General features: G+C 36.1%; 2 protein-coding genes across 3 annotated transcripts; one reads left to right on the plus strand and one right to left on the minus strand.

Moving 5' to 3' along the window:
• The first annotated feature begins 10,254 nt into the window (after nt 1-10,254).
• On the plus strand, nt 10,255-10,511 carry LOC112727215 (dolichyl-diphosphooligosaccharide--protein glycosyltransferase subunit 4A). The gene has a single exon (XM_025776882.2). It carries the CDS (start codon nt 10,255-10,257, stop codon nt 10,366-10,368), a length of 114 nt encoding a protein of 37 aa, XP_025632667.1. The 3' UTR covers nt 10,369-10,511.
• A 23,138-nt stretch (nt 10,512-33,649) lies between these two features.
• Nucleotides 33,650-36,524, minus strand: LOC112727216 (uncharacterized). Of its 2 annotated transcripts, none has more exons than XM_025776883.3 (2): nt 36,033-36,524; nt 33,650-35,616 (listed from the first exon to the last, which is right to left on the minus strand). In XM_025776883.3, exon 2 carries the CDS (start codon nt 35,474-35,476, stop codon nt 33,953-33,955), a length of 1,524 nt encoding a protein of 507 aa, XP_025632668.1. In that variant the 5' UTR covers nt 35,477-35,616; nt 36,033-36,524; the 3' UTR covers nt 33,650-33,952. The 2 variants fall into 2 exon arrangements, with proteins under 2 accessions (XP_025632668.1, XP_025632670.1); XM_025776885.3 differs by having other exon boundaries at nt 33,650-35,509; nt 36,033-36,501.
• Between the last annotated feature and the right edge of the window lie 35,565 nt (nt 36,525-72,089).

The following is a 72,089-nucleotide window of genomic DNA, read 5'->3' on the forward strand; positions in this document are numbered from 1 at the left end:
TACCGAATGTGTCGGGTTCTGGCAAAGTAACCGACACATGAGCTCACGGCCAGTAGGAAAGGCATGCATCATATGCATTTATGTGACTTGTTTGGTTTTGCACTACTTAGGTTTGCTTACTTGAATATCTATGCTTATTTGCTATATTTGCTATATTTTCATATCTACTTGTGCTTGTCTTGTCTGCTTTGTTTGTTTGTTTGTGCATCGGTGTTTCGGAGGATTGGAGAAAGGGATTATGAGCTTAGGGGTTAAGTTAGGATTTGAGATGGAACCAAGAAGCCTTAGATACCTCACCCTGTTTATGGTTTAAAATGTTAGTTTTAAGTTTGAATCTATTGTCAGAAGTTCTAGGATTGCTTTTGGCTTTTCCGGGACCTTATATGTTAGTTATGTGGGCACCGTTACTATGCTGAGAACCTCTAGTTCTCATCCCATATATATTTTGTGGTTTTCAGATGCAAGACATGAGGCACCTCGCTGAGGCATACTGGAAGCTTCTGATAGCGGAGATCCTTGTATTTTGGGGCTTTATTTTGGATATATGTATATATGTAGATACTTTTATCTCTACTGCTTATGTATTTGATGTATTAACTTCCTCTTAGAGATTATTTTGGAGAAATAGGTTCTGCAACTCTGTATTTTGGGTTCTCTTATATATATGTTATATACTTATATGCTCAAGCCGGTTTATCTTCACGAGCTGGGTCTTGATCTTGATATTTGTACCTTGGAACTCTCTTTCAGTTATATCTATATTAGCTTCTCTTATATTTTCTGTTTATCATTTATGTGTCGTGAGTGTTGTGCTTTTCGTTTTACCCTTTTTTTATTTTTATTTTAACAAGAAAAGGCTCATAGTTATAAATCTTTTTCACTATATTATGTATATAAATTTTACTTTTAGAAGTCGTAGCGCCTCACCACCTCTGTTTTACATCCTATGTGTAAAGCTCTGTGTGGTAGGGTTTTATATTATGGTATCAGAGCGGTTCGTTCCTGTAGAGCCTGAGGGACAGATTGACTATGCTTCTGAGCATACTCTAAGTTGTGTTTATGTGTTATTTAGGATATCTAATTGATAAATATAGCATAAGGTTCATGAGTTTGCATTTGGAATTTCGAAGCACTAGACTTGTGATATTGAGACTGATCACCTTGATATCACTTGTTTGGTGTGAACAGGACCAGAGGGCGACTCGTGGACGCGGTCGCGATCAAGGGGAAAATAGGAATCAAAATGAGGAACACGAGACGAATGCGAACAACCCCACAAACTTCATGGCTGCCTTGGAGAATATGGCTACGACTATGCAGGCCACAACTGCTGCCTTAGGAAATCAAGCTAATAATGGAAATGGCAAAAACGAGAATGATGGGCCGATGACATTAGCCACTTTTCTGAAGGTGCATCCCCCGACCTTCAGAGGGACCACAAACCCTACTGAAGCTGATAACTGGCTCCAAGCAATGGAGCGGGCTTTACAAACTCAGCAGGTTTCTGAGGAACAATGGGTGGAGTTCGCAGCCTACCAATTACTTGATGAAGCCCAATACTGGTGGTAGGGAACATGACATATTCTACAACCAGACGGTTTTTCCTTACCGCTGGATGGTTTGTACGGGCTACCAACGTACCACGTATCATTGGATTGTTTCAAATGTTCAAATCAAATTTTTACAACATGCTTTATGTCAATAAATCTTCATGACTCAATGCATCCTTTCTTTTAGAAGTTGTGTCAGGGTGCTATCTCGGATTTATTCCTAAACGACGGTTTGATCATTCTCTAAACTCCACTCCTAACACACATGAATCTGTCCCTTCTGCGGTGAGCTTGACCTTGTTATGATATGAACAAATGATCCATGAATTTTGAAAATTTGTTGAAAGTGTAGTGTTCTCCTTCGTAACCTTACTAGGTTTGATCACCCTGCAATACATCCTTCTGCTTTCTAGTAAATATCATTGTGTTGTTTGATCACTTTTAAACTTAAAATTCTTTTCGAAATCAACTCAAACTTAGTTAATACCTTGTACAATTCCTTGATATAATCATCATGACACTAGTTCCTTAAAGCAAGAATTCGGGACGCGGGAGATGAGGAGTGTAAGTATGCGAAATCAAGAGGAATTTGGAGCCTTAGTTCTTACTGACTGTATTGCCCGGGATTAAGTTGACGCGCTAAGATACATCGTGTATATAGACACCTGAATACGAAAGAAAGCCTTTGAACCTCAAGAAGAAGATCAACCTTAAAGCTAGCATTCGTGATACTTGAACCTAGCAAACCATTCGAAAACACTACAAAGTATTGTCGAAGGACTCTGGGGGCATGTGGAGGAAACGTCGTTGTGTGGTGATGAACACTCTCAGCAGAAAGTCTTCGAGTATTGTATGAAGGATGATTAAAGAGAAGTAAATGTTAAGTAAGTTTGTAGTCTAAAGTAGGGCGTTGAGGTAATAGCTGGAGGTATTAGATCGAATCGATTGCGAATTTCAAAAAATTGTAAGGCCGAGAGAGTTTGGAAGCACAGTAAAAGGATAAGGAACTACAAGGATGTTAAAGTCTGGTAAAAAAAAGGGAATCAAGAAGAGATCGAGGGAGACAAAGAAGAAAGCTTGAAGGAATGAGGGAACGGATTCAGAAGTATAAGAAAAGATTAGTATGCCGAATGCCGGAAATGGAGACGTAAACCATTATCTGGAGCAATCAAGAGCGGATTTCGATTCATCCAAAAATTACTAAGATGTATCACAATTTTAATAAGGTATGTTTGAGTGGTCCAAAATGATGAATGACATGGCAGCGCGTGTGACTGAATATCTGGCATGTTTGAAGATGAGGAGTAAGTATTCTAAGTCCCAAGTTGAAAGCCGAGACAACGAAGAAAAGATTATGCGAATTCGAGTTGAGATTATAATTGCGCAAAGCCAATAGACAAGTTATGCGAATAAGAAATGAGAGGGCCTAGATAGTTTAATGGAGGAAGTTACACATTCCTAAAAGTTACTTTAACATACTAGAATCGATGAGCAATCAAACTAAAGAATTAAAACCAAGATGTACTAAACCGTTTGAAGTATTAAGGCAGATTAGGGACCAGTGAGGTATCAAACACCTTTTCTGCTGTATCTCTTCAACGTGCACAATATACCCATATTCCAAAATGCCGGCAGTATACCTCTGAGGTAAACCACGATTTACGGTCTGAGTTAGTTTAAAATCAAGACGGGGATTTGACGTATTGAGTAGTTTCGATTGAGGTTGGCAATACCAGCGTTAAGTGACTAGGTAGAAGAGTGTTGTTGTTAATAAAGGCTGCTTGGAATCAGGCTGAGATTGTTGAGCACACTTGTGAATTCGAATCCAAGATGAGAAATAACTACCCTCACCTATTTTCGGATAACTGAATCTGAATTTTGGGGACAAAATTCCTATTTAGGTAGGTAGGATGTAAAACTTGCAAAATTAGTAAATAATTAGTCAATAAATTAATTATTAATAAAAAATTAGAAAATAAAATTTTACAATTTAAAGAGATAGAGCTAATTAAAACAAGAATTTTGACACAAATTTTAAAAAATTTGGCCCAAGATTAGACCGAACGGGCCGAACCAGATGAACCGGATCCATATTGGGCCCATGGCCCAACCCAATCCATTAAAAACATAAAGAGCTTCAGCCTCCTTGCTCCAAATCACTAGGATTCATGCTGCTATGGGAAGAATAAGGGGGAGAGCCACAAACCCTTGATAACAAATTTCAATTCTTAATAACTTTTTATCTAGAACTCCGATTGACGAGCCGTCAGTGACCATATGTTCATCTTAGAATTCTCTACAAATTCCAGTAAATAATTTGGCAAGGAGCTTTCATTTTCAGTTTCTAATTTCCTCCTTCCAATTTCAAAAATTCAATGTGTGGGTGTTGAGATTTTTGATCCTTTGATGTTATAGGCTTGAACTAACTTGAGGAAATCATTGGGTTTTGCTCCATTGATGATTGAGAAAGGTAAGAACCCCCCAAACCCTTGTGAAATCTGTGATTAAGTTGAAGCTATATTGATTTAGTGATGATTATTTGTATTAGATTGAGTTGTGGGTTGTTTTGGGGCATGTTAGTGGTCATTGGTGGTGTTGGAGACTTGACGTTGTAATTTGGGGAGCTGGGGATCCATTTGGTGTGACTTTGAAAGCTCGGGTCTTTGCGGAACGGTGCTAATCATGGTGTTCTGGGTTTATCGGGGGAATCGGCCAAGGTATGGTTTCGGTTTCTCGTAACTAAAATGTAATGTCTTGTGAAAACATAGGTTAGATAACTATAATATAGGTTGAAGCATGTATGTATGAAGTGGTTAATGACCTTAAAGTAAATGTTGAGTATCTTGAACTTGGGTGAGGAATGATGGTATTCATGATTTGTGTTGTATAATTTTGATTGTTGGGATTGGAAGATGAGAATGTTGAGAACTAACCTTGAGTGTGTGTTGAACAATGATAATTATGATGTTATGATAATAATAATGATATTGATGGTGATGTATATTGGACTTGGTTATGATAATGGTGATGTGTTTTGTAGTATATTGTGTTGAATTGAATGTGGATTGGATAAGTGGTTGTCATTTGGTATGAGAAAGTTGATGGTGTTGATGATGTATATATATAAATATATGTATATGTAAGTTGTTGGTATGGATTATATTGTTGTTGAGAATGAATTATTATATGAAAGTGACTATACTTGTAAAATTGGTGTATTGAGTAATGTTGGGGCTTGAGTTGATGTGGTTTGGTAAGTTTAAAATGGAATGGAATTGAAGTGTTGCGAAAATTTAGGTTTAGAATTCTTGTGAAAATTTTGTGAAAAGTTGATTTTTGGCCGAACTTCGACGAGCCATAACTCGGCTTTCGGACCCGCAAATTGTTTCAAAGTTATTTCATATGAAAATTGAGTCCGTGAAGTTTACGCCGTTTAAAGAACGGATGAAAAATGTTTTTAAAATGAGAAAATTACGCGCGTCGGAAGTTCGGTATGTAAAGCTGAAATTCTGCAGACTTAACCACTTTTGACTGTTCTACATACGCGAAGGGTCATCTCTGTCTGGCACGTATGCGTATGCGTGGCCCCTGTTTCAGCAAACATAAATCTTGTATTTTAAAATGTAATTTTGAATCTCTAAACCTCTATTTTCACTCTTTTATCCCCTAAACCTTAGTTGTATGTTAAGTTGTGAGCAGAAGGTAGGAAGGAGTAGTAACTTGGAGATGAAGAAAGTTTGAGAGGTGGTGAGTTAGGAATGAGAAGTGTGTAAATGTGATATGTATATGATGAATCTCGTCTTAGTGAATGATTTTGAATGATTATGAATGGATATGAATGAACAAGGTATAATGAATTTGAAAAAAAATTGTTTAAGTTTGACCTAGCAAGGTTCGTGGTGGTTTACCGCTTGCCTAGTGTCGACAAGTATGTGGGGTTCGTGGTGGTGTACCGCCCACATATTTTTAAAAGAGGAAGTTATGTGGGGTTCGTGGTGGTGTACCGCCCACATGTTTTTAAAAGTGAATGCTTTGTGGGATTCGTGGTGGTTTACTGCCCATATGTTTTTAAATGGAAATACTTTGTGGAGTTCGTGGGGGTTTACCACCCACATGTGTGTGTTGTTTTTCCAATTGAAGATCTTGCGAAGTTCGTGGTGGTGTACTGCCCACCGATTTTCAAGAGGACGATATTCAGGTTAGCTACCGGATGTGTCGGGTTCTGAAAAAGTAACCGACATGTGAGCTCACAGCCAGTAGAAAAGGCATGCATCATATGCATTTATGTGACTTGTTTGGTTTTGCACTACTTGGGTTTGCTTACTTGAATATATATGCTTATTTTCTATATTCGTCTGTGCATCGGTATTTCGGAGGATTGGAGAAAGGGATGATGAGCTTAGGGGTTAAGTTAGGATTTGAGATGGAACCAAGAAGCCTTAGATACCTCACCCTGTTTATGGTTTAAAATGTTAGTTTTAAGTTTGAATCTATTGTCGGAAGTTCTAGGATTGCCTTTGGCTTTTCCGGGACCTTATATGTTAGTTATGTGGGCACCGTTACCTTGCTGAGAATCTTCGGTTCTCATCCCATACATATTTTGTGGTTTTCAGATACAGGACACGAGGCACCTCTTTGAGGCATACTAGAAGCTTCTAATAGCGGAGATCCTTATCTTTGGGGCTTTATTTTAGATATATGTATATATGTAGATACTTTTATCTCCAATGCTTATGTATTTGATGTATTAACTTCCTCTTAGAGGTTATTTTGGAGAAATATGTTCTATAACTCTGTATTTTGGGCTTATTTTGGGTTCTCTTATATATATGTTATATACTTATGTGCTCAAGCCGATTTATCTTCGCGAGCCGGGTCTTGAGCTTGATATTTGTACCTTGGAACTCTCTTTCGGTTATATCTATATTAGCTTCTCTTATCTTTTCCGTTTATCGCTTACGTATCGTGAGTGTTGCGCTTTTCATTTTACTATTTTTTTTTATTTTTACTTTAACTTTTTTTCAAAGGCTTCTAGTTATAAATCTTTTTCACTATATTATGTATATAAAATTTACTTTTAGAAGTCGTAGCGCCTCGCCACCTCTGTTTTACATCCTAGGTGTAAAGCTCTGTGTGGTAGGGTGTCACATATAGCATATAAAATAAATTAGTAACATAATAATAAAATTATATTATCATTTATTTTACTTCGAAACTCTGAATAAACTCATCGAAAATAAAACTAATTGCTGAGAATAACATTTTTTGAAAAACATCGTGTTGGCATAAAAATTCGGGTTGTTACACACCACTGTAGGCGCTAATTGTTCTTGTGTGGAATGATTGGGTATAGCTCGTCCTCTTGACAGTTAACTCCGAGCTTCTTGTCTGGGAAGAGATATGCCTTGGTGCAGAAAGAACAAAGAACTGCAAAAGGCACTTCGATTCTTAAATCAGTCAATGTGTGAGTAAAAAATTATCTCCTTGATAAAGCGTCTTACCTCCTTTATATGCGAGTCGAGATATTAACAGTTATGCTTTAGAGATTAATTGTATTAAAGAAGAGTAAATTTTATATCAGGACGTTATGATATACGTTTTGGTGTACGAGACTGAATTATAACTCACGAAGCCGAATTATAATGTACGGAGTAACATTTTGATTGAGTTATAACAACCATATCAATAATAAAATAAGGTTTAATTATTTTATTGGTCCCTATAGTTTCGCAGAATTTTTAATTAGGTCCCTATGCTTTTTTTTCTTTTAATTGTGTCCATGCACTAATATTTTTTTCAATTAAGTCGCTGCAGTAATTGACTTAATTTTATAGGGACCCAACTAAAAAAAATTTGGTGCAGGGGCCCAAATAAAAGAAAAAAAAAGTGTAGCAACCTAATTAAAAAAAAATTTTGGTGCAAGAACTCAATTGAAAGAAAAAAAGTACAAAGACCTAATTAAAAATTTCATGAAACTATAAGAACCAACAGAATAACTAAAGCATAAAATAATTAGCAAAAGTTATAACAGCCATATCAATAATAAAATAATTAGCAAAAGTCTATTATGGACAATTTTGTTGATATTCTTACCTTATTTTATTAATATAAATCGTAATCTTTTTAATTAATTTATTATTATTATTATTATAGCAAAAGTTTTTTTTTCTTCTTAAAAAAAAGACAAATAAATCATCTTTTCTAATTAAATGATTTTTTCCTCAAATTATATCCAAACACTTCAAAAATTAATACACATATTTTTTAAATAAAAAAGACAATTCATTATATTATTACGTAAAAAAAGTGTTATATTTTTTTCCCTTTAAAAAATAAAAGATATAAGAGGCTAATACGGGTGTGTATGGCCCGGCGATCCGAAGACCCGGCCCAGTCCCGAACACGTTAGGGACTATTTTGGTGTGATTTCACCGGGTCTAGGGTTGGATAAGGGTTTTAAAAATAGACCCGGTTATTATTTCGGGTCGGGTCCGGGCCATGGTTCAGATCACTCGAAGTCGGCCCGTTAGCCCGGTCATCATATACAATTAATATTGTGTTATTAGTGATGGATGATGGCTATTTTTATGTGAAATTTAAGTATTGTAAACCTTAATATTTTGTGTTATTAGTTATTATAAGACTATAAGTTAATGTTTTATGTTTAAAATGCATAAGATTTTAGACTAATGCATAATATTGTGTTATTTATATTGATTTAAATATTTGGTATTATTAGACAATATTAGTATTGATTATGGTTATACTTTAATTTTAGAGAAGAGTTGGTTCTTGTTATATTTTTCTAAGTGAATTTTACCATGTCAAATAATAGTTGGAGTCTTGTAAATTTGGATATTTTCACATGCTAACTTATAAGAAGGTATCAAGGTAATGTAATGTTAACGACCTGATTTTCACCCGGTTTTTACCTGATATAATCGTGACCCGAAAGTGTATATGTTTCATCGGGTCTAGGGCCAAATTCGGGTCAAATAAATAGACCGGTATATATTTCGGGTCGAGTCTGGATCACATCAAACCCGATTTCACTCGACCCATGCACACCCTAGAAGGCTAATACAATTTAGTGTGTGTTTGGATTGTCAAACTGAAATTTGAATAAAAGTGATTTTATAAAACTGATTTTGGGTAAAAGTAAGTTTGTGTCAACATGATTTATGTTTGGCAACTCTATACCAAAATTGATTTTGATAAAATAAATATTGTTTGGATAATATTAGTTAAAATCACTTTTAGATAGATAATTACTTAAAAGGACATGAAATTAAATTATAATGTTATTTTTTTATACATGTTTATTTTTTTTTCTTATATGTTTTTTATATAGTATATTTTTAATATTCTTAGTACTCTTTTTTAGTACGTTATAATTTTTAATTATTATTATTATTTATGGTTAATTTTTTTTAATTTATTTTACAGATCAATAAATTTTATTATAAAAAGATAATAATAAATATAATACACAAAAATTATAACTATAAAAATATATAATGTCAAATAAAAAATTAATAAAAAATATAAATAATAAATAATAAAAAAAATTCATATAGAGAAAAATAATAAGAATTTTATAAATAATGCAATAATATACATAAAGGATAAAGTTGGTAAAAAAAAATTAAATGTTAAAGGTAGTGACTAAAAGCACGTTAGTGCAGCGGAGAAGTTAGAAATTATTGCTTCTTGTAAACGTAATTTTATGAACAAAATCACTTCTGCGTTTGTAAAAAAAAAAATAGCCAAACAAAAAATTGAAGCTTTCAAAAAGTTTTAACGTACTTTTTTCCTTCAAACATGTTTACCAAACACACCCTTAGTAGTCTTATTTCCGTGTTTGGTAATTGGTATTATTGAGTTTTTGGGGTTAACACTTAGCAGAAGGTACCAGAGTTTGGCACACACTGACGAAGCACAACACAGTGAGACCGAAGCCATCTGCAGCATCCTAAGGTTACCTCTCAATTTCAACGTCTTCTCTGTGACCTTATCCCCAATTTTCGTTTTCAATTAAACTCGGCCTCTTTAGTCTTTGACATTGCCGATTCCGAATCCCAATATTCATTCTGGCTTTATGCTTCTCTGTTAAGTTTCAGATCTGGTTTTGTTACTTGTTACCGTTTCTTCCTTTGATTTTAATTTTGATTTCTTTTTTCCTTTTTGGAATTTGTTAACGAAGAGCCACAAATTTGTATGCTGATTTTTTGTTCTTGATTTTTTTTTTTGGTTATGGAGTTATGTGTAGTTAGAGAATTAGCGCCAATTGCTTGATTAATTAATCATATGAAACACTAATTAGAATGATTTTTTTCACAAATGTGATTTAGGTTGAAGCCTGAAGATGTGAATGTCATAAACAATATCATTTTATTTTACTGTAATGTTCGTGAGCATTGTAGATTTAAACTGCTAAGCAACAACTTGCTTTCTGATTTTGTTATAATTTAGTGTGATTTGTTAGGTTAGAAGATTCTAATTTTTGAATTCTGATATATCGATGGGGTCTATATGATCATGTTTTAGGAATCAATATTAATTAAATTTTTCCTTAATTCAGTGTTCAGTATAAGAGATTCACAGTTCAAATTGTACGTGCTTTCAGTTGGAAAAGAATAAGATATCTATTTTGATGCCCAAAACCATGGTATTGACATGAATTTGTTTTTGCTTCCTGCTACAGATGATTGATGATCAAGATCTGGGTTTCTTTGCCAATTTCCTTGGCATCTTCATCTTTGTACTGGTGATAGCTTACCATTTTGTTATGGCTGATCCAAAGTATGAAGGGAACTAGGGTACTGTGTGGTTGTGATTTTCATGTTGTAGACTTAGCTATTTTTCTAATGGAAGTTAAGTTGATATAGAAATGAACTTCATTTTGAGCATGTGATGTGAGCTTACTGCTATATCTTATCAAAGACTTCATTGACACTACAATTTTTGTTATATATATATCTGAGCTTCCAAGGTTTCTGCAAGTAAGAAACTTTCATAAATCATAAAAAAAGATAATGAAACCGTGGTAGATGAATTTGCTAGATTATGTGCTCCACTGCTACTGAATTTGGTGCAATCATGGCTTGAGCAATATAATATTGATAAACAAATTTAGGGTAAGGCTTTCCCCAGTAATTGGCTTTAGCGATATACTTAAGTTCTGTTTCCTATTTTACTCAAGCATTCTTGAAGCCTAATAAGATTTATCCTTTATAGTTTGATAACTGATTTTAAAATTGGAAAAAGTAGTTTAGTTTAGTCTTATGTTAAGTTGGCAGCTCATTATGTGACGTTTGTCAAATGCCGTGAATGTTACACTAGAGATTTATATAAGTTTCTTCATTTAGAGTTTTTGATGTTTCGTTTAGTGTTTATTTTTTTATTTTTTTACATTATTTTGGTTTATTTTTTCTCTTTTATTTTGAGATCAGAAGTGTTAGAACTTTATCGTGGCAGTACACATATCACATAATGGAGCTGGATTAATTTTCTTCAATTGGAAATTTAGAATGCTTTTATACTATATATGCAGTCCACTAGTTATTAGTTAAATAGTAAGGCACATCCTTTAGTTTTGGTATGCCTCCCATAGTCTCACTAAACATGTTGTTCTGTAGTTAATAAAAATAAAGTGAAACACAGCAGGTCATGTGCAAAGTAATAAAGGGTTTTGGAATATGGAACACAATGGAGTTTCAAATTTTGTTTAGGAGAGGGAAGTGGAGAAGGTGTCTTCTAGTTCTAGAGATAGAAGGAGGATCTTAGTTGAGGGAGTAATTAAAGAGGAGAATAAGATGAGGAAGAAAACATGCTGATGTGTTTGTGGTTGGGCATGGAGGCACAGACTCACCCAGATATGGGAATAGATCCTGTTAATTTAGTTTTCACTTGACAATATTACGTGTGATATTTTACCATGAATTTTATAGAGATTTTTTATCGAGAGATCCACTTTACATTGTCAAGTAAAAATTAAATAGAGAAGATCTCTTCCCACTGAAAGTGTCTGCACTATTGTACATTAATTATTCCATTTACAATATGATATTATGATATCATTTCATCTATATAGCCATTCGTTCCTAGAGGATAAGACTCGGTCGTTGTTATCATCATATTATGATATTTATAATTTAAAGTTAAGTATTTTCTTGCAACATTTGCATGTTCTGCACTATAGCTTTCCTATAGTTATATCAGGAAATTTTGTTCTCAGTATGTTTTGGTTAACAAAAATGCTACGTACATTTCAAAATTAGTCACAAAAATATGTGTATAAATATATATTTATTTAACTTGTTTTCAATGTATATTTTGTATTTCAATATGTATTTTATACTTGTTTTGCATGGTTGGTTAGTTAATCTTTGATCTTACAATTGATTTTGTTAAAGTTTGCATGATTTGTGGGATCATAAAATCTTAGTAGTTTTTAGCTGAGTCTAGATCTTGTTTGTGTCTCACATCAATCAAATTCCAATAAAGATTCTGTTGGCCTTTAAGGATATCAGTGATATCACCTCATCTACTAATTTTTTGAGTGTCTTGAGTCATGATGATTCACTGAATGTGCTAGAAAAAGTTAAAGACATGTACCATAAATCATAGAGACTAAGCATCTCAATAATGCATGCATTAGACCGAATTTGAATTATGAAAGGTATGTATCATATATGTATGTGAGTTTTGATTTTGGATGGAATGAAAGAGTTATAATACTTCAAAGGGTTATAATCACATCTTCGATGGAGTAATAATAAATTGTCCAGTAAAAATATTGGATCAAGTTCGAGTTAACATTTATACGGGCAGCTAACCCTTGCATGAAAAAAAGTGCTGACAGGCTTATTCTATTTAGTGTTGGTTTGGATTGATTTGTTTAAGTGAAAAACAACAATACCAACAAAGTTTTGTCCCACTAGGTGGGTCGGCTAAATGAATTAAATGACATCATTGAGTTCTATCAAGTATTATGTTTACATAGAGATCGTTTATATGTAGATCTCGTTTGATCACTTCATGGATGGTCTTTTTAGTTTTTTTTTCTGCCTTTCACCCTTTATTCATCTTCTAACTTATCCACCCTTCTGACTGGTTGTTCTATCAGTCTTCTTCTTACATGTACAAACTACCAAACTACCTGAGACGCGATTCTGCCATCTTTTTCACAATAAGTGCTACTCCAATCCTTTTTTTTATATTTTCATTCCATATTCTATCCAATCACGTATGACCACTCATCAATTTCAACATTTTCATCTCTGACACATTTGACTTATGTTTGTGCTTTTCTTTAGCCGTCCAACACTCTGTATCATAAAGTATAGTCGGTCTGATAGCAGTACTTTTATTAAGAAAAGCAAATTATTTGTTTTTTCTAAAAGCTATCAATACCTTATTTAAAAAAAAAAAAAGTAGAAGCAAAAATGTTTTTAATACTTGAATACTTTTTAAAAAGTATATTCAAATGTAAAATAATTTTTATCTGTTAAAAAAAATTCTTTTTTAAAAAGATGAAAAAAATAAGTATTTTTTTCAAAAACCTATCCAATATAGAGTATTTAAAATTGCATTTAAAATTTCTTTTGCGAAAATAATTTGTTTGGATATTTTGTCATTTTTAAAATTCTTAAAAAATTTCACAAGGCATTTAGATATTTTGTTAGTAAAGAGAAGGAAAATTTAAATCTCTTTTAATTAAGTGGAATTTCAAAATTCTTTCCTACCACGAAAGAAAAATACAGATATATCTTTCTTTTTTTTGTTTCCTTTATCTTGTCATTATGTTGTATCCAAAGTAAAAGTTTTAAAATTAATGCAATTATATTAGTTCAATTTAATTACTTTATATTCCAAATTCTCAAAAAAATTCAACAATTCTCTATTCAAACATACTCTAGCCATTTTTAATAAAATGAAATATATTGTAATTGGTCATAGTATATAGACACTGATGATATACAAATACAAACAATGGCAGACATACATTTCTTTTTTACTTTTATTTTAAATTTATTATGTCAATTTCTTTTATATCTAGATAAATAAATTGTCAATAATAACAATAGTTGTGATGATTTAAAACGTAAAAGTAGTGTTCCTTCCGTACGAGTTTGTTGCAAAATTTCTTCAATTTTAGAAAGTCACTCAGACACTACAGCTATGCTGCCCTAAACTATGTGCCCACAGATTAATGGACTTGGTCCAAAATTCTCCAATTTAATCATAATTGGAGAATTGTCACATTATCCTCACAGTAGGATGGCAATGGGTATCATGGGTGGGTAGTAGTTGGGTACGCTTTTTCTTTTTTCGACTCCGTTTAAAAAATATTTTCAATTTCTATTTTATTTGTTAGAGATTACTGTTTAATAGCCTTTGCAAGAAAAATGAATATTCGCAAGTATTTATGGATATTCTCATTAAAAACTTAAAAAATAAACATAATAATATAATCTAACGGTGGAAACTCAGGTGCAGTCGACTTCACGTGATATTGATATCTGAGAGCCGTTAGATGATTTGATTGATTTGACTAAATTTTTATCTAACAGCTCTTAAATATCAACTTCACATGAAGTCGATTTCACTTGAATTTTTACCTAATCTAATACAATATAATACAATCTAAATATAATTTAATATATATGTTAAAAAAAACATAAAAATAGTTTCTAATATAATAAAATACCAACATAAATTAAAACATTATAGTAAATTCTCTCTGAAGATTTAACGATTCACATGAAACATGTATGTATACTCTTGTTTCTATTCCCATTTATTTTTGCGATAGATCTTTGTCTCTGAGAGATTTTGCGAATTTTCATTTACATTTTTCTTGTGGATACTTTCCGCAAATACTTGTTTTTGCAGATTTTTTTTTTTTTACCATTTTTAATGTCTTAAAGTTTTTAGATTAATTTTTATGAAAGTACTTTCTAAACATTGTTAACCTTTAGATAAAAAAATATATTGTTAATTAATTATATATTAGATTTTTTTAATTAACAAATGCCAAAAAAAGCATGTGTTGAATATTAACAAAATGCAAGTGTTAAAATAGGTTAAAAAATTTGGATATGAATATTTTTTTTTTAGTGTTATTTTCGAACATGGAAACATGTGGTGGGTTCCACCTTCTCACAGTAGGCGAGATACGTTTTTTTTTTTAAATTGAATAAAAAAGCTTCTCGTTATGTATGAGAAGCATTGTTAGAAAATTAAAAAAAAATGAATCTTTCATCTAGCAGTGTGCAAGTTTATTTTTTTTATTTTTTAAATAACAAGATTATTTATGTATATTGTATATTTTATTTAACAATATATTTAGCATAAATATATTAATACAAATATATCTTATTAATATGAATATAAAAGAAAAATGATAGATAATTATTAAAATTTATTATTTTTGTTTATCAGTTAGTTATCAATATTTAAAAGTATGAGATAAAGTATGTTATTAAATTATTAGACTAAAGAAATTAGATTAAAAGAATTAAGTTGATGGTTAAATAATAACCATAAACAATAAATTCTAATGATCTCCTAATATTTCTGTATATAAAGTACTCAAATATTAATACATACAAGCGTAATAACTCATGCGTGATAAAATCAAAATTATAATTTTGAGTTGTTTTGTTAAAATTAATTTGAATTATAATCATTTGATTAATAAAAAAGTAATATGACATGCATTGTTCGTTTTTTCTTAATCTGGTGTTAAGTGTATCTACTCTAATGTAGTTATTAATCGTTTTTATTAATCTACTCTAATGGCAAACATGTGATGGCGCGATGGGTAGGCGGCGATAGCGAGCACATGACGGCGCGACAGGTTTGTTCTCTATGTCATTGAGTGGCCACTAGGTTTGTTCACTTATTTGGGTTTAGAGTTGTTTGTGGACTTGGTTGTAACAGGTAACAGTTAGACCCCCAATTATGATGAGATTCATGATCCTGGTCAGGAAAAGAGGAGAATTGCTAGGTCAATTTATGAAAGTAGGTGAAGTAATTAAATCGGTGGGTTAGGGAGTTCTTTGCTGTAATTGTGTTTGGAGCTCAGTTAAATGGGTTGTGCCTGTGTTTGTATTTATAATATCTATTTGGTTTAATTTTTATTTTTATCACATGTTACAGTTATTTTTAAAATATTTATTTAATACATCATGTGCTAATACTAAGGACATTTTTTAAAAAGATATATACGTAAAAATATATATAATATGATTATAAATATAACATAAACAAATATATTAAATAAAAAATTAAACCAATATGCTTACTAATGCATTTGTTAAGTTTTACAAATTGGAGAATAAGTATGTATTCGATTGCTTGACGATCATGTAGATAATTGAGTAATTGGGTTGCAAATTGATCTCATAATATGCACCTTATTTTTTTCTCATTTCAAAATAAAAGCGAAAATTAAGAAAAATAAGTAGTAATATATCATGAGAAAGATAAAAAAAATTTGCAATGAATAAATAATTGTTACAAAACGAAATCTGATTGTGAAATATTAATATTTCACATAGTGCAAATCATGAAAATTAACTACAATTTAATGGCCATTTTTTCCTATTTTTGACCATGATATCGGCTCTCTTTTTTTTATTAAAAGTCCAATAATATCTAATTGAAAAAAAACTGAATTAAAAGTATCAAATTAAGAACAAATAAATGAATAATATAATAAATTACTTATAAACTAAAAAGATTTTATTAATTTATTTTATACTAAACGATAAAACTAATAATATATTAATAAAATGATATATCTTTAAAAAAAAGTCACAATACAATTTTAAACATTTGCATAAATTAAATGTTAAAATTTATATTATCGATAAAATAATACTATTGTATAATTTCTTGGCAAAAATTAAAATAAAAAATAATTTTGTGTAGGTTAATACAAATTAACTACTGACCAAATAAGTTAGACTGTTCATTTGTTTAGTTTTAATATATCAGCATGAGCAAAAAAATTGAAATGATTGTCAGAAATTTTACAATCATCGACCGTATTTACTATACGTGACTCCTGCTTAAAAATTGTTCTACACACGTGTGTAGTTGGAAGATAAATTTCTCTTGATTCCTCATTCACAATATTTGAGAAGACATAAACCATTCCTTTAATCGGTTCATTCTCAAACATCTTTACCAAATAACTCTTGATTGAATAATGAATTTTATCACATTATAAAACAAATTAAATATAAAAGCTATTAGCACTTATAAAGCTATTAAAAATATTTATAAACTGGACCTAGCATCACTTGAGAGAATCATGAAAAATAATCAACTAACCTTATCATCCATTAGAATCATTTTTATGTAAGGCGTCTTGCTCTTGTCAAATTTGAACGAGACTTTCCATAACCTTATAATTCTTGCCTTTATTTTTCAAATATTTTTATCACATAATCTACCATAGATAATTAGGCAATATTTTCAATGGAGATACTTACTATAATTAGGCAAAAATTATGTCATTATCTTTTATTAACTTTTATGATTAATTCAATGAAAATACTTGTTCAGTATATATATATATATATACACACTAATTGTACACGGCAATAATTAGGCAATATTTTAAATAGAGATACTTGCTATAATTAGGTAAAAATTATGCCATTATATTTTATTAACTTTTATGATTAATTCAATAGAAATACTTGCTATATATATATATAATTAAAGAAGAGAAAAAAGATATAATACTAAATAAATAAATAATTGTCAAATAATATAGAGTAAAAATTTTATATTTTATAAAGAATGATATAATCTCGAATGTATTAATAAGTAAGTTAAAATTATTATCAAAATTTAAACACAACTAAAAATATTATTTGACATATAAAATTTTTAATAAATATTATTATTGATTTGTTCGTATCCAATTATTAATTATTTTATTATTTGTTTACAATAATTTTACATAGTTGATTATCATATTAAAATTAATATTTATTATACGCAGCTTTTTCAGCTTAACTATTTTTTTTCTTAGTTATACTGATAGCAAATAAAATAGAAATAAAATAAATTTAAAAATCAGAAAAAAAGAAATTTTATACTAAAAAATTTAAAAATAACATATCTAAGAAGAATAGTCGTAATATATAAATTGAAGCAACAATTTAAATCTAAATTTCTCTAAAACTAATTTAATCAAATACTAATATTAGAACTAAATTACTTAAATAATATTCAATCTATTATAGTCCTTAGACACGTATAGATTAGAGTCATTCTCGTAACGACAACCAATTGAAACACTATCGTAAGTTCAAATATTTAAAATTCGTACAAATTCATTCCATCTCTTGTTAAATAAGCTTCATCATCCGCTATCTATGCAATGAAGTAAGGTATAGAATTGCTACACCGAGAAACTAAACTGATATTTATTCTCCTAAATAGCATTGCATTGATACAAAAGAAGGCTGGTAATTTCTCAAAAAAAATTATAATATGTTATAAAATTATTTTAATTACAAAAAGTTTAAAATAAGAAAATTTGAATATATTACCAACCGTTGAAATTACATCTCGACACGAATTTATCAAAATTGAACTTATATTGAAGAAATTCAATCTCATTATGTGCTTCATTTCGAAGATTTCCAGGAAGACGTAGAAAGTATGGAGGGGATGAAACTTGAACTTGGTCTACAAAGTTCTGTGGAAACAATTTCTCAATAAAAAATCGAGCTCCTCCCAAGAAAATAAACTTTACCCACATTCTATTAGGTTGGTCATAATATGTGAGTAGATTCAACATTCCTTCGGTAAAATAGAATTTACTGCCCCTTCGTTGGATACTTACATCCATGTAATTAGAACCCGAATCAGTAAATACAACTCGATGTGGTATTTGATGGATGTGGTACATTGTAAACGATTGCGACAAAAGGCAATCACACTGGAATATTAGACGAAAAGAATAAGTTAGAGTAAGAACAATCATTAAATTATCAAAAGAATAATATAATAGAATGAGTATATAAAAAATACTATAAAAAATATAAATTGTACCTTAAAAGGATCAACTTCGATGAAAAATGAAGAATACATTCTTATTCTATGAAGTAGTAAAGGAAAAATAATAAATTAAAAAAAATGAGTTGACTCTCAGATCTAGGCTCATGAACCATAAAAAAATAATATATATAACTTTTATTAGAACAAAAATAATTATATTATTATTATTATTATTAATATTAATATTATTATCAATTGCTCAATTGATATCAATATAAATAGGTCGCCATTAACGTAACAACTTACCACTAATAAAATTATTGTATAATGAATGAGAATTAAAATTGTATCAATATAATTAAAATGATTAAAAATATTTTTGATTGATAATTAATTTAATAATGTATTAAATATTAATTTTATATAATTATAATAAAGATAGTTTTTTAAATTAGAATAATTATGTATTATTCATTAAATGCTAGTTGTAATATAATTATAATAAAGATATTTTTTTAAATAAATTTAGAAGAGAGAATAGTATATTTATTTTGGAGAAAAAATGAATTCATAAGTAATTGACACCTCACTTTTATTAGTTGATAATGTATCAAATATTGATTTTATATTTTATATAATTATAATAAAGATATTTTTCTAAATTAATATAATCATGTGTTATTTATTAAATACTAATTGTAATATAATTGTAATATAATTATAATAAAGATATTTTCTAAAATAAATTTAGAAGAGAGAATAATGCTTTCATTTTGGAGGAAAAATGAATTCATGACGAATTGACACCTCACTTTTATTAGTTGGGGAAAAACCTAGTTTTAGTATATTAAGTAGAATTGTCACATCGAGAAACTAAACTGACTTTTATTCTCCTCAATGGCATTGCATTGATGCAAAATAAGGCTGGTAATTTCTGAAAAAAATCACAAAATGTTATAAAATTATTTTAATTACGAAAAGTTTAAAATAAAAAAATTTGAATATATTACCAATTGTTGAAATTGCATCTCCGAGTTTGACACGAATTTACCAAAACTGAACTTAAATTAAGGAAATTCTATCTCATTATGTGCTCCACTTCAAAGATTTTCTGGCAGACGTAGAAAGCATGGAGGGGATGACACTTGAATTTGACCTACAAAATTTCGTGAAAATAATTTCTCAATCAAAAATTGAGCTCCTCCCAAGAAAACTAACTTTACCCATATTCCATTAGGTTAGTCATAATATATGAGTAGATCCAACCATCCTTCGGTAAAATAGAGTTTACTACCTCTTCGTTTGACGCTTACATCCAAGTAATTAGAACCCAAATCAATGAATACAACTCGAGGTGGTATTTGATGGATGTGGCACATTGTAAACGATTACAGTAAAAGACAATCGCACTGGAACATTAGACGAAAAGAATAAGTTAGAGTAAGAACAATTATTAAATTATCAAAAGAATAATATAATAGAATGAGTATATAAAAAATTATAAATTGTACCTTAAAAGGATCAACTTCGATGAAAAATAAAAAATACATTCTTATTCTATGAAATAGCAAATGAAGAATAATAAATTAAAAAAATGAGTTGATTATTAGATCTAGGCTCATGAACCACAAAAAATACTATATATAGCCTTTATTAGAACAAAAATTATTATTATTATTATTATTATTATTATTATTATTATTATTATTATCAATTGACATCAATATAAATGGGTCACCATTATATATAACAACTTACCACTAATAAAATTATTGTATAATAAATGAAAATTAGAATTGTATCAATATAATTAAAATGATTAAAAATATTTTTGATTGACAATTAGTTTAATAATGCATTAAATATTGATTTTATATAATTATAATAAAGATATTTTTTTAAATTAGGATAATTATGTATTATTCATTAAATGCTAATTGTAATATAATTATAATAAAGATATTTTTTTAAAATAAATTTAATAAGGAGAATAGTGCTTTCATTTTGAAAGGAAAATGAATTTATAAGAAATTAATACTTCACTTTCATTAGTTAAAAAAAAATTCAGTTTTAGTATATAAGTAGATAATAATTTTCATATTCGGTAGTGATTATCATAATTAGAAATATAAATATTAATATATAATTTTCAGACTATTAAACATGAAAATATCATACTTTTAAAATTAATAATAATATATAATTTTAAGATTATTTAACATATATATTCAATTATTAATATTATATTTTAATTATCTATATATATAATCTTATTATAATAATATAAACATAATAATGCAATATAACTATATTAATATATAAAATTAATAATAAAATATAAACTTACGTAACAAATAAATATTAAAATTTGTATAAGCACTATCATCAACTTAGGAGATACATTTTCGCCAGTGTCGCAGAAAATAAGTGCAGGGTTCTAATACGTGGTGACTCACCAGCATCTCACTTCAAGCGGAAAGACAATGTCAACAATTCGTAGAGTGCAAGAAGACAGTATCAACAATCCCTAAAATACGAAAAGTACAAATTATCATATCCATGTTTAATTTTTTACTGCGCCTCTCGTATGTCCATCACCAATAATAAACTAATATAATAAATAATTTCTGGTGAAAATAATCTCTAACTTCTATAAATATGCATACTTAATGGGATTTTTTTAAATAATAATTTGTAGTGTTTTGAATAAAATGCATCAGATCTCTTATCTCGTTTACAATGTAAACGAGATAACATTACACGTATTTTGTTTTCATTACAAACGAGATAAGACCACATAGAAATGAAGTGTATATATCGTTTACAGTATAAATGAAATACGTATAATATTATGTCATTTGTACTGTAAACAAGATACGTAAATAATTATGACGTTTATACTGTAAACGAGATAGATAAAGATAAATTTTCAGCAGCTATAAAAGGATATGCAATCTTTTGTATTCTTCACAAACATTTCACTACTTCTTGTCTACCTATTTCTTCTGAAAATAAACAAAAATGTCTAGTAGTAGTGGATATTTGGTTGTAAGTGTATATCCAAATTGCCGTATGAAAGATAGTGATATTGGGGTGTTATTTGAGTGTGAGAATCCATTCTGTTGCGTACCTGGTGAGTAAGTTCTTTGTTCGAGGTGAAGAGTCTGATATTGAGTAGCATTAATGGTAGCGGGATAAAAGAGATCAGAAGGATGGTGTATAGGTTGCTAGCAACGATGGAAAATGAAGTTTTTCGGTTTCGTCTGTTTTAGCTCCATGGCGACGAGTATGTGCGCCTAATGTTTGACATCCATGGGAGAATCATGGCAAAACAAGTGATGGAGCTTTCTGTGGAGGTTGGTGACATCGGTGGCGGTAGATCTGGCTCGTCAGACTTCGTCCAGGATGACCCACCTCTCGCAACGAAACCGCTGCACATTGCTAGTTCGGTGGAAGACATAGACATTGACGGTGAGGACTCCGACGATGAGTATGTTGCGGATTGCAATGAGAGTGGTTCCTTTGAGGATGATGATGAGGAGAAATTTGTACTAGAGACCCGATTGAGGCATCACGTCGGTATCTTCTGCCTTCCCCGCACCCAATTCCAGCTTTGTCATCTGTACCCAGTCACTGCGCTACTTGGATCTGGATGCGATGCAAAAGAATAATCCATTTTCCAATACGGGTAAAGACTATTACAACATGGACGGTGGTGTGGATTTTAGGGTTGGCCACATATTCAAAAGCAGAAATGCAGTAATGCAGGGTGTGAAGAATTACAGCATCCGCAGAAGTACTGAATACCGAGTAGTGGAGTCGGATCGATTAAAGTACCATGTGTGTTGCCAATAACATGCAGCAGGCTGCCCTTGGAGTCTCTATGTTTCTCTTTGACAGAATCTCGGATACTGGTAAGTTGACGTTTCATTATGTTTTGTATTCTCAATTGTCATTGTTATGCTTGTTGTATCTGTTAACCACGGTTGTTCTATTTCATTAGGGAGGTGCGTAGGGTGGGAGGAGCGCACACGTGTTTAGTATCCACTATGTCACAAGACCACCGACAGTTGGATAGTAGTCTCATCTGCTATGTCATCCTCCCGTCGATACAATCCAACCCATCCGTCAGCATCTCTGTCTTACAAGGTGCAGTTAGGCAAAGCTATCACTTTAAACCTTCGTACAGAAAGGTCTAGATGGTAAAACAAAAGGCGATTGCGCAGATATACGGTGATTGGGAGGAGTCATACAATAAGGTGCCGAGGTTGCTACAAGCCCTGCAGAGTTGTTGTCCCGGAACAATGTGTGAGATCAGTGTTGTACCATACTATGATGGGCACCTCATGGTGCGTGATTGCAGCATGTTTGACAAGGTATTTTGGGTCTTCCCTACGTGGAGGCTTTCAAGCATTGCAAGCCGTTCTTCCTTATTGATGGCACACATCTGTATGAAAAATATGGTGGTGTTTTGCTTATTGTAGTGGCACAAAACGGTAATAGGAATATCCTTCCTATAGCCTTTACAATTGTTGAGTCTGAGATGACAGAATCATGATCTTTCTTCCTTACCAATCTGAGGCAACATGTCACCATACAGAAAGGCTTATTGATTATTTCTGATAGATCTCAAGCAATCAAGGCAGCACTGAGAACTGATGATAATGGCTGGCATCCTCTTAGAGCGTTTCATGCTTCTTGTGTCCGGCACATGGCAGCAAACTTTATGTTTCATTTCAAGTCTACTAAGGAAAAGAGGTATCTCATAAATGCTGCTTATAGTCTAAGCAAAGCTGGGTACAAATGATACATGGATGCATTGACGTTGTTGTCATGGGAGATGGTGGATTGGGCTGGTAGATTCAACAAAGAAATCTGGCTACAACACTGCGATGGCGGTCGCCGATTTGGACACATGACGACGAACCTCTCCAAGTTTTGAATTCCGTTCTTAAGGGTACACACTATCTACCGATATCAGCCATCGTGATGCACCTACGAGAGGCTGCAGTAGTTGTTTGTCAAGAAGGGATGCGAGGCACATGCACAACTAGTGGCGGGTAATCAGTTTTCACAATGGCTGAGCTACTATTAAGAAGAACAGATAGGAAATATCGAAGATGCACATCACTCACTACGACACATAGGCTTCTGTGTTCCTGGTTGAAGAGTTGGAGCCTTTCAAGGGTTGGTTACAGGGATCGTTCCGTGTTCGCCTGACGGTGGGAACGTGTGACTGTGGCTTTTTCCAGTCACTGCATTTCTCATGTCGTCATGCGCTTGCTGCCTGTGCCGCCGAGAATATCGAATAGGGTCCATATGTCCATCCGGTGTACACACAGCAAGCTGTGTTCAAGGTGTACGAGTTGAAGTTTCTGTCGATACCAGGTAAATTGGTCATACCCGAAGATGTTGTCCAAACCAGCAGACAGACGAGGCTTAGTTTACAGTTGTTACTTTGTATATGTTTGGCTTAGGATTTATGTTTGCGTAGTTCATGTGTTTATGTAGTACAAGTCTTGGTTGAGTTTGTGCTATTTTTACTAAGGATATTTTGTACTCCAAATTTGCTCACTTAAAGTTATCATTTGTACTCCGCCTATTACGTTTTACATTGAACTCTAAATATTAAAGTACAAACCATAACCACATTGACATGAAACATGCACAATACGAGAAATATATAACATAAATATTGTTCCAAAATACAACTACTGGTAATTTATCAAAATACAACAAAATATAACTATAATATTGTTCCATGATACAACTGCTGATAGTTAATCAAAATACGTCAAAATATATTAATGGTAAATATAATATAACAGCATACAACAATCACAATGATTTCGTCAATGGTAATCACCCGAAAAATAATGCCGATGGCCGATGCCACATGGCGGTGTCACATACTGAGCAGCGAGTCAGAAGTGTGTGCGGGAGTATGTGCCAGAACCTAGGAAAATGTGTAGGACCCAAACAGTGGTGGACTTAGGAGCAAACGAATGCTGGTATGGCTGACCCATGCTTTGCTCCCTACCTGTGTGGAACTGTTCCGCGATGCGCTGCATGGTAGGATGGTCAGTGGTATGAATATGGAAAGCCTCCTCAAAATATATCTCATCGACCATCGATGCCTCAAGGCGACTGCTGGACGCACCGAGGTCATGCCAACCAAGGGGGCAACATCCCAAGCATCCCGACCAACCTGTGAGCATGACCTAGACGACGAATATGGTGGAGGAAGGGGTGGTAGTGGTGGAAGAGGAGGCAGCGAGTTGCCCTGATCATCTGGGATATCACCGTTCTCCTCCTGTCGGTGATACTTTGCCTCCTCCTTGGACTCCACATCCAAGCACTCTCTGCTGGGCCTAACCTTATCCCTGCAGCTTCCTGCAGCACCTCCACACTCTCTGACATCCCTCTCTTGCCTGGTGGCCCTCCGGGTGTTTGGCCAAACCACCTTGGCCCGCCTATGACAGTCAGGGACATCCTGGGGAAGGTCTTAGACATCCCTCGGCTGGCTGGCAGAAGGCTACACATCTCCCGGTATCCAACAGTCTGAGATCATCAAGCACATCCTGTCCCAACAAGTGTCTAACGCGGCAAGCCAGTCGATACCAATCCCGATACTCCCGCGTCGGTCGATAGTCCAAGCACGGCTGAATGGATATCTGGTGTCCCTCCCCAAACTGATCTTTCCACCGGTCATATCACTCACGAAGGTTGGTTGGCCACCAGACGTCCTCGCCCTGCCCTATAGTAGTCAGGAACTTGTCGACATTGATCAGGTCCCCTGGCATTAGCTGCTCACCATTGAATTGGCGCTTCACCCAATTGGCATGGTAGAATTCAACTATGCTGAAGCAGACGAGGGGGACAACAGACATCCATGTCCCCCACTCTGCCTCTTTCTTCAGTCATACCGAGCAGATATCCTGCGGTGCAGAGTCGTCGTACGGCATCCACGTGAACTACAATGGACGCAGTGAAAGAATGATCAGTAACAGGTATAATAAAAGTTTGAGTAATCTATGCAACTTAAACCCAATAAAAGGGTAACTCGCTTACCTCATTCCACAATAACTGATCCAACTCCTGACGCCATTGTAAGACTCTCTGCTCGTGCTGGTCCCTACTCTGCTGTGTCATGCCGATCAACCTGTGGACATTTGCAAGAATAACCACCATTCAGTTAATCTGTCATAATATTGTTATGCGAAAAATGAAGAATAGTAAAACGAAACTAAACAGTTGCCTTGCAGCCATAGGGTACATATAAATTTGTCGCTCAGGTGGACACCACTTAGGAAACCTCTGGTATATTCAAGATACCAGCAAAGGAGTATACCTGGCGATGTCCGTGGTGGAGTGATGTGTCGCAAAGCATAGGGAATGGTACGTCCATGCTAGCACCGCAGATCCCAAGATAGAGATCGAGACCTCTAAAAGTCGTCCAGTAGTGGGAGCAACCGGAGATGAACCTGATTATTGGACTTATCAGCACCTCGCATACTGTCGGAGGGTGGCTAGATCATCAGTATCGGGCAGCATCTATTGGGCACTCTCCCGAAGCCATGTCAGCTTTAGGGAGAAAGACTCCTTCCTCTGCGCTCTCTGTTGCTAGACTACAAGAGGCCTGACACCGAATAGCCGCTCAACCAACTCCTAGGCCCCGGTCCTGTACCATGTATGGAAGTCACAAAAGCAACCACCCACGGGCTCTCCATTAGCGCAGTCCGAGGTGGTATGCAACGTCCTGTAGGGTGATCGTGCACTCATCCAACAGTAGGTAGAAGGTGTGGGTCTCTGGACGCCAACGCTCAACATATACCGTGATTAGGGAGTTGTCGAATACAAAATCTCTGAGTGGCAATGCATCGCTGAACCCATCCTCTCTCAGGTACGGGACAATAGTGTCCGGTGGTGAGATTGTGTGGCTCACTCTTCTGGAAAGAAGTAGGCGAGACCTCTAGTAAAAAAATAAAAAACTGAATAAAAAATGCGTAAACCTATAAAGATATAAAAATTTCAACGTAAAACACTCTATCGACAAACGTATACATAACGAATTAATTTGACTTATAAGTAAAATTTTAACAAATAATTACAAACATTTAAATTATAAATTTATTTAAATAAAAATATTTAGCTAAATAATAAAAATGTTTAGTAAAATAATTAATTTAAATGTCTGTATAATATAATATAAATAAAAATGGTTTGTAAGATAATTAATAACTAACTTATAAACGTCTATTTTATTTAATTTAAATAAAATTATTTAGTTAAATAGTGAATAACAAAATTCATTTCGTATCTCCTTCGTAAGTTAGATAAAATAAAAATATTTACTTGAATAACCAACAAATACACCATCAACTTGATAACTTAATTTAAGTAACAAAAAAAAAATTATTTACTTAAATATTTAATAAATAAAAACATAAATATTTTGCTACTTAATTAAGTTTATTAGAAATTGTTAGTAACCTAAATTAATAACTAAATTAATAAACTTATGCTTAATAATAACATAGATTAAAGAAAAATAAACCTAAACAAATATTTAACTAACAAATCTATTTTAAAGTATGTCTAACATCATATCTTAGCACTTAAATCATTCTTAACCATATATTCATTTGTCTAACATATACTGCATACGACCTCTATAAAAGTACCCTAAGTATGGCAACATATCTATACTTTAACATAAACATAAAATGAAAAACAACATCAACCTCAAAGTCGGTTGTCCCTGTAATATGCCAAGTCGCGTACAGTCTGTTAATGTCTCCATCGTGATTATCAGCACGCGCCATATTCTTTAAGAAATTCAAAAATATGATTAGAAAATGATAAAAGTGGGAGAAAAAGTCAAAAAATAGAAGTGAAAAGCTCTTAATTAAATCTGCGGACGAGATGTATATATAGACATCCTCACATATAAATGAGATAAAATTATACGTATTTCGATAAATGAGATAAGGGCTTTACACAATATGCGTACAAACGCGATACGTCCACGTCGTTTCGTGTAAACGAGATAAGAGATTCGACGCATTTCGATAAAAAACATTACAAATTATTTATTTCGGTAAATAAAATATTTATTTTATTTAAAAAAAATCTTAATTAACGGGATTGTTATTTATATCAATTTTAATTAAGTGCTCCTACGGTAGGAAAGTAGAATATGCCAGTTTGATGCTTAAATGATAAAATAAGATAAGCAGTGTTAGTTATAAAACTCTGCTAAAACTCAATGCAAACAATTACATGTAACAGTAAAAGCGAAAAGCAAAAAGAGTTGGTATACATGATAAAAGTTTGAAATACATTTTAAAAAGGTGCCAAGTTCAAGTTTTTTTTTTCTTTTTTTTTTTTTTGGACTCCTAAAAAGACTTTTTTCATAAACAATTTATAATTATCTGTGAAAACATATTCTAAATTTCTAATATTGGTAGATTGATCTCTTGACCAGTATCAAACTCACCAAAACTTTAATTAATTAAAAAAATGGTAAAGCTAAATGGGTTATTTTTTTATAAAAATCACCCAAAAAAGAAAAAGCGAGGGAAACTGGACCATAGGCTTATTTGTCCATCGAAGAAGCACGAGAGTGGAAACACGGAAATGTGAAAAGCAATTTAATGGCCGAATTATTAAAGGGATTTTTTTTTTCTCTAAAAAAACAAGTGTTGTTCATAGAAAAGGACATCCACTCTCCAAAAAAGAGAAAAAGAGAAAATAATCAATCTCAAGGAGACGCCATTCTAGTCCATGAAACATGTAAATCGAAAACAAATTGTGCCACTCAGTTCGAAAAATTAAAGGGTAAAATATTTTTATCTTTAATGTTTGTAATTTTTTTAAATACTTTTAATATTTAATTTTATTCTCTTTTATCTTTAATGTTTTCGGTTTATGTTAAAACTATCTTTAGATATTTTTAATTTTTACTTTAATTTTTTAAATAGAATTAACATTTATGAATAATTTTGACGCGAAAATATTAGAAGTGAAATTGAATAAAATTTTAAGGATATTTTTGAAGAAAAATGGCAAACGTTCAACTTAAAGACAATTTTTGCATGAACAACTTTTGTTATGCAACCATTAACCACTTTTTGTAGAATTGCAGATCATTCTACAAAAAATTGGTGCATACTGCATACAGAAGAAAAACAAGCAATACAAATATTGTACCTAATCACAATTGTATTTGGACAAGAATTTGTGAAGTCTAATTCTTTTTCGATATAAAATGATGGTGAAATGTGAATATCATTCCGTTGTCGTAATATTTTTGAAGATTTTACATCCAGTTTTGGAGGATTTACTCCTAATCCTTATTCAGTTGGTAAGAGGGAGCTTCTAGTTCAATTCACGTGGTTGCACATTCTTTAGCATCAGTGACATCTCTTTTTTTTTTCTGCAAAAGATTTGAATTTCGATATTGATATTGCATTTAACATAAGAAATAAATCACACATACATTTCTATGGATGCTAGGGATCTAGATCCAATAGAAGAGGCACTTGGCAACAATAGTAACGTGTGTTAAAGACCTTTAGGCTGTGTTTGTTTATAGAGACAGAAACATAAAGACACAAAATAGTATTTGATAAAAGAGATATAAACAAAGACAATATGTCTAAAAACACTGAATTAGTATATTTTGTATCCATCCTGAAACACAAAAACACTAATAAGAGACACAACTTATTTTTTATTTTATTATTTTTGTTAATTTTTCATAATTATATTTTTAATTATTATATTTTTCGACTCAAATTTTTTGAATGAAAAAAAGAGAATAAATTGAATTTTCATAATTTGTTTTAGTTTATCACCAAACAAAATATTTTATATTTTTATCTTTTATGTCTTATTTTCAATGTCTTATCTTATCTTGTTCTCACAATACAGCCCTAATGATAAGTGGTAATAGCAACAAAGATAAAGAGAATGTTGTAGTGATTAGACAAGCAGGTCATCCAACAATTTCAGAGACACGACAATACCCTCTTACTTCTCAACTGTCTCAATCTTGATGCCAAGATTCAACAACAAGGAAGAGGGTAATCTTACTTCTATCCCAATTGAGTTCCAAATTGGACAGTGTTACCAAAACAAGGAGAAAGTCATGCTCAATGCGGAGAATTGTAGGATATGTCATGGGATTGAGTATACGGTTTTGCAACATCATGAGCCTTACACTTATCCTTACACTTGCCATAGGATATGTCATGGTATCTAAATTGACATCTATCGGGAATATTTTAAACTTCTCTTAAAACCAGGAATGAGTAACAATATACTTATCCTTACACTTGCCAGAAAGAAGTTCACCAAGTAGTTATTGGAATCAAGCACATGTTGGCTTCCAGTTGGGCATCATCGACCTCTTAAAACGGAAATACTAAGAAGACAAAAAAACAGTCAGAACTTATTTTATTTAACCTTAATTAATTGTCGTAACAATTAATTAATGTTAAATAAGGCAAGTTATAGTTATTTTTTATTAATTTTTTTTGGTTATCAAACATTTTCGTTCAAATGTCACCACTCAATAAATACACTAATATGAGCCTTGTCAATTTTGAACCAATAATGCTCATGAAGTCTAGCAGCATGAAAGTGAAAAATGATGTGGCCATGTAGAGACATCGATCTTTTGCTACGCCTAACACTTATAGTACAACCAGTCAGTCTAGTGGTTAGCTCACTAGTCCGCTTAAGTAAGTGTCGGGGGTTCGAATCCCGCCTTGTGCATGCAGCAACCCATTGGCCAGCGGCAAACCCTTAAATGGAGCTCAGTACCGCGACGGATTAGTCTTTGACCTGTCGGGTTGGGGGATACCGTGGGAAACCAAAAAAAAAAAAATAAAATAAAATAAATTTTCATATTAAAGCATATACATTATTATTTAAAAATTTGAATAAAATGTTCTATAAAATTATAAAATGTTACAATGTAACCAGGAAAAAAAATCAATTACAAAGCTCATATAATAAAATTGTAACACCTTGTTCACATTATTTCCCTAAAATTGATTCCCCGTGTTTCATTCAGACAATTTATATTGATAACAATTAAATATATTTTGACATGTATTATAATATAAACCAATCATATCTGTTCTACTGATAATCTAATATAATCTCTTCTAACTAACTACCTATGACTTCAATAATATAGCAAAAATAGCTTAAACAGATAATTATTTGACTAACCTCTTTTTTTTTTTTACTAAAGATAGAAGACTATGCCATTTGAGTTATGGGGAGACTATGCCATTTGAGCTATTACTCATTGGCTCTAAAATGCTCCCAGCAAGTTTCGAACACGGAAGCTTCAGCAAGGAAGGTGCGCTCCTAGCACCACTTGGGCGCTACCCTGATGTTAAATTTGGAAAGATAGGTGACTCGAACCCGCAATCTCTTAATTGAGTATGGGGACTCTATGCCATTTGAGCTATTACTCATTGGCCTATTTAACTAACCTCTTCGTCAATAAATTCCACACGTAAATAATGCCATTTAATCGGTATAAATAATATAGATTATGATTATCCGATTATCCACCACGTTTTTCTCTATACTATTTCTCTCTCTCTCTCTTTCCTTGGTGACAATGGAGTCGTCTTCTGTGTTTACTAAATTGTGGAGATATGATATGATACTAACCTGCAACAATTTACATAAATAAAAAACCGATCCACACATTTATAATAAAAATTGGTTTAGGAAAATATGATAATACTGATACCATGTTATTTTATATGCTTATACTTTCCACTCATTATTGTGTATTCTCTTTGAAGAGGGATCCCCATTCTAATATTCTATCATATGATATTATATTATTATGTGATGAATTCTAAATATACAAGAATGAATAATCTTAATATTATGTTTTAATGCATAATCTTAATACTATTTCCTATATATATCTCAAACTCTACTCTTATCTTTAAATCCGATCTCAACCTAAAATCTCACCACACGGAAAGGACCAATCTATAATTATTAAAGTATTAAACACTTGCTTTCTTCTGCTTCTCTAACACACCCAAAATATCATCACCCAACAACTCTTCACCCCTCAATCATGTGTCCTTATCCCCCATAGCGCTTAGGCTAAATTTAGAAATGGCAAACGGCCGAAGTCTCTCGGACCGATCCGCGTAACTCATAAAAAAAAAGTGGAATGGATTGAAAATTTAAAATCGTTATAATTAAAAAGTATGACTAACCTGTACTACCTAATTTGTAAGTTTTGTCGAGTTTTGACAGGCGGGCGAGCTTTTCCAGCGATAGGGGTGGAGTTAGATGAAATATTAGAGGGGACCAAAATATTTACATAATAAAATAAGACAAATAAAATTTTAAGGGAGTTTAAACTGAAATTTATATATAATTTATATGTAAAAAATTAAAATTAGGGGTGGATCATTGCCCCGTTTGCTACAATGTAGCTCCGCCCCTGCCTAGCAAGCCCGTCTTTTTTTTTTTTTTTGTAATTGAAAATGTTATAAGTTATAATTTGGATTATGTTCTATGTTTGATTGATTTGAGACTCGAAGATGTTTAATTATATATTTTGGACAATGTTTGTTTTATTGTTTACAATGTTAGTTTTATTATTTTGTTTCAAAAAATTTGGTTGATGATTATATTTATTACATATTTAGAATTATGAAGACTTTAATTAGGGTTACAATATGTACCCTATCTGCGGGTACCCAACCGGGTCGGGTAGGGTTGCCAACCCTATCCACAGCGGATAGGATAGGGTGCGGGTAAGGTTCTCGTGCAGGTCGAGTAGGATGCGGGTTGAATCTCAACTCTACCTGACCAGCACATATGCTATATATGTATATATTATATATGTATATAAAAATATGTTTCAAGTGGATGTTGAACTAAAGACTTCTCACTAAATGTAAAAGATCCTTAGTTACTAAAAAAATGGATAGAGTTACAGTTGGGATATTCTCAACCCGCGGATAGAGTAGAGTTTATATACAAATCTCAACCCGTGGATAGGAGTAGGATTAGATCCAAACCCTACCCTACCCTATCCATTGTCACTCCTAACTCTAATGTTTGTGAATTTAAAAATTATATTTTTTATGCCTTTAAAAATTATAAATTTATTAAAATAGTTGTGAAATTATATATATTTTTAATATTTAATAATTTATTAATTAAAAAAAAAAAAGAAAGAGAATTGATGGGCTATGTGCCAACCTACCGTTAAGCGGAATGGAGGAGAATTCAGAACTGTCTCACTAGTTGGGGCGGGACGAATTTTTGCCGGAGTGGGGCGGGCTAGACCCCTATCTAAATTGAAAAAAACCTTTGGAAAAAAAAAATTGACATTGTAACAGGAATTATTCCCGAATCACATTAAAGGGGGATATGCAAAATATATTTTTTGGTTGTTTCAAGTCAACATATCATTTTCCAACTATTATATACACCGGTTCTTCAAAATTCTTATTACTCAACAAATAATTGTTCTTGACTTATCTTATTGCCTAGATTCCTTAATAATTTAGAAACATAAGGTATTATTAAAATTAAAATTTATGTTAGAAAAAGTGTGGACACCATAAAAGATTGGTAAGACCATCACCCATTAATCCCATAACAAAAAAGACTCCTAAATTCATATGGTACGCATAAAGTAGCGCAGCTGAATAGGAAAATTTTGATTGTCTCCGTAGAAAGTTAACTCAATTATTGAATCTTTTTAGAAACAAATATTCCCTGGGAGTAGACAATAACCCATTAACCCCCCACTTGGTCATATAATACAATTTACTAAAACTAGAATTAGTTTTGTACAAGTGGTCACATACCTTGTATCTGCATCTATAAAATATAATAACATTAATATAAATAGCAGAGACCTTTTTCTAAGTGATACGCAGGTTCTACATCATCATCGTATCGCATCATATACCATAAACCATATTGAATACATCTAAGAAACATAACAAAGGCATAGATAAAGAATCCTTTGGTCACTTATACCAAAGGTATGATTGTTATGATTATTGATAATTGATAATTTCTTATAAATGATCAGAACCGGCTCTGTTCGGATTAATAATCGCTTACAATCAAAAGCTTAGAAATGCACCGGAACACAAAAAGAACCAGGGCATTCAGTGAGCTAAAAATTGCTAGTGCTATATGTAAAATGTAAGACGCACATTTTCTATTACAGATAAAACACTGTATGGTACAAAGTTAGAAAAAACAATCATAAACGCACCATACTAGCATTCCTAATAATAACAATAATAGTATTTTCTTTTTTTTTTTCTTCTCTTTTAAATAGAAGTGCCTAATCTTCAAGTTAACATAAGATCATTCCCTCCCAGATGAGGGCGTAGGCATACCCGGACTTCATGCTCTTCAGGTCCTACCCGATGCTTTGGCACCATGATCTCAAGTGCTGAACCTGGCCCATCATAGTATGCTTCAATGTTGGCATCTTCAGGGATTCTCGTCGAAAGAGGGATCTCACGGACGAACTCACCGGGAGGACAGTGCTCCGATGATGGATCTGTGAGCTTGAATGTCCTGTCATGCCTCTTAATGAACGGTTTTCGCGATGTGCTCAAACAAGAAACCTTTATGATGCCATGAGTCAGAGTGTTCCTCCAAGAAACTTTCACACTTGGAAGATCTACAAAGGGCAAGCTTATGATAATTAAATAGCCTTGATCATCTTCATAGATCGTTTTCGCAGCAGTAACAGGTCCATAGACACTCTTTATCACCCCAGTAAAGTCATTCAACCAGTTTGGCTCGTTTGGGGGGTGCATCTCTATATCTGGAATCCGTTCAGCTGGAGGATTAACAGCCAAGTAGCATTCTTCATCATTTGCATGTGGGAAGAAGTCCTTCCTCTTTTTGCTGCTGACCGGAGATAGGTCCAATCCATCTCCATTACTGTGGTTAGACAAATGAGTTGACAAATTCAGTCCAGATCCATTGAGCAGTTTCTTAGGGTGTGAATTCGGAGCACCCTTGATTGGGGCAGGCGGCCTCTCAAGCTCAAAGTCTGTGTTGGGAAGATTCCTCCATGAACTGAAATCGCTTGCTTCAGGTGGGATTGTGAAGTTCAAATCTCGTCCAGTGAGTTCCATCCACCTCTTCCGATCCTCCTCATCAAGGGCCATCAGATTGGGGGACGGAACAACCTCAATGCCATGAACACACTGAGGGTTAGAAAGCCCTCTATAATGCTTCCTCTGCATCCTGTGAGACCGCACGAAACCCTTGTCAACACTGAACGGGAATGGGCGCTCCCCTTGGCGAGAATGCCCATTCATGAAACTCCTCAGCTGCATTTTACCTAGTGCATTCTCGGGCCTCTCCTTGAACACCCACATGTACATATTCTCCATGTCATGCTGAACCATGAAGACATCAAGCTTGAGATCAGACTTGTCAAACCCTGAAACACCATTGCTATCCCTGACAATCTTGGCCTTAGACTTATCATTCAAAGAGGGCTTAAAGTAAAAACTGAAGAAGAACCAAGCACCCCATATGCTGTCGACTCGCTTAGCACACTTCCTTCCGGCTGCTGCAGCTTTGGGCACATTAAGAAAGCTCTCGGTCTCGTACCCTTGCGTGCCAAGACTGACATCCAAGATATCGCAGGGATCAGAGTTCCAAGAGGGTGGGGGTGGGCTGCGCTCGGCGGAGAGGGGCAGGTTGATATCCGGCGGGCGTGAGAGTATGATTTGGCGATTCATCTCCAAATCGAGTTCCTCGTGAGAAGATGCACTTGAGTCCATTGACAAGAGCGTTGAGGGGTGGTGATTCTCCATTGACAAAGAAACGAGACAAGAAGAATCGCCCATGCTACCTCATCATTTCCCTGATGAGTTCTATTGCTGGTGTTGTGTTCATTTTTGCCATTCCCAAAAACAAATTCAACAAAACAACCTCATAAACACCTTCATCATATCAATCCCCACTATATCTCCCCTCCATCAAAACCCTAGATTTATAAAAATTGAATTGACAGAAAATGGAAAAAAAAAAAATCAACAAATCCAACCTATCCAACAAAACAAATAAAAAATTCTGTAATTTTTTTCCTTTTCTTTTCCTTCTTCCTTAAGAATAAATAAATAATTTGAACATATATCTAATAAAATAAACAGAGCGAACACAAATATATCTTCTATACTTATGTATCTCTTCAATCTCAGCGAGAGAGGAAGAGATTTTAGGAAAACGCTATAGGAGAATTAAATTATCTAACCCTAATATTGCACGCATCTCCATAAATCCTCCAAAATCAGGTGAAAAGCACTGAATCAAAACCATCAAATCCATGAAAACTAGAAATTGAAAAGGCGAGCGAGAGAGAAAAGACCGAAGAAGAAGAGAGAGATCGTCAAAAGGGTTTACCTTTTGGGATAAGCATCGGAGAATCGAGAAGAAGAAGAGTAACCTCCGTAGCCGACGATGATGCTCTTCACCATATCATCGACAACCATGTTGTCAACAACCACTCTCTCCCACAATATTTTCCCCTATTTTCTTTCTTTTTTTTCTTAATCAGAATAATATTATTTTAATATTTACGTTGGCGGAAAATAAGAACCCTAATTTTGTACTTCTTGGTTAGACTCGTCAAAAGTGAACGAAGAAGGAGAAGAAGAAGAAGAGCAACATAAAATCTACAAAGAAAGAAAAAGAAAAGGGAAGTAGTGAGTGGTGATAAGTGATCAAGTGGAAAAGGAGATGAGACTTGAGCGGAAAGAGAGAGAAGAAAGGGCGTCAGTGAGCGTCTCATTAAAAGGACGGGCTCGCAGGTTAATGCCTGCACTGGATACCACCACTTTTTTGGACCACCGTTTGCTTACGGTGACGGTGTATCCTTAACTCACTTCTCATCTTACCTTTATTCAGTGTGTCTCTCTCGTTAAATTATTATTATTATTATTATTATTATTATTATTATTATTATTATTATTTAATTTCTTTTTCATATTATTTAATTTCTTGTAATTTTTGAAAACACATTTTTAGAATATTATAAAAAGAAATATTTAGAGTTAAACCCCATTTTCGTTCTTGAGATTAGCAAGTTGCATTGATTTGGTCTTTGATTTTTCAATTGTCATCATTTGATCCTCCAGATTAAAAAAAAATACACCAATATAGTCTCTTGTGTATCTTCCAAACTCAACATAGTTAGTAGCGTAGCTCAAGCCTTGTCACGCTAGACATACTAAAACGATGTGATATACGTTTTGCGCTAAAATACTAAATAACGTCGTTTGAGGGTTTGAACAAATGCTAAAATGTTATACGCCTCTCTTTTAATATTGTTCAAACCCTGAAATGATGTTATTTAGTGCTCTTTTAGCGTCAAAATGTATACAACATCGTTTTAATATGTTCAACATGGCAAGACTTAAGTTATATCTCACTAACAGTGTTGAAAAGGGATTATATCGATACACTTTTTTTAATTTGGAAGACCAAATTATAGAAATTGAAAAGTCAGAAACTAAATAAGTGTAACTCACCAATCTCGGAGACTAAAATAGGACTTAACTCAAAATATTTACTAATAATTTTATATTTTTAATATATTAAATACATAAAAAATTGTAAGAAAATTTTATTATTATATTTTTAAGAATAATACTATAAGGCTTGCAATATCCAAAAGTATTAATTAACAATTATAATATTAAATTATTAAATTAAAAGTATTGAATTTTTTATTAAAAATATTAAACAATATAAATTAAAGTTATTGGTCTTCGAATTTTTTCTTATTTTTAAAATGTAGTCATAGATACCAAATTAGCTAAGTCCATTACAAAAATAGTTTTTAGAGTGCTATCTGAACACTACTCTTTGATCAGTGGATATAAATGTTTTATTATAAATATGGAATTTATTTTTATTATAATTTGAATTAAGTTGATGATAAACGAAAAATAGATTTTTGTTGTTTGATTACTAATTTTGTGGTATACACAAAATATTTGCGTGTAAAGATGTTTTTTTAAATAAAAAATGTTTCCATAAACAATTAGTTTTGACAATTATATACATGAAACAATATCAAATAGAAAAGGACGTGTAATTTGTGTATGTTATGTGGAGCCTATCTTGTATATAAATAATACACATTTCTCTTATTTTATATAATTGTTACATAATTAATTACAAGTAACTTTTGCTTTTTGAATAAAGTTTAATTTTATTATGTTTCTAATAAAAAATATTATATTGTAAAACATTAATTATTAAATCAATCATATATATAAATATATTATTTTACACATTTTTAATTTATTTTATATTTTAATATATATTATATACAAATAGTTAATATAATAATTAATTTTAATATACAAATAACATAATTAAAATACATACACATTTTACTAGTCAAACTTATATTTTGTTAATATAATCTTATAAGAAAATAATATTTCATCAGCCAAAAGTAATAATTTCAGCCAATTATTTTTAAGATGATATTTTTATCTTTTTATTTATCATTTTTTATTTTGTTATTTTTTACTTTTCAATATTACAATTTCATTTTTTTGTCACCGGTCAATTATTATTATTAGTCACTTTAAATTCTAAATTCTAACTCTAAATATTAAAATTTCAAAAAAAAAAGATTAAAAAAAACTTTACATTAAAAAAAAGTTTGTCCATATTAACTAATTACAAATTCATTTTTATTTATTCTTTTACATAAATATTAATAAAAAATATAAAATGCAGTTAGTTTTGATAATTACTTTATTTGATATATGTCCAAAATACTTTTACGAAGAAGAGGCATATATGTTTATTCAAAAGGTGAAATTTAAATAACATTAAATGAATAAAAATATAAAAATATTACTTTTGAATTCTTAAATATTACACCTTGCAGAAGTCCGATGTTTATTTATTTGAGTGATGTAAATCTTTTATATTTTAAAACTAAAAGATATTTATGAAAATTCATTATTTTCCTATCTATTGAGGTATTCAATTCTAACTTGTCCACCACTATTCTCATACAGAAAGAAAGAAATATGTTGTCTTCTTGTGGCCCGGTGATATGAAGTTGCCTTTCTTTGGTTAAGGCCAACCTAGAATATTAGAGTGGCGATATTTGTAGTTGCTTTTATTTATAGGATTTAAGTGACCTGTGTTTTAAGGAACATTTTAATATTATTAATGAATTTTTTAATTTATATTTTAATAAACACAACAAATACATTGCAAATTAAATTAATTTAATTGACCTTTTAAAATATTTATGTATCTTTTCGTCCAAAAATAAATTTTCAATTATTTTTGTCAAGTATAATATCTCAATATTTAAGAGTAACAAGACAATCTGAACTTACGAATATCTGACTTGCTACTATCATGTCGGGCGAATAATTACCCGACTCAGTACATGACAAATTTTGATTGGGACAAAATTTTTGGCAGGACGAGACAATATCAGGTTTTGGATCTATCCGATTCGGGATATATATAGAATATGAAAAATTAATTTATATATATCCTTTTATATTAGAATATCTTGAGTTAGGCTCACTTCAACAATTACCAGAGACAAAATCATCTTCTTCTTCAGTCTTTACACCGTTGACCAGTCTTTTTCATATTCCTGGTAGCTCGCCGCCGTGACGCGTTACCTTCCCCTTCTTTTTCTGTACCACAGTCTTGCATGCCGCCTCCCCCGTTTCTTTGTTGACTCACGTTCACCACCCAATCTCATCTTTCGCAGCTGCTTGCGATTCCCCGGTGTCACCTCCTCCCCCAGCGGCCCAACCTAGTCGCTTCCTCCTTGCTACTTCACCGGTTTGCCAGCCTCATCTTCTGCAGTCGTCCCCATCCGCCAATTGTCGACGCCATCTCTTTCCTAGCAGCGTTTTCTCACCCAGCCCCTATCCACGCCTCCACCTCCTCTGCATTCTTTGCCTCGCGGTTCTTCTTCCTCACTCTAACATAAAAAAGAACACTTAAACACTACAACATAATAAAATTGCACATTATAAATTTATTTATAATAATTTTTATTATTTAATTAGGTATGTGGATATACGATATATACACATGTATCTTTAAAATATGATATCCAATCCTATTTATCTGTGAATCGTATTCGATAGATACGTAGATAAGATTATATCTATAAAATTAAAATTAAATACAGATAAATATCATAGATATTGTGAAACGAAATAAATTTTTTTCACTTTTATTTAACATGTTAATATTAATTTTAATATGTGTTTTTAAGAAACTTGTTAAATAAATTCTTATTTATAACACAATAAGTGACAAAAAATATCATTCAAAGAATTATATGAAGATAAAAATATTTTAAAAAATAATTAAAATGACAAAATTGCTTCTAAAAAAATTTAAAAATATAAAAAGATAACAAAAAAATTATTTTCATATGTGATAAAAAGATTTTGTATATAACAACCGGCTTGTTCTTTTTTTTTTTTTAAAAGAAAGAAAGAAAATTTATATCCAAACCTCTTTTACCTTTTTTTTTTTTAAAAAAGATATCAAACATTCACATGAATAAAAAAAAAATGGCTAGTCTAATGAAAATTTTATGATTATATATTATCATGTAAAGATATTTTATTTTGATCATTGAAAAAGAACACCAATCTCATTTAAATCTAAGAATTGATCATTAGAACGTACATTTAATATATTCTTAAGTTGACTATTAAGTGCCCAAAATTGAGTGGAAAAAGATTCTAATGGATAGAATTGAGCCAATTGGATAAACTTTTTCTTATCAAATGCAAAAAATGAGTGTCTTGAATTCAGAAAAAAACAATTCAGTATCCACCTCTGTGAAATGATTATTGAGTTCTTGAAGTTGTATATCAACTACTTGATAGAATATCTCAACTTGAAAATAATGCAAATTTGACATCTTTTGAGTTTTACATCTTGATCTTCCTTGTGACACAGGTATATCATCCATGATTGAAACAATAATATTATGTTTGTCACAAAATAGTGAGACTTCATCAAGTAAAAGAGACCAACCATCATCTCTTATATTTTGCAGCCATTGCTTAGACACTTTAACTAACGTCATAACATTTACAATGTCTTGATCATTCCTTTGTAATACTTGAGATAACTCACTAGTAACTTTCAAGATATTTTTCATCAAGTGTAAGTTGAAAATGAATTCAAAGAATTAAATGACATTCAATAAATGACATACTTCAGCTCTTTGTTCTGAATTATTTCTATCTTCCTCAACAAATTCAAGAACATTGACCACAGAAGGAAATAAAGAAATTAATCTAAGTATAGTTCTATAGTGTGAACTCCATCTAGTGTCTCCGGCTCTTTTTAAAGATATTTCTTTATTCAAACCACGTTCACTAGAAATTTTTGCACTTTTTAGTGCTTCAATTGTCTTAGTCTGTTAGTCATCTGACTATCACGAAGTATATCTCTTCGTTTACACGAACTCTAATAATATTACACAAATTGGTTAATAAATTAAGAGGTAAATACCAAATCGGTACCCGAAAGATTTTGGCGCTGACAAAATGGTACCTAACTTTTATTATTGACAAAATAGTCCTTAAAAGATTTTAAAATTTGACAAGCGTACCTACGAGTTCGGCGGTACCATTTTAGGGACTATTTTAAAATCTTTTAGGGACTATTTTGTCAATAACAAAAGGCAGGTACCATTTTGTCAGCGTCAGAATCTTTCGGGTACCGATTTGGTATTTACCTCATAAATTAAAAAGTAAAGCAATTTCAACTGATTTTTTTGCAACTGTTATAAGAGCTAACAGAAATTGGTGGGTAAAGCAATGTACATAGAAAGCATAAGAATTTTCTTTCAATATCAAAGTTTTCAAACCATTAAATTTTCCTTGCATGTTACTTGCACCATCTTATCCTTGTCCACGTACTCCTAATAAACTTAAATTATATGTTTCTAATAATGACCCCAATGCTAATTTTAGAGATAAAGTATTGGTATTAGAAACATGAACAAGATCAAGAAAATTCTCTCTAACTTGTCCTTCTTTGTTCGCATACCTTAAGCAAACTGACATTTGCTCCTTAATAGAAATGTCGCAGGCTTCATCAACCAAAATAACAAATAATTTATCCCCAAGATCATCAACAATAACTTTTGTCGTTTCACTTGCAGCAGCTCTTACAATGTCTTTTTGAATAAAGGGTGCTATTAGTTTAAGATTCCCATGAGTATGTTTGAAAGCACGACCAATCTCTTCATTATATTGCGCAAGAAAGTTTAGAAGTTTCAAAAATTTTTTTGATTAACAGAATCATTTGTCTCATCATTACCACGAAAGGCCAATCTTGTCGCAAAAGAAATCTAATACAATCAATTATTGCTGTCAAGTGAATTTGATAATTCTTTTTAGCTTGCTCAGATTATTTTTCAATAGCCGCAGTGATGTGTTATTTTGGCTTCATAAGTGCTTCACATTTTCTCCAATCTTGATTATGAGCGCTATTATGAATCCCAACATGAGTTTGTAGTCTCTCTTTTTTTCCAATTTGAGAAGCCATTAGTTACAAACGCATCACCACCTTCAATCTCGAGTTTCATAAGATAATAACAAAGACAAAAAATAACATCTTTTAATATACTATACTCTAACCAGTTGCCATAGTCATCAAATCAATTAGGATTAAATCTTCAAAAAGAAGAATCACAAGCAGTTTGCAAAAAATTATGAGTTCTTAGTTGACAAGGACCTTTTTGTAAATATGCACATCTAATTTTATCTTTGTCATTCGGATGATAAGTTGAAATGTTTGGTCGTTGTCCTGTTTGTTAGAAGAGGTCGATAAATTATTTTGGGATCCAATCTCTAACGATAATGTTCTTTTGAAATATCTCTCCATTACTAAAAGGATAAATTTATAAACCTAAGTTAATTGATTAATAAAAATAACTCACAATTCCATACAAATTTAAAAGTACAATATAAAATTATAAATACAAAACATAAACCAAAGAATAAGAAAAATACACAATAATATAATATCAAATTAAGAATGTATATAGTCAAAAAATCCAAAAATGTAGACGTTGCATAATACAATTACAGTGTCAGTAAGTCAGTAAGCCACCAAGGCGCAAACCACCCATTAATTGCAGTGAATCTAAAAAATGACTACCCTACAACATTGTTCCTCATCTTATAGTATATTCCAATAAGGAGATTCACTATAAAAACCATTCAAATTAATTTCAGCAACAAAATGCAATATCCTAATTCAATTATACATCAATATACACAAACATAAATTATCCAGTAATCCAATTATTCAAACAACATCAAATATTCAAATTCACAGTTTCACATAAAATATTCAAATTCACAGTTTCACATTAATATCTTAATTTACATCAATTATTCAAACAGTATCAAATTCTTATTTACAAATTAATAAAATTAATTCTTACTGGAAAGGCGAGACTGCAAGAGAGTCAGAGACGGAGAGGCAGAGAGCGACAAAGACAACGGAGTGATGAGACAGACGGATAGACGGAGTGACGAGAGTGCGAGACCGTGAGAGATGATGACGGAGCAACGTGGCAGCGACTGGCAGGAGAACAATAGTAGCAATAGTGGATGTAAATGTCCTCCTTATAGGAAGTTTGTTGTGCCTCTCACTTTCGATCATTGAAAGTCCTTTGTTGGCCTTCTTTCTATTCTTTGAAGTCTATCATATTATAATAACAATATCATTACTGATTAATCATAGCAGTGACAATAATAATAATAATAATAATATTACCTGAGTTGGGATTTCTTGTTGAGCACCTTGATCCCTTTTAGCAGTAGCTTCTACTAGAATTTCAACTTTACCACCTTCAGCACCAGCTTCACCTCCTCCAGCAATAACCTCACCTTCTTGACCTTCAGCACTAGCTTCACCTTCATTTTCACCATCATTAGCATCTTTTGCAGCAATGGCTAGCTCATCAGCTGATGAAAGGATATTTTATATGCTTTTTGGCATCATTTTCATATAGTTTTCATTATGTTTTGTTTAGGTTTTATTATATTTTCATAGGTTTTAGTGGAAAATTCATATTTTTAGATTCTACTTTGAGTTTGTGTGTTTTATGGTGATTTTAGGTATTTTCTGGCTGAAATTGAGGAGCTTGAGCAAAAGTCTGACTCAGAGACAGAGAAAGGACTGCAGATGGTGTCAGGATCTGACCATCATGCACTCGAAGGAGCATTTCTGGAGCTACAGAAGTCCAAATGGCGTGCTCTCAATGACTTTGAAAATCTAACATCCAAGAATTTCCAGAAAAAATACAATAGTCCATACTTTGCCCTGGAAATGAAGGCCCAAAATTGGCGTTCAACGCCAGCCACCAGCCCCAGTCCTGGCATCCAATGCCTAGAAGGGAGTAGCTGGCGTCCAACGCCCAAAAGGGAGTCTCAAGCCAGCATTCAATGCCCCTAAAGGGTACTAGCTCGTGGAGACACCCTAAACTCAGCCCAAACACTCACCTAGTGGGCCCGAAAAGTGGATTTTCGCACTACAAGACTAGTTTATCTTATTTTCTATAATTCTTAGTTAGCAGATTAGTATATATAGGAGAAGATCAACCATGTTTAGCATCACTCTCCAGCATATCTTATTTTTGAACACTATTTCCTTGTATAGTATGAGTTACTAACCTCCTAAGGTTAAGGTTAGGAGCTCTACTGATTCTTTAGAATTAATAATATCACTATTCTATTTCAACCTATGCTTGATTCTATTCTAAGATGTATCTTCATTCTTCATCCTAATGGATTGGGAGTGTAACTTGACCATCATCCCAATTCCACATGGGTTCTTGAGAGTCCTTGACGGGATAGTATTGAACTACCAGCTTGATTATACATTTCTTAGACGGCTAATCCACGACTTCGTTAGGGACTTCTCGAGACATCAGTTCAGCCGATGTATGGGGCGATTAGTGCCTTTGTGGTATAGGCTAGAACCCAAGGAGCAACATTCTCTGATCCGGAAGATCTGACATTGTCTGTGACATTTTGAGTAAGATCATCAAGGGAATGGACTGCTAGAGCTCACCCCCGTTCAAATTGGATGACCACTGATCCGGCGTTTGATCTGAAGCATAGGAGATTAATGACCGCTGACCCAGCGTTAATCACATACAGCCTGCCATGGAATGAATCAATCAAAAGTTGAAGTAGATGGTGAGAAAATTTGATCCAGAAGGAAGAAGCATCTCCGAAGCTTCAACCGTTCTCATACCATAGATTCCACACCTATCTAGTAACGTTTTATTTATTTATCTATTTTATGTGTTTTCTCATGATAACTATATTTTCTATCCGCCTAACTAAGATCTGCAAGATATCCACTGCTTGCTCAAATCAACAATCTCTGTGGGATCGACCTTCACTCACCTGAGGTATTACTTGGACGACCCGGTATACTTGCCTGTCTATCTGTGCGAAACGTGCGGAGTCAGTTTCGTGCACCAAGTTTTTGGCGCCATTACCAGGGATTGTTCGGATTTGACAAACAACCGGATAATCTTGTTGCTTAGATTAGGTACTTTTTACTATTTTATTTTGTGTCTTTTGTTTTCTTTTCAAAAAAAATTTTCAAAACCTTTTCTTTTCTTTATTAATCTTTGTCTTTTGTTTGAGTCTTTTGTTCTTGTTCTTGTTAAAGTTTCGAACTTTCTTGTTTTCTTTTCAAAATATTTTCAAAAATAGTGTCTTTTTGTTTGAGTCTAGTGTCAGTTCTTAAGTTTGGTGTCCTTTGTGTGTTCTTTATTTCTTTAAATTTTTGTATTGTCTTTAAGTGTTCTTTCTTGGTATTCAAGTTGTTCTTGTTTCTTTTCTTGTTTTGATCTTAAAATTTTTAAGTTTGGTGTCTTTTGGTGTTTTTCTTTTGATTTTCGAAAAGATTAGTGTCTTTGATCTAAAATTTTTAAGTTTGGTATCTTTTGATTGTTTTTCTCTTTCTTTTTTTTTACCGAAGATATGGAGACTCGAACCCGCAACCTCTTAATTAAGTATGGGGAGACTATGCCATTTGAGCTATTGCTTCTTGGCTTTTCTCTTTCTTCATTAATTCAAAAATTTAAAAAAAATATCTTTTTTATCTTCTCTTATTTTGATTTTAAAAATTTTTAAAGTTTGGTGTTTTCTTGTTAGTAAAGTCAAATTTCAAATTTTAAATCTTATCTTTTCATATCTTTTTCAAATCTTTATCTTATCTTTTTATCTTTCTTTAAAATTCAAAAAATCTTATCTTATCTTATTTCAAATTCAAATTTTAAAAACTCAATTTCAAAATTTAAAATTTAAAAATTCAAATTTCAAATTTCAAAATTAAATCTTTTTCAAAAATCAAATTTTAAATATTATCTTTTCAAATCTTTTCCAAATCTTCACCATATCTTATCTTTTTAACTTATTTTCAAATTTTTATCTTTTTCAAATCTTTTCAAATTTTATCTTATCTTTTCCAATTTTAAATTTCAAAACTTTTTAAAATCTAATCTTTTTCAAATCTTCTATCTTACCTTATTTTTTAAATCTTTCTTAATTAGTTACTTGTTTTCTCTTCTATCTTTTTCAAAACTTCCTAACTAATTCCTATCTCTTCTATTTTCGAAAACTTCTTACTTCTTTCTCTCTATTCTTTTTCAAAAATCTTCTTTTAATTTTCAAATCTTTTTAGTTAATTAGCTTTTAATTTCCTTCTTGTTTTTGAATTTAATAAATAAATAAAATAAAAATAAAAATGTTTTAATTCTCATTTCTCTTTTTGCTTCTTAATTTTGGAATTCTTCTACCCTTTCATTCGAATTCTTCATCTCATTCTTTTACCCTCATTCTTCTTTCTTCTTCACATCTCACAGGGAGTTCTCTATTCCTTGAAATAGAGCTCCCATTCTTTTTCTTTCTTGTCTTCTTTTTCTTGTTTATGAGCAGGAACAGGGATAAAGAACCTCTCTTTGATCCTGATCTTGAACCTGAAAGGACCCTAAGGAGGTGTTTACAACAAGTTAAAGCACAACACTCTGGAAGAGACCTCACATAACTTTTTAAACAAGAAACAGAAAATACAGACATGGCAGCCGAACAGAACAATGGAGGAGGTGCAAGGAAGGTTCTTGATTTCACTGCACCCACTTCTGACTTCTATGGAAGAAGTATCTCCATACCTACCATTAGAGCAAATAACTTTGAGTTTAAGCCTCAATTAGTCTCTCTAATGCAACAGAATTATAAATTCCATAGACTTCCACTAGAAGATCCACATCAATTCCTATCTGAATTCTTGCAAATCTGTGACACTATTAAGACCAATGGAGTAGATCCTGAGGTCTACAGGCTTATGCTTTTCCCTTTTGCTATTAGAGACAGAGCTAGGATGTGGTTGGATTCTCAACCTAAGTGTCCATACCCTGGGCCGAACTGTAAGGCTCAGGTTGGGCGATGACAAAGGACCGACCTCTTCAAAGGTCGACCTGTTGTAGCAAACTCTCACAAAGAGTTCGGACGAACCACGACAAGACCCAAGAAAGGCCCAAAGAGGCCCAAAACAAAGAGTCACCACCCGCTAGAAGGCGGCTGACCAAAAAGATAAGGACCTCACCCACAAAAGATAAAGATAAGATAACAAACTTATCTCAAAAGGAAGGTCATCAAAGAACTACTATAAATACACTGGAGCACCTAGGTATAATTCATACTCCAATTCTATAAAAAAACCTGCCTAAAGCTCGTACTGACTTAAGCATCGGAGTCTCTTGCAGGTATTATCCCCCTCCGGTGAATGAGGATCAGCAGCTCCTCCCTCTCCAACAGATTGGGCATAGCAGTCTCGACTGTACCAGAAGGTCTCGTCCGAGATCAACCTCTCCATTTCAGGTAACTCCCGGAACATTGGTGCCGTTGCCAGGGACCTGGAAGTCATCCCATCATCATGGCAAACAACCCTACCAACGACCATAACTCTGGATTAGAAGAGGGAATGCCAATCAAGAACACGGATACCACACCAACCTCCCCAAAGGAAACACACCAATCCAAGGGAGACAAGCAACCTCAGAACATAGAAATTTTAGATGCCATCCGTGAACAGCAGGATCACCTCAAATAGCTCGAATAAGAAGCCGAACGTCAGCGAGAAGCCGAGCGAGATCTCCAGAGAGAAACAAGACGGTGTCGAGAACTGAAAGACAAGCTCCTAAAACTCGAAGCCGACCTGAAAACTAAAAGCACTCGATCCAACCATGAAGATAACCCTCACATGGATCAAGATCCGTTCACAAAGGAAATCATGAAAGCTAAAGTCCCAAAAGACTTCAAAGCTCCCAACATGACCCCATATGATGGTACGTCTGATCCAAGCCACCACCTTAGCAACTTTAGAAGCCGGATGTACCTCACAGATGCCTCAGATGCAACCCGTTGCAAGGCCTTCCCGACCACCCTGACTAAAACGGCAATAAAGCGGTTCAACAGCTTGCCTCCAAGATCAATCGCAAGCTTTGACGACCTCACCAAAAAATTTCTAGCTAGGTTCTCCATACAAAAAGACAAAGCCAAACACGCTGCAAGCCTGCTAGGGATTAAATAGAGAGATCGGGAAAGCCTCCGCAGCTACATGGAAAGATTCAATAAAGCATGCCTTGATATATAGAGTCTCCCCACAGAGGCGGCAATTATGGGGCTCATCAACGGTCTACGGGAAGGACCCTTTAGCCACTCCATATCCAAGAAGCATCCGACATCTCTAAACGAGGTACAAGAATAGGCTAAAAAGTATATCAACATGGAGGAGAACTCCCGATTAGGAAAAAAATCCAAAGCCAGATTCTCCTACCCACCTCGGGATAAGGATAAAGATTCCAGGAAAAAAGAAGACCAATCCGCAGAAAAGCCCAGGAAATACCATAATTACACCCCTCTTCGGGTATCCCTTGTGGATGTCTATTGGGAGCTATGCAATACAGAAAAAATCCCACCTCATCGCCCGATTAAACATAAAAGGGGAGGAAGTCAGACTGAATACTGCGAATACCATAGGATCTACGGACACCTCACTAACGAGTGCTATGACTTGAAGAATGTCATAGAAAAATTGGCTCGAGAAGGAAGACTAGACCGATTCCTAGCCAACAGGACCGACGAGCCAAAAAAGAGAAGAAGGGATGAAGAGGAGGGGCGAGCTGAACGACCTCCTCACACCCCAGAAAGGCATGTTCATATGATCAACGGAGGATTCGCAGGAGGAAGAATCTCCAAATTATCCCGAAAAAGACACCTCAAAGAAGTATACCATCTCAGGGAAGGGGATAGGTCATCCGACCTCCCCACTATCGCCTTCACTAAAGAAGACGCCGCGGGTATCATCCCCGGGCATGATGACCCCGTAGTCATTACCATCATACTTGCCAATGCCAATCTTCACCGAACACTTGTCGACCAAGGAAGCTCTGCAGATATCCTATTCAAACCCGCCTTTGACAAGCTCAGTCTGCAAGAAAAGGAGCTCAGAGCATACCCCAATAGCCTGTTTGGGCTCGGAGACGCCCCAATCCAGCCCCTAGGCTACATCCCTCTACACACGAACTTTGGAAAGGGAACCCACTCTAGAACACTGAGCATCGACTACATCGTAGTCGACGTGAGCTCCATGTACAACGCCTTCATAGGTCGGACAACGCTAAATCAGCTCGCCGCAGTAGTCTCCACTCCACACCTATGCATGAAATTTCCAACCCAAGAAGGGATAGCCACCATAAAAGGAGACCAAAAGCTCGCGCGACGCTGTTACAACGAAAGTCTAAATCTTAAAGGCGATTCCAGAGGAAAGGAGACCAACACTATAGAACTCGGGAGAGCCCGAGCCCGCGAAGAATTTTGTCCTCAACCAGAAGGCGAGACCGAAGAGGTCCAAGTCGGAGATGCTCAAGATAAAACAACAAACATAGGCGCGAACTTAAAAGGAGACTTAATGGAGCTACTAATAAGGTTCCTAAAGGAGAATTCCGACCTATTCGCGTGGAAGGCCATGGATATGTCTGGCATAGATCCCAGCTTAATGTGCCACAAACTATCGGTGTATTCTGGATCTCGACTAGTACAACAAAAGCGCAGAAAGCTCGGCTCAGAAAGATCACAGGTCATGGAAGAATAAGTACAGGCCTTACTAGAGGTGGGATTCATAAGGGAGGTTAAATCCCACTATGGCTAGCCAATGTCGTGCTGGTAAAAAAGCCAAATGGAAAGTGGCGGATGTGTGTCGACTACACCGACCTCAACAAAGCCTGCCCAAAAGACCCGTACTCCCTCCCAAACATCGACACCCTAGTCGACGCCTCGTCAGGGTATAAGTAACTTTCCTTCATGAACGCCTACTCGGGATACAACCAAATCCCGATGCATCAACCCAATCAAGAGAAGACCTCGTTCCTGACCCCAAAAGCAAACTACTGCTATGTAGTCATGCCATTCGGACTCAAGAATGCGGAGGCTACATACCAGAGGTTAATGAACAAAGTTTTTGCCAACCACATGGGGAAGCTGATGAAAGTCTACGTAGACGACATGCTGGTAAAGACACAAAAAGAAGAAATGCTGTTACTTGACCTCGCTGAAGTATTCAGCACCATAAGAAAACACGGGATGAGACTGAATCCCACCAAGTGCACTTTCGCGGTAGAGGCCGGCAAATTCCTAAGGTTTATGCTCACCCAGAGAGGAATTGAAGCAAACCCAGAAAAATGCCAGGCCGTACTCAATATGAAAAGCCCGAACTGCATCAAAGAGGTACAGCAGCTAAACGGAAGGCTAGCGGTCCTATCTAGGTTTCTAGCCAGATCGGCCATAAGATCCCTCCCCTTCTATGCAACTCTAAGAAAAGGAAAGAGGTTTGAATGGACCCCAGAATGTGAACAAGCCTTCCAAGACTCAAAACATTCCTAGGGCAACCACTTATTCTGACCCGACCTCGACAAGGAGAAGAACTGATCCTATACCTCGTCGTGGGAAGTCGGGCAATAGCCTCAGCCCTAGTCAGAGAAGACGAAAATGGACAACAACCCGTCTACTTCATCAGTAAAGCTTTGCAAGGGGTGGAACTAAACTATCAAAAGATAGAAAAGTTCGCTTACGCCCTCATACTTACATCCCGACGACTTCGACCATACTTTCAAACCCACACCATCAGAATACGGACCAACCAATCCATTAAAGGTATCCTGCAGAAAACCGACTTAGCTGGAAGAATCCTACAATGGGTGGCCGAGTTGTCCAAATTCGATCTTAAGTACGAAGCTCAGACAACCATCAAGTCCCAATACCTGGCTGACTTCGTCACAGAGTACACCGACACCCCAGGAATCCCCATTGATTGGCACCTTTACGTTGATGGCTCATCAAACAGAGCTGGAGGTGGAGCGGGCGTTATCCTAGAAAGTGACCAGGAAACCCAACTCGAACTCTCCTTAAGGTTCGAATTTCTCGCCTCAAATAATCAAGCCGAGTACGAAGCCCTAATGGCTGGTTTGAAGTTGGCTAGGGAAGTCGGATCCCAAAAGCTTACCATCTTCAGTGATTCACAAGTAGTCACCTCGCAAATAGAAGGAAGCTACCAGGCAAAGGATCCCACCATGAAAAAATATATAGACAAGACCAGAGAACAGCTCGAAAAATTCATGGGATACGAGATCCGACATATACCTCACGAACAAAACGCCCGAGCTGATACACTTTTGAAACTAGCCAGCACCAAATCAGAGGGCAACAATAGAAGTCTCATATAAGAAACACTACAAAACCCGTCAACTTCGGAAGAAGAGAAGGTTCTAAACATATCAGATCAGGACCAAGGTTGGATGACTCCCATAATCAACTACCTCAAGTCTGAAACACTCGCCGCAGATAAAAAGGAGGCAAAAAGGCTAGTACAAGAAGCACCGTACTACACCATAGTGCACAACGTCCTATATAGGAGAGGGATCTTAACACCCCTCCTAAAATGCGTCCTGACCTCTACTACAAGGGAAGTCCTAGAAGAAGTCCACGGTGGCATATGTGGCAACCACCTCGGGGCACGAGCTCTTTCCGAAAAGGTACTCCGAGCTGGCTTTTATTGGCTGACCTTGCAAAAGAAAGCAACAGAGTTTGTTAAAACATGCCCTCCATGCGAGAAGCACGCCAACTTTCATATTGCCCCACCCTGGCCGTTCGCAAAGTGGGGGCTTGACCTCCTCGGACCATTCCCCCAGGGATCAGGGCAAGTTATATTCCTCATTGTAGGAATAGACTACTTCACAAAGTGGATTGAGGCAGAGCCATTGGCCGCCACCACCACCCAAAGAAGTTGGAAATTCCTATACAGAAATATTATCACAAGGTTCGGGGTCCCATGCTCCATCACCACGGATAATGGCACTCAGTTCACCGACACGGGCTTCAGGAACTTGGTAGCTGATCTAAAAATCAAGCACCAGTTCACCTCCATGGAACACCCACAAGCCAATAGACAGGCGGAAGCCCCCAACAAAGTCATATTGGCCGGGTTAAAATGGAGACTACAGGATGCAAAAAGAGCTTGGGCTGAAGAGCTCCCGCAAGTTCTATGGGTATACCGGACAACACCACACTCCACCACCGGGGAATCACCCTTCCGACTTGCTTACGAAATAGAGGCAATGATCCGCGTAGAGATAGAAGAAAGATCTCCTAGGGTGATCCTCTACAATGAAGATACCAACTCCCAAGCACAAAGGGAAGAGCTCGACCTACTTCTAGAGGTCCGAGAAAGAGTTCGGATTAGAGAGGAAGCACTGAAGCGTCAAATGGCTTTGAGGTATAATCGGAGAGTAATCCAGCAAAGCTTCACCACCGATGACCTCATCCTAATCCGAAACAACATCGGAGTAGGTTGGTCAGGAGAAGGAAAGTTAGCAGCCAACTGGAAAGGGCCATACCGAATCACAGAAGTACTAGGAAAAGGTTACTATAGGGTGGCCAACCTCCAAGGGCGGGAGCTCCCAAGGTCATGGCATGCCTGCAACCTAAGAAGGTACTATAGCCAGAAAAAGGGTCTCCGGCCAAGGCGCACTCTTTTTCCCCTAAAGGGTTTTTAATGAGGCACCAGGCCCAGACCTAAAAGCTGCTCGACTAGTAGGGTAAGCACTAATATATACATTCTCTTATTTATATTTTTCATTTTACTACCTGAATAAAAATTTAAGATTCCCTGAAAAGTTTCCTACCAAGATGCATTAATTTACTCTCAAAGCACAAAATTCATCACCCGACCAAAGAAAGGTCGGCAAGGTGAAGCGACAAAGTCAAAAGTTAATGCGAGAAGTTATAAAAAGTAACCCATATAAAGCGACCTGACGAGGTCAGACTAAAATGGGATTACTAGAAATAACTTAAGAAGGCCCGACAGAGAAGTCGGACCAATGAAAGGATCACTACAAAGGGAACAACACCATTTGAAGGCCAAAAAAGTTGAACAAACTCAAGGTCAAAAAGCTTAGCCAAAAGGTACTAGTCGTAAAAAGGGACGTTACTTAAAAGGCGAGAGCGCGACCTCGAACAAGGCTAAAAAGTCATCCAAACAAACTAAAAAGAAAAGGTTCTATATGAGAATGCTACCTAAAAATTTGTTGGAAACTGACTAAAAAGCCCGGACAGCAAGCCATAAAGGACGATGTCGCCAAAACAGAAGGTTGTTAGCACAACTAAAACAAGGCGCGATCCAAAAGGCAAACGTAGAAGTCCATAAAACAAACACCACCTTGAAAAAGGTGTCGAACCAAGGAGTCCCGAACATCTACATCCTAGGGTATAAAGAGCCCACGAAGGGACAACGTCGCCAAAAACACAAGACCATACAAGGGTTGAAAGAACAACCTCAAAACAAAAGCACCCTGCCAAAAGCTAAATCGGTGCATCACTAAGACAAACTGAAACACAAAAATTAAAACATTTAAGGCTCAAGGGCTGCCCCATGGCAACCCAAGAGTTTAAAGTGTTTTGATTAAGAACAAAAGTTGCTAAGAAGCAACTAGGAAAAATGTCAGAAAAGTCATCCCAAAAGTGTTACAAAACCAAAGTTCAAAAGGTCCATAGGTCGGACCACATCAATACATAATAAAAAAGAGATATGAAAAAGAGAACTATAAAGGATCCAGCTTCACCCCGGTGGCAGCATCTTTAGGAGAAGGAGGGATAACTGAGATCGGGGTAGCTCCAACAACCCCATCCGGGCCATTCAAGATCTCCATGTCGGGCTCGGGCTCAGGAGGGACCACCTCAGCAAAAGGGGCTGCAGAAGCCTTAACTATCAACACAGAAGGAGGAGCCTCGTCATCATCAGGGGAAGGCACAATCTTGCCATCCTCCACAATATTATCCATGCTAAACAGACTGAGGTCGGCGTCGGGAGCAATAACTCGGACCTGGGCCTTCAGATTCTCATATAAAGTAGTCATACCATTTACCATATGCCCCTGGAGCTCGGCATAGTCATCATAAGCGGATTGAAGCCTTTCCTTGATCTCAAACAGCTTGCCATAGGTTCGAGAATAGCTCTCCTTAGCCTTTTTGGCCATATCTTCAGCCAGATTAGCGGCCGCCTCCGCAGCAGTAGCCCTAGCTTTCTCCTTCTCCACCATAAGCTCCAATCCAACACTCTTGGCCTTCCACTCACGCTTTAAACCCTCCACACTCTCATATTCAGACTTGGCATCTTCAAGAAAAGCCTTAGCGGCACGGACAGGAGACTCTTTAACAACCTGAGACAAGGCAACACTAAGATTAGCCACCCGGATACTATTTCTTGATATAAAGTTGAGGTGGTAAAAGATTGACACGTCATCAGTAGGAACTTGTCATAAGGAGCAATAAGTTCTGAAGCGAAAGCCACACCATCAAAGTCTTTAGCATCTAAATCATAAGTCCCGGCAGTCCTCGGCTTCTTGGGAGGAGGACCCGATAAAGTAGGGGAGGAGGCAGCACCAGAAGTCGCCAAGGGAGGCTCAGTAGGAACCGTCTGAACTCGAGGGGTCGGGATGACCTTCCTCGGACCTTGAGGGTCGGACTCCAGTTTCTTCGGAGGAATCTGACCAGAACCCTCCCCCGACGTCTTGCTCTGAATGTTTTGAGAGGCCACCATTTTCTTGGTCTTCCTCAAGAACTTCATTGAATCAGAATGAGCAACCATCTCTGAAAAAGAAGAAAGGAACCACAGAAACAATCATGTAATGAGAAAATAAAGTAACAAGAGAAGACTGCCTTATAAAGAAGTTGGGCACTACCTAGCTTGGAACGGAGGAGAGCAGGTTCTCCTAAAAACCTTTTCGTATCCAAATGAGGAGGCTTCCCCCAATGCTCCTCTAAAACACCCACAAAAGCCCTCTCTATCTCATCTAGACTCTCCCACGGGTACTTAAGAACTACAGTATCTTTCTGCCACCAAAGGAGGAAGGTCGGTTCATTGTTCTCGTCCAAGAAAAAGGGGTGAACATCCTTAACAGCCCAGACTTTGAAATAAAAATTCTTAAAATCTCAAAAAGAATCATCAAATATAGAAAAAATCTTTTTCCGCTGAGTAGCTTGAAAGGAGATCCAAGAAGCCTTCTTCTTGGCTGCTCCCAGCTTTGTCAACACAAACAAATAAAGGAAGAGAGAAAGGGAAGGTCGGACACCCAGTTCTTGATACAACAACTGAAAGATCTTCATAAAAGCCCAAGAGTTCGGGTGAAACTGCAAGGGGCCACATTACAGTTCCATAGGATTTCGGTCTCAAATGTAGTAAAAGGAATGGTAATACCTAGTTGGGTAAAGAAATAGTCATAGGCATAAAAGAAAAGATGCTCTGCTCGACTTAAGGGAGGGAAACTAACCTTCTCCTCGGGGTCGGGCAACACTAGTTCATAGTTCTTCTCATCCTCCCTACGTTCACAAATCCTATGAAATCTCCTAAGCTTCTCACAAAACTCCGGGTCAGCCACAGTGACACACATTAAGACTATGGAATCTAACTAGTCAGCCATACCAGCAGGAACCTTTGTAGACATCTTGACAATATTCTTACGAGAAGACATAAGAAACTACACCTACAACAAAGAAATAAAAAGGAATGTCACCACCAAAACAACTCGGACATAAGCAATACAAGCGAAGCAAGCACACAGCAAATGAAAGGGCGCCCCAGGGTTCACAAGAAACAAGAAAGTCATCACCAAAACCCAGGAATGTCCTTTGGAGGCAACAAAGCAGATACAGAAAAGGAAGAACACGAGGAATCAAAACCCTAGCCCCTTCACCAAAAAAGAAGAAGTGCGAAAGAAAGCTAAAAAAACCCCAATGCCGACATTCCCGCAAACAAACGGCAAAAATAAAGATTTCAACTTCATCAGAGAAACAAAAAACATGCAATACCACCAGAAGTTCAAACAGAGGGAAATCACAGCCATCAACCAACCAGAAAATACAAAAGATACAAAAAAGAAAGGAAAAGCACCAACATGCAATGAAAAAATGTGGTGACCACAACGAATGCACAGTAGAGACACGAACGATCCACACTGACGAGCGCTTCAAAGAAAGTAGGAAGCTTGGGGCAAAACCAAAGGAGCAAGAGCCAAAGAAAAGAACTTCTTTTTCAGGTATAAGAAAATGAAGACAAAGAGCAAGCAAAGAGCGATGATTTCAAACAAAATATAAAGAGGGAAAAAGAAACGGCCAAAGGGATAAAATCCTAATCAATAGGCTTTAAAAGCACCTGCATACTCCCGAGGAAACAACGCGCTTGAGAAATGAGCGCAGCAATAAAAGAGCAAAAGCAAAAATGCTTCACATTTTAAAATAGCATTTAATGACGCGAAACTCAGGCAAGAAGGAGCAGACCAAACGCAACCGAACAGATGCTTGAACACGACTTTCTCAAAGAGATCGAAGCTTAGAAGAACGACCTCATGAGAAGATCAAAGCCAAGCAGGGGCACTGCTCATACCCTGGGCCGAACTGTAAGGCCCGGGTTGGGCGAAGAGAAAGGAACGACCTCTTCAAAGGTCGACCTGTTGTAGCAAACTCTCACAAAGAGTTCGAACGAACCACGACAAGACCCAAGAAAGGCCCAAAGAGGCCCAAAACAAAGAGTCACCGCCCGCTAGAAGGTGGCTGACCAAAAAGATAAGGACCTCACCCACAAAAGATAAAGATAAAATAATAAACTTATCTCAAATGGAAGGTCATTAAAGTACTACTATAAATACACTGGAGCACCAGGTATAATTCATACTATAATTCTACAAAAAACCTGCCTCAAGTCTGTACTGACTTAAGCATCGGAGTCTCTTTCAGGTACCACCCCCCTCCGGTGAACGAGGATCAACAGCTCCTCCCTCTCCAACAGATCGGGCATAGTAGTCTCGACCGTACCAGAAGGTCTCGTTCGAGATCGACCTCTCCGTTTTAGGTAACCCCCGGAACACTAAGAAAAGCCTAGACTCTTGGAAAAAGTTGGTCAATGCTTTCTTGGCCAAATTCTTTCCACCTCAAAGGATGAGCAAGCTCAGGGTGGAAGTTCAAACCTTCAGAAAAAAAAGGGGGTGAATCCCTCTATGAAGCTTAGGAAAGATACAAGCAATTGATCAGGAGATGTCCTCCTAACGTGCTCTCAGAATGGACTATCCTAGGTATTTTTTATGATGGTCTATCTGAGATGTCCAAGATGTCTTTGGAGCATTCTGCTGGTGGATCACTCCACTTGAAGAAAATTCCTGAAGAGGCGCAGGAACTCATTGAAATGGTTGTAAGTAACCAGTTCATGTACACTTCTGAGAGAAATCCTGTGAACAATGGGGTAGCTCAGAAGAAAGGAGTCCTGGAAGTTGACACTCTGAATGTTATATTGGCTTAGAACAAGATCTTGACCCAACAGGTCAATATGATCATTCAGCATTTGACTTGAATGTAAGCTGCAACTAGCAGCACTCAAGACACCTCCTATGGTAGAGATGCCTATGATCCAGATCAACCCATGATGGAAGAGGTGAATTGTATGGGAGAACCCTATGAAAACACTTAAAACTCCTCATGGAGAAATCATCCTAACCTTTCATGGAAGGATCAACAGAAGCCTCAGCAAGGCTTCAAGAATAATCAAGGTGGAAGAACCTAGAATAGGTTCAACAACAGACTACCATTCCCATCTTCTCAGTAACAGATGGAGACCTCTAAGCAGAGCCTTTTTGACTTAGCAACCATAGTCTCTAAACTCTCTAAGACCACTCACAGTTTCATAACAGAAACTAGGTCCTCCATTAGAAATCTGGAGGTACAAGTTAGTCAACTGAGCAAGAGAATCCCTGAGACCCATCCTAATACTCTTCCTAGTAACACTGAAGTGAACCCAAGAGAAGAGTGCAAGGCCATTTCTATAGAAGCTGAGGCCGAATCTGAAGGGGATACTCTAGTGTTGAATGCCAGAAAGGAAGTCCTTACTACGCGTTCAACGCCCAAAGAAGCACCATCACTGGCATTGAACGCCAGTAAGGAGGTCCTTACTAGGCGTTCAACGCCCAAAGAGGCACACCAACTGGAGTTGAATGCCAGTAAAGGGATACAAGCTGGGCGTTCAACGCCCAAAGAGACACAAGTCCAGGTGTTGAAGGCCACAATAGGAGTCGTTGGCGACCCTAAGCCCACTGAGAACTTTCCTATTGAAGAATTGATAGAACCCAAAGTTCATGACAAGCCCATTGAAGTTCCTTTGAATGATTGGTTGAAGATCGTAGAATCTGAAGAGTACACTTTCTTTGATGAGGAAGAGGAAACTAGGGAAGAGCAAGTTGCTCGGTAACCAGGACTTCTCATAAAGCTGAATGCCAAGTTGTTTGGCACAGAGCCATTAGAGGAAGAACCCCTAGTGCTCACCAAGGAACTCAATGCCTTGGTTCAACAGCAACTACCTCAGAAACTGCCGGATCCTAAACGCTTCCTGATTCCCTGCACCATAGGCACCATTACCTTTGATAAGCCTTTGTGTGACCTAGAGTCAAGCATAAACCTTATGCCACTCTCTGTAATGGAGAGGCTGGGAATCTTTGAGGTACAAGCTTCAAGAATCTCACTAGAGATAACAGACAAGTCAATGAAAAAGGCATATAGTCTGGTAAAGGATGTCTTAGTAAAGGTTGAGAACCTTTACATCCCTGCAGATTTCATAATCTTGGATACTGGGGAGGAAGAGGATGAATTCATCATCATTGGAAGACCCTTCCTAGCCGCTGCCAATGCCATCATTGACGTAGCAAAGGGAGAGCTGATTCTACAATTATGGGAGGACCACATCTTGTTCAAGATGCCTAACCCAACTCTCTCTCTGACAAAAGAGAAACAGTTGTATAATACTTAGTGTTCTAACTTTTTCTCTCAGTGCAAAGTTATACAGAGCCCTCAGACACCAATTCTAAGTTTGGTGTTGGGAAGCAATCATCAAGCACTGAGAATAAAGGTACTAAGAAGAAAGTACCTAAGGACTGGAGGGATAAGAAGATCCCCACTGAAGGCCTCTCACATGGCATGAGAGTTGTCTCTACTGACAATCCAGTCATTCCACACACAATGAACAAGATCATGTCTTTAGAGCATGTGAAACTCATCCATGAGAGCACAGACAAGAAGTTCACTGTAAGGGGCGAAATTCTGAGCCCCTATCCATCTCCGTAAGGAGCTAACCGTCAAGCTAGTGACGTTAAAGAAGCGCTTGTTGGGAGGCAACCTTACCATAATTGATGTTATTTCTGTTTTTCATTAAGTTTATTTCAGTTATATTAGTTTAATTTTCATATTTGTTTAAGTTTGTGATCATGTGCAGTAGTTAGAACAGAAACAGAAACAGTCAGAATTCTAAACAGAACACTCTGGGACGAGTACCTTGCTGGCGTTGAACGCCAGATAAAGAGGCCAGAGTAGGCGTTCAACGCCCATGAGGAGCAGCATCGCTGGCGCTGAATGCCAGCTAGGAAGCATGAAGCTGGTGTTGAACGCTAGGCAGGGGGCAGAGACTGGGCATTCAACGCCCCAACAGAGGCAGAGACCTGGCATTGAACACCAGGAAGGAGCACCCCAATGGGCGTTCAACGCCCCAAGAGGAGTACATAGCTGGCGTTGAACACCAGCCAAGAGCAAGAGCTGGGCATTCAACGCCCACAAGGGGGCAGAGAACTCGAATTCCCTATCCTTTTAAGACCAGTGAGTTCCACAGAATCTCCACTTACCCCACCTTCTTCTTCTCTCTCTTACTTTCATTCTTCCCTATACACTCTCCCCCATAAACCCTCAACCAATCACATCCACACCTCTTTCCAAAACCATCATAACTCCCACCAACCCTCACCCACTTCAAATTCAAAATTTCCTACCTAACTTGGCCGAAAGGGATGGATTGTTAGTGTGGATGATTTGGAAGATATAATTGGGGGGCATGTATGGTTGGGTTCGATTTGTATACTTGGTGGAATTTGGCATATTTTACGTACTAATGGGGATCTTTATACTGGAGCTCTTTTTCTATTATTTCTTTCAGCCATATCCTTAATAGCGGGGTGGTTACACCTACAACCGAAATAGAAACCAAGCGTTTCTTGGTTTAAAAAGGCCGAATCCCGTCTTAATCATCATTGGTCAGGACTATTAGGAGTCAGTTTCTTGGCTTGGATAGGACATTTAGTTCATGTCGCTATTCCAGGAGCTAGTACTCTCTCCCTCCGTCTCCTATATTCTCTTCTTCTTCTACTCTTTTCTTCATATTTTGCTCGAAGACGAGCAAAACTTTTAAGTTTGGTGTTGGAAAAGCCTTGCTTTTTGCTTTCCATTCACACTTATGGCACCCAAAGTAGGAGAATCCTCTAAAAAGAGGAAAGAGAAAGTTGTTGCTTCCACCTCCAAACCTTGGGAGATGGAGAGATTCATCACCAAAGCTCATCAAGACCACTTCTATGAAGTAGTGGCAAAGAAAAATGTGATTCCTGAAGTCCCCTTTAGGCTAAAAAAGAATGAGTACCTGGAGATCCGACAAGAAATCCGGAGGATAGGTTGGGAAGTCCTAACCAATCCTATTCTGAATGTTAGAATCTTGATGGTGCAAGAGTTCTATGCTAATGCATGGGTCACTAAAAACCATGACACTAGTATGAACCCATATCCTAAAAATTGGAGCACCATGGTCTGAGGGCGACCTTTGGATTTTAGCCCAGAGAGTGTAAGGTTGGTGCTCTATTTTCCAATAATGCAAGGAGACCTACATCCTTACACTAGAAGAGTCAATTTTGATCAAAGGCTGGACCAAGTCCTTTCAGACATTTGTGTGGAAGGAGCTCAGTGGAAGAGGGATGCTTAAGGCAAGCCAATCCAACTAAGAAGGCTTGACCTCAAGCCCGTAGCTAGGGGATGGTTGGAATTCATCCAACGCTCTATCATCCCTACTAGCAATCGGTCAAAAGTGACCATTGACAGAGCCATCATGATTCATTGCATCATGATTAGAAGTGACGTGGAGGTACATGAGGTAATACCTCAAGAGTTGTACAAGAAAGCTGAAAAGTCTTCCACCTTAGTAAGGTTGGCATTCTCCCGCCTTATCTGTCATCTATGCAATTCAGCTGGGATTGTCATAGAAGGAGACATTCCAATTGAGGAGGACAAGCTTATCACTAAAAGAAGGATGGAGCAAACAAGAGAGCCTACACATACAAGAGCATGTGGAGCTGCCTCAACAAGAAATCCCTGAGATGCCTTGAGGGATGCATTTTCCTCCCCAAGGCTATTGGGATCAATTGCATACTTCTCTAGGAAAATTAAGCTCCAGCATGAATCAATTGAGGATGGGACATCAAGAGCATTCCACCATCCTCTATGAAATAAGAGAAGATCAAAGGGCCATGAGAGAAGATCAAAGAGCCATGAGGGAAGAACAACAAAGGCAGGGGCGTGACATAGAAGAAATCAAGTACTCTATTGGATCCTCCAGAAGGAGTAGTAAACGCCATGACTAAGGTGGATTCGTTCCCCTAATCCCATGTTGCTTATGTTATTTTTTTCTGTTTTTCATGTATTTTGTTTTATTGTCTATTTTTAGTGTATGATCATCTTTATTTTATGTTTTAAAGCTATGAAATATTCCATGCATCTCTTACCTTTCTTAAAAGAAAATTTTAATTGAAAAAGAAAAGTAAGATGCATGAATTTTGAGTTATACATTAAGAATAGTTCAATTATTTGATGTGGTGGCATTATTTTTGTTTTCTGAATGTATGAATGAATAGTGCATATTTGATGTTGGAGTTAAAGAACGTTGGCTCTTAAAAGAATAATGATGAAAATGAAGTGTTATTGGTGATTTGAAAAATCCAAAAAAATTGATTCTTGAAGCAATAAAAAGCAGCAAAAAGCAATAAAAAAATATATGCGAAAAAAATAGAAAATAGATAAGCAAGTAGAAAAAGAAAAAGCCAATAGCTCTTTAAACCAAAAGGCAAAAGCAAGGATCCAAGGCTTTGAGCATCAATGGTTAGGAGGGCTTAAAAGAAACAAGATCTTAGCCTAAACAGTTCAAATGAGCTGCTTCCCTAACTATATGCTTGTGGTGTGGTGTCAAGTAAAAAGCTTGAGACTGAGCAGTTAAAGTCGTGATCCAAAGGAAAGAGTGTGCTTAAGCACTCTGGACACCATTGGTTGGGGATTCTAGCAAAGTTGAATCACAATCCGAAAGGGTTCACCCAATTAAGTGTCTGTGGCGTTTATGTATCTGGTGGTAATACTGGAAAAGAAAGCGCTTAGGGCCACGACTAAGACTCTAAAGAAGATGTGTTCAAGAATAAAAAAGAGCTAAACTAAGAGAATCAATAGTATCATCTAGATTCTAAGTTCCTAAAGATCCCAATCATTCTGAGCTTCAATGAAAAGTGAGATACCAAAACTATTCAGAAGCAAAAAGCTACTAGTCCCGCTCATCTAATTGAAACTGAGTTTCATCGAAAACTCTGAGATTTATTATATCATTCTCTTCTTTTTAATCCTACTTGTTTTTGGTTGCTTGGGGACAAGCAACAGTTTAAGTTTGGTGTTTTGATGAGCGGATATTTTATACGCTTTTTGGCATCATTTTCATATAGTTTTCATGATGTTTTGTTTAGGTTTTATTATATTTTCATAGGTTTTAGTGCAAAATTCATATTTTTAGATTCTACTTTGAGTTTGAGTGTTTTATGATAATTTCAGGTATTTTCTGGCTGAAATTGAGGAGCTTGAGCAAAAGTCTGACTCAGAAACAGAGAAAGGACTGCAGATGCTGTCAGGATCTGAGCTCTATGCACTTGAAGGAGTATTTCTAAAGCTACAGAAGTCCTAATGGTGCGCTCTCAATGGCTATAGAAAGCTAACATCCAGGGCTTTCCAGAAATATATAATAGTTCATAGTTTGCTCTGGAAATGAAGGTCCAAAACTGGCGTTTAATGCCAGCCACCAGCCCCAGTCCTGGCGTCCAACGCCCAGAAGGGAGTAGCTAGCGTCCAACACCCAAAAAGGAGTCCCAAGCCAGTGTTCAATGTCCCTAAGGGGTACTAGCTCTTGGAGACACCCCAAGCTCAGCCCAAACACTTACCAAGTAGGCTCGAAAAGTGGATTTTCGCACTACAAGGCTAGTTATCTTATTTTCTGTAATTCTTAGTTAGCAGATTAGTATATATAGGAGAAGATCAACCATGTTTAGGATCACTCTTCAGCATATCTTATTTTCGAACACTATTTTCTTGTACAGTATGAGTCACTAACCTCCTAAGGTTAAGGTTAGGAGCTCTGCTGATTCTTATGAATTAATAATATCACTATTCTATTTCAACCTATGTTTGATTCTATTCTAAGATGTATCTTCGTTCTTCATCCTAATGGATTGGGAGTGTAACTTGACCGTCATCTGAATTCCACATGGGTTCTTGCAAGTCCTTGACGGGATAGTATTGAACCACCAGCTTGATTATACATTTCTTAGACAGCTAATCCACGGCTTCGTTGGAGACTTCTCGAGACATCAGTTTAGCCGAGGTACGGGGAGATTAGGGCCTTTGTGGTATAGGCTAGAATCTAGGCAGCATCGTTCTCTGATCTGGAAGATCTGACCTTATCTGTGGCATTTTTAGTAGATCACCAAGGGAATGGACTGCTAGAGCTTCACCCCCATTCAGATTGGATGACCGCTAACCTGACATTTGATCTGAAGCAGAAGAGATTAATGACCACTGACCCGGCGTTAATCACATACAGCCTGCCATGGAATGAATCAATCAGAAGTTGGACTAGATGGTGAGAAAAGTTGATCTAGAAGGAAGAAGCATTTCCGAAGCCTCAACCGTTCTCATACCATAGATTCCACACCTATCTAGTAACATTTTATTTATTTATCTGTTTTATGCGTTTTCTCGTGACAACTATATTTTTTATCCGCCTAACTAAGATTCGCAAGATATCCACTGCTTGGTCAAACCAACAATCTCCGTAAGATCAACCCTCACTCACCTGAGGTATTACTTGGATGACCCGGTATACTTGCCGGTCTATCTGTGCGAAACGTGCGGAATCAGTTTCGTGCACCATCAGCCTTGGGGTTTTCTGTTATTGCACAATCTCTTATAGTGTGACCAACATCTCCACATACTTGCTTTCTAGAGACTTTTAATTATGTATTTTATTTCTCCTTTATTCCATTCGATGTCGTAATCTGTGTGTTAAGTGTTTCAGGCTTTATAGGGCATGAATGAGTTGGAGATTGGAGAGGAAGCTTGCAAAAATGGAAGGAACACAAGGAATTGAGGAGATGACCAGCGAGAAGTGACGCGGCCGCATGGATGACGCGACCACGTGGCATAGAATAGCACGAGTGACGCGGCCGCATGGATGACGCGACCGCGTGACATGCGCGATCTGCATAATCTGCAGAATCGCCGGGGGCAATTTCGGGCCTTATTTTGACCCATTTTTCGGCCCAGAAAAGCAGACTAGAGCCAGAGAACATGCAGAAACAAACAACAACATTCATTCTACATAGTTTTAGTTTTTAGATCTAGTTTTTCTCCTCCTCTAGGTTTTCTTTCTACACATTCATAGTTTTTAGGATTTGTTATTTTCATTGTTTTTGCATTGGGATATTGAGAATAGTTATTGCCTCATCAAGACTTCGACATTCTAGTTCGTTCTCTTTACTTATCTCTTACTCTTCCATGTTCCTTAATTTACTTAATTTTACCATTGGATTATTTTAGCATTTATCAATACAAGAATTAATTTTATTTTTAATTAATCTTTTGATCATTATTTATCATGTCTTTCTTTAATTCCCTTTCTTATGTTATGAATTCTTCATTTACAATGAGCGAGTAGTTCCCTAACTTGATGGGAAGTTGATTGAAAGGAACCCTTGAGTTGGGATGCTCAAGAGAAAGATTGTAATTGGATTTATTGTTGGATTGCTTTCTAGTCACTAACACCAATCCTCCCAAGAGTGGATTGGAACTTGTGGATAGAAACAGCATTCCAGCTTGTTTGACTTTTCCTTACTTAGTACGGGACAACTAAACATAATAACCCTCAATTGTCAATTAATCTTGAGAGTACTCCAACAAGAATAGGGCTTCCAGCTAATCAACTCCCAGTCAAGGCTTTTATTTAAATTTATATAAATTCTCTAATTTAATTTCCTGCCATTCAACTCAAACTTTTTTGAAAACATCTGATTAATAAAATAGCACACTTTTCTGCAACTCGTTGGGAGACGACCTGGGATCCATACTCCCAGTATTTTAATTTTTATTTCTGTGACACCCTTCTAAATTGATAAGTGGATTTCTGGTTAGTTGAGAACTATACTTGCAACGCATATTTTATAATCATTCTTAACTCGCCAATTTCCGCTCACATCAATTTTTGGCGCCGTTGCCAGGGAGTTGCAATAGAGTGCTAAAGTTATTAATTAGAATTTATTTATTTGCATTTTATTTTATTTTGCTACTATGAGATGCTTGTTTCTTTCGTTGGATGACACGTTCGCTTCTTGATCCAAGCTTGCTAGTATTCGATCCTGAGATTGAAAGAACTATTTCACGAATAAAGCAAGCTCGGCGTCGGTTAGTCCTCTCTGAGGGCGGATCTGAAACGTCACTTGAGAAAGAAACCAGCCCCCGTTCTACTGATTTGGTTGTTTCACGTGCAGGTAACATGGCAGCAGCCAGGAGAGTTACTATCCAGGAAGCTGGAGCCCCTGATTTTACAATGCAATCATTTCAAGTGCATCACCCAGCGGTAGCTACAGATTTTGAAATAAAGACCGCATTACTCAATTTGATGCCCAAGTTTCATGGCTTACCTGCCAAGAGCCTATCAAGCACCTGAGAGATTTTCAAGCAGCCTGTTCTACTATCAGGCGTGATGTTGCAGATGAAACTTCAATTTTGCTGAAAGCTTTCCCGTTCTCTCTTGAGGGGAAGGCAAGAGAGTGGTACTACACTCAACCAGCAGCAATTGTATCCAACTGGGATACACTGAGAAGAGAATTCTTGGAAAAGTTCTTTCCAGCTGAAGTTACTGATAAACTGAGGAAAGACATTTCCATGATTGTTCAGGATGACTCTGAAACTCTTTATGAGTACTGGGAGTGCTTCAATAATCTTCTGGAAGCTTGCCCCCACCATATGATTGACAAGATAGTGTTACTCGGTTATGTCACACAGGGCATGAGGCCCCAAGATAAGACCACATTGGAAAGTGCTAGCAATGGGTCTATGAAAAAGTACAAGACCACTGATGAGGCATGGCAATTGATCAGTGACTTAGCTGAATCTACTAGGAATCATAGGCAGAAACAAGGCCGTGCAAAAGCCGTTGCAGAAGTATCCTCTAGCAGAGAGACTACTGCTTTAACTCATAGTATCTGTGAAATGACCAACTTGCTGAAGCAGATGCAATTGAATCAACAACAAGTTCAACAAGCTCAACCTTCTCCACCATAGCAAAACCAACAGTTAGTCCCACAGAGAGTTTGCAGAATCTGCGCTGATTATAGCCACTATACTGATGAATATTCGTAGCTCCAGCAGGAAGACAACACCGTGACAGCCACACATAACTTCTATGACCACCCTAACCAAGGGTACAATCAAGGTGGAAATTACAACCACGGATGGCAAGACAATTCTAACCAGAATTGGAGGGACAACAACAACAGAGGAGGTAGAGATAATCAGGGAAATCAGAGGTGGAATAACAACAACAATAGGCAGCAGCAGCAGAATCAGAATCAGCCTTACAGAGCACCTCACCTAAGGCAATCACAAGGACCACAGAATATCCTACAGCAAACCTCTCAAATTACCCATCCTTCTGCATCTGCCAATGATGACTTACTACAATCTATTGATCGGAGACAGCAGACCATGGAAAACAACATTAATGCCACTCTGAATGGTCTGACCGCTACTTTGCAGGCTCTTGTCTCCCATATAGGATCAATGAATAACTCCAATAACCAACCTTTGAGCTCCAGTGGAATTCCCTCTCAACCATTACCCAATCCCAAGAGTGGTATTAATGCCATCACCCTGAGGTCCGGAACCACACTGCAGGAGAGGAACCAGGAGGAGCCAAGCTCACCAGAACACGCCTCAGCTGAAGAGGTAGTGGAAATAGAAGATGTTGAAGAGGAGGAAGACATACAGGACATAGCTGAAAAAGAAGAAGTTCAACCACAGGAGGAAGCATCAAAAGGCGCAGACACTACAGAAAACACCACTCCTATTCCTTTTCCACAATTTGCAAGGAAGCCCAGGAAGCAGCTGGAACCTGATCCAAAAATGGTAGAGATATTCAAAAAGATTGAGGTAGCTGTTCTCCTTTTTGATGTCATTCAACAGGTGCCTAAGTATGCAAAGTTTCTAAAAGATTTATGTATACATAAAGACAAAATTAATGAATTAGAAACTATTCCTTTAGGAAGTTCCATATCTGCTTTAATGGGAGGTTTACCTGAAAAGTGTAGTGACCCAGGTCCTTGTATAGTTAATTGTACTATTGGTGGTGTGATAATTTCTAATTGCATGTGTGATTTAGGAGCATGTATGAGTATAATGCCTTTGTCTATATATGATATTTTGAGGCTCCCTCCCTTAAAAAGGTCGGTAGCTCATTTTGTGTTAGCAGATAAAAGCATTATTATAGTGGTTGGAGTTGCTGAAGATGTCTTAGTGGGCATTAAGGGACTCACGTTCCCCACTGATTTTTATATCCTGGAAATGCCCCAAAATGACTCAGACAAGCCATCATCAATCCTACTCGGAAGACCATTCTTGAAGACCTCAAAGTTTAAATTAGATGCTTTTTCAGGAACATACTCTTTTGAAATAGATGGCCGAGTAGTGATCTTCAATCTAAATGGAGTTATGAAGCATCCTCCAGAGGATCACTCTATCCTCAAGTGTGACATTATAGATGAAACCGTGGCTGAATTTCACCAGGAAGAATTCGAAGAGAAGCTCACAGGACAAGGTCCAAGTGTGGGGACATTCTCAGAGGACAATGACAGTGCCTTACCACTATTACCAGCTCCAGACAACCCAGAGCCTGAACAAGATCAGAAGTTGGAATTAAAACCCCTTCTCCCACACCTCAAATATGCTTACCTTGAAGACGGGCAGAAGTTTCCGGTTATCATTGCAAGGGAACTCACTTCTCAACAGGAAGAATAGCTACTTGGTGTGCTGAGGAGGCACAAGAAGGCAATTGGGTGGAGTTTGGCAGATATAGTAGGCATAAACCCTCAAGTCTGTGAGCACAGAATATTTTTAGAAGAGGGAGCAAGACCTATCCGTCAACCCCAGAGAAGATTGAACCCCACTATCCTAAAGGTTGTCAAAAAGGAAGTGACCAGACTACTAAAGGCAGACATCATCTATCCCATCTCAGACAGTGAATGGGTAAGCCCAGTACAAGTGGTGCCAAAGAAGTCTGGAGACACGGCAGTGAAGAATGAGCACGGAGAGCTCCTGACAACCAGAGTTCAGAACGCCTGGAGGGTCTGCATTGACTACAAACACCTCAACCAAGCAACTCGTAAGGATCACTATCCTCTTCCATTCATTGATCAAATGCTGGATCGCCTGTCAGGTAAATCGCATTATTGCTTTTTAGATGGTTACACATGTTATTTCCATATTCATATAGCTCCTGAGGATCAGAAAAAGACCACTTTTACATGTCCTTTTGGGACTTATGCTTACAAGAGAATGCCCTTTGGCTTGTGCAATGCACCAGCTACTTTCCAGAGGTGCATGATGAGTCTTTTCTCTGATCTTATTGAGGACTGTATGGAGGTTTTTATGGATGATTTTAGTGTATACGGCGATTCCTTTAGCCTTTGCTTAGGTGGATTATCTAGAGTATTAGATAGATGTGTCAGTACAAACCTTGTATTGAATTTTGAAAAATGTCACTTTATGGTTAAACAAGGAATTGTACTAGGACATGTTGTATCTAATACTGGCATTTCTATAGATCCAGCAAAGGTGGATGTTATTTCTAGTTTACCTTGCCCCTCTTCTGTGAGGGAGGTCCGTTCTTTCCTTGGCCATGCAGGTTTTACAGGAAATTCATTAAGGACTTCAGTAAGGTAGCACTTCCCTTATCCAGATTACTACAGAAAGATGTTGAGTTCGAGTTCAGTGAAAATTACAAACAAGCGTTTGATAAGCTGAAGACTGCACTAACTCAATCTCCAATTGTAAGAGGACCAAACTGGAGCCAACCATTTGAAATAATGTGCGATGCTTCCAACCATGCAGTAGGAGCAGCACTGGCTCAGTGTGAAGGTAAAGATCCTTTTGTTGTTGCTTACGCGTCTAAAACTTTAGATGTCGCTCAGTCGAATTACACTACTACTGAGAAAGAACTTCTTGCTATTGTTTTTGCTCTGGATAAATTCTGAGCCTATTTACTTGGTACTAAAGTAGTAGTGTATTCAGACCACGCAGCTCTAAAGTATTTATTAGCTAAAAAGGAGTCCAAACCAAGGCTTATACGTTGGATACTGCTATTACAAGAATTTGATTTAGAAATTAAGGATAGGAGTGGTAACCAGAATTTAGTGGCAGACCACTTGAGTCGCCTTGAACATATTACAGATGACTCCACTCCTATAGCTGATAATTTCCCATTTGATAACCTGCAAGCAGTATCTGAGATACTCCCTTGGTATGCACTTGTAGCTAATTATCTAGTTAGCTGCACTTTTCCTCCAAACTTTTCTAAGCATCAAAGAGAAAAGTTGAAAAGCGAGTCTAAATATTATATATGGGATGACCCATATTTATGGAGATGTGGCGCTGACCAGGTAATTAGACGGTGTGTGCCTCAATCAGAATTCTAGTCCATCTTAGAGGCCTGTCACTCATCTGAGAGTGGAGGACATTTTGGCCCTCAAAGAACTGCTAGAAAAATCTTAGACTGTGGATTCTGGTGACCTACTCTTTTTAGAGACGCTGCTGAATTTTGTAGATCTTGTTTCCCATGCCAGAAATTTGGTAATATATCCAGGAGGGATGAGATGCCTCAACAGATTATGCTTTTCTGTGAAATTTTTGATGTTTGGGGCATTGACTTCATGGGTCCATTTCCAAATTCTAATGGTTATTTCTATATATTGTTAGCTGTGGATTACATTTCCAAATGGGTGGAAGCAATTCCTACCCGCACTGATGATGCTAACACTGTTGTTTCTTTTGTTAGAAACTACATTATTTGTTGCTTTGGATCACCACGAGCAATTGTGAGCGATCAAGGCACCCATTTTTGTAATAGGAGACTAACAGGACTAATGAAGAAGCATGGGATAATTCATAAAGTTGCAACAGCCTACCATCCTCAGACTAATGGGCAAGCCGAGGTGTCAAATAGAGAGATAAAGCGTATCTTGCAGAAGATAGTCAAACCTCATAGAAGAGACTGGAGCACCAGGCTACAAGACGCACTCTGGGCATACAGAACAGCATAAAAAACATCCATTGGGATGAGTCCTTTCCACTTAGTTTATGGAAAATCTTGTCACCTCCCTGTTGAGGTAGAGCATAAAGCCTTTTGGGCAGTAAAGGAATGCAACATGGGAATTGAGAGAGCCGGAGTTGAAAGGAAGTTGCAGCTGCAAGAACTGGAAAGCCTTCGCCTAGAAGCTTATGAGAACTCAAGACTATACAAGGAGAAGATGAAGGCTGTACATGATCAGCACATCAAGAGAAAAGAGTTCCAACCTAGGGACTTAGTCCTCCTTTACAAGTCTCAACTGAGGCTCATGCCAGGCAAGTTGAGATCAAGATGGGACAGTCCATACAGAGTAGAGAAGGCCGAACCGTACGGAGTCTATCACTTAAGTCATCCTTCAAGCTCTGAACCTATCAAAGTTAATGGACATCGTTTAAAGCTGTACCATGGCGAGAAGCTGAAGAAAAACAAGGAGCTCGAGATCTTCCTCTTGGAAGATCCCCACATAGCTGAAGACTGAGCTAGTGGAGCGTCCAACTTACGGACGTTAAAGCAAAGTGCTAGGTGGGAGACAACCCACCATGGTATGATCGTTCTTTTCTTTATTTTTAGTTTTCTTATTCAATAACTCTTCTCTTCATTAGTACATTTCATGCATCTGCATTTACATACCTTTATTTTAAATAAAAAAAAATCACGCGACGCGACCGCCTTATTGATGCGTCCGCGTCGCAAGGAGATGGGAGACAATAATAATATGAACAGAAAGTTACGCAGGAGCCAATGGCATAAATCACCCCACGCGACCGTGACGCCGACGCGACCGCGTCATATGGGAATAATGGCCTCCCACGCGACCGCGCGACCAGGATTTCGATGTCAAAGTGGTGCACACCCGAAAGTTGTGCTAGAGTGGTGCTGGACTGGCGCTGGACGCACAGTCCCTCTGGTGCACAAAATTGGAAATCACAGTTCTTCACAAATTCGCACAACTAACCAGCAAGTGCACTGGGTCGTCCAAGTAATACCTTACGTGAGTAAGGGTCGATCCCACGGAGATTGTTGGCCTGAAGCAATCTATGGTTATCTTATAACTCTTAGTCAGGAAAACAATAAAATAATTCACTTATCAAATTTGATTGCAAGGAAAAAAAAAGGGCAGAACACAAATTATACTTGTATGCAATGATGGAGAATATGTTGGAGTTTTGGAGATGCTTTGTCTTCTGAAATTCTGCTTTCCTCTGTTTCTGATTCACGCACGCATGTCCTCCTATGGCAAGCTATGTGTTGGTGGATTACCGTTGTCAATGGCTACCATCCATCCTTCCAGTGAAA

The sequence above is a fragment of the Arachis hypogaea genome, chromosome 12 (genome assembly GCF_003086295.3).
Source record: "Arachis hypogaea cultivar Tifrunner chromosome 12, arahy.Tifrunner.gnm2.J5K5, whole genome shotgun sequence".
Classification (NCBI taxonomy): Eukaryota; Viridiplantae; Streptophyta; class Magnoliopsida; order Fabales; family Fabaceae; genus Arachis; species Arachis hypogaea.

What these genes read in the sequence shown, in the direction of transcription:
- LOC112727215 (XM_025776882.2), top strand. Translation starts at nt 10,255, where the DNA reads ATGATTGATGATCAAGATCTGGGTTTCTTTGCCAATTTCCTTGGCATC.
- LOC112727216 (XM_025776883.3), bottom strand. Translation starts at nt 35,476, where the DNA reads ATGGGCGATTCTTCTTGTCTCGTTTCTTTGTCAATGGAGAATCACCAC.